This window comes from Cucumis melo, chromosome 4 (assembly GCF_025177605.1).
Source record: "Cucumis melo cultivar AY chromosome 4, USDA_Cmelo_AY_1.0, whole genome shotgun sequence".
Lineage (NCBI taxonomy): Eukaryota > Viridiplantae > Streptophyta > Magnoliopsida > Cucurbitales > Cucurbitaceae > Cucumis > Cucumis melo.
This window is the reverse complement of record NC_066860.1, coordinates 13,445,098-13,517,186: the sequence shown is the minus strand read 5'-3', so window position 1 is coordinate 13,517,186 and position 72,089 is coordinate 13,445,098. Positions and strand designations below refer to the sequence as shown.

General features: G+C 32.9%; 3 protein-coding genes across 3 annotated transcripts; 1 reads left to right on the top strand and 2 right to left on the bottom strand.

The window, feature by feature from the left end:
- The first annotated feature begins 20,543 nt into the window (after positions 1-20,543).
- Positions 20,544-22,461, top strand: LOC103489853 (piriformospora indica-insensitive protein 2). The gene has a single exon (XM_008449171.3). It carries the CDS (start codon positions 20,786-20,788, stop codon positions 22,199-22,201), a length of 1,416 nt encoding a protein of 471 aa, XP_008447393.2. The 5' UTR covers positions 20,544-20,785; the 3' UTR covers positions 22,202-22,461.
- Positions 22,462-36,651: 14,190 nt separating this feature from the next.
- Positions 36,652-39,637, bottom strand: LOC103490063 (CRIB domain-containing protein RIC7-like). Its single transcript, XM_051084309.1, has 5 exons — positions 39,432-39,637; positions 39,158-39,347; positions 38,945-39,045; positions 38,722-38,791; positions 36,652-37,313 (listed from the first exon to the last, which is right to left on the bottom strand). Exons 2-5 carry the CDS (start codon positions 39,216-39,218, stop codon positions 36,889-36,891), a joined length of 657 nt encoding a protein of 218 aa, XP_050940266.1. The 5' UTR covers positions 39,219-39,347; positions 39,432-39,637; the 3' UTR covers positions 36,652-36,888.
- A 16,444-nt stretch (positions 39,638-56,081) lies between these two features.
- Positions 56,082-62,681, bottom strand: LOC103490062 (casein kinase 1-like protein 6). The gene is made up of 14 exons (XM_051084308.1): positions 61,887-62,681; positions 61,748-61,788; positions 60,693-60,762; positions 60,037-60,185; positions 59,846-59,941; positions 59,507-59,577; positions 59,287-59,348; positions 59,137-59,200; positions 58,979-59,063; positions 58,433-58,559; positions 58,123-58,196; positions 57,973-58,036; positions 57,718-57,833; positions 56,082-56,742 (listed from the first exon to the last, which is right to left on the bottom strand). Exons 1-14 carry the CDS (start codon positions 61,960-61,962, stop codon positions 56,476-56,478), a joined length of 1,362 nt encoding a protein of 453 aa, XP_050940265.1. The 5' UTR covers positions 61,963-62,681; the 3' UTR covers positions 56,082-56,475.
- Between the last annotated feature and the right edge of the window lie 9,408 nt (positions 62,682-72,089).

The window sequence follows — 72,089 nt, the reverse complement described above, 5'->3', positions numbered from 1 at the left end:
AACCAATTGAATATGTTTGGGGATCTCTGAAAGAATATAATAATTTTTTGATTTAGTTAATAATTATCATAAGTGGGTGTGTTTACAAATACACTGCAATCTTAATATGTGATATTTTATTTAATTTTTCGATCTCACAAAATACATTGTATTTGTATATGGACAATTGTGTCACCCCATAAATTTAGGGAACTTATTATGGGTATTACATTAGGTGGAATGGGAAGTTAAGGAATGTATTCAGTTGTTTTGTGTTGGATTAATTAAATATATATACATAAGTGTGTATATTTAATTAAAGATTATGGAGTTTGGTAGAATTTGTTTTTAATTAAGAGATGAGAGCCAAGTATCCCAAGTTGTTCAAAGATTAGAACTTTCGAGGACGAAAGTTTCATAAAGGAGGGAAGATTGTAATGCCCCAAAATTAAGATAATTTTGGAGTTAATTATCTTAATTTTGTTTCATTAGACTTAATTTATTAGGCGTTATTTTGAATTTATTTAATGAGAATTATTCGATTTATGTGGGAATTGAAATTAATTAAATATTTGTTGGATGAATATTTAATTAATTAAAGGTTTTGGCATGTGTTGTTTGTTGAGTTTTTGATTAAATGGTAAGTTAAGAGAATTAAGTAGAGTTGTGGATTTTTAGTGTTGTTGAAGTTGAATTTAATTAAATAATTATGGACGTTATTTAATTAAATTGTGGGGTGGAAAGTTTGTTGGCGATTCAATAATTATATGTATATGTGGAAATATATATATAATTATTATGTTAAAGGAAAAGATAATTATATTTGTTGAAATATAATTATTTAAGAAAAAGATAATTGTATTTTGGAAAAAGAATATTTAGTAAGGGAGAAAAAGTAAAATAATTATATTTTGAGAAAATATAATTATTTGTAAAAGGATAATTACTTTGGAGAGATAAATAATAATTAATTATGGTGGAAGATAATTAATTATTTTGGAGAAAGATAAATAATAATTAATTATTGTGGAAGATAATTAATTATTCTGTAGAAAGTTAAATCTTGATTCTGGAGTGAAGTTGTTATGGTTGAATTTAGATAATTCATGTTGGAAGTTATAAATGATTTATTGGAAAAGATTTGATTGATTAAATTAATTGAGGATTTAAGTTAATTTGTATTTTGGAGGGAAAAGTTGGTTTTGGTGGAATTGGATTTAATTGAGTATATATATGTGGATATATATATTCAATTAATAATTTGAAAAAGTGAAGTTAATTATATTATGGAATATAATTATGTTTGTTTGGAAAAGAAGTTAATCCATGAGGAGAGAGATGGTTGATTTGATTGAACGAAAAAGATATATATTTATAATGGTTTAAATAAATATATATGTTTATTGTAGATTTTGGTGAGAGAAAAATAATAATAATAAAGAAGTATTATTATTATTATTATTATTATTATTATTATTATTAATGGTTATAAATGCCTAAGATTTTGTGTATTTAAGCATTTATTTAGGAAAGATAATGGGAATAAAGATATATGTATATATTTGGTATTATATATATATATATATATATCCTAAAAGGAAAAGGAAAAAAAATAATAATAATTGTTATTATTATTATTATTTGGGTCTATAAATAGCATAGAAATGCTTAAGCTAGAAAGTAAAGGAAAGAGAAAAAGGTTCTTCGTCTTTTTCTCTAAGATAACCCTCTTGGTCTCTTTGGAAAGCTTGAGGATTTAAAGTGATGAATTTTTCCCATCAAGGATAAGAGGATTTTTCAACCTCCTCCATCTGAGTAACCTTGGTAAGCTAATGAAATTAAATTAATATTTTATTAATTTAATTTTGGATCTATTTTGGGTTTCTTTAAAGGTTCAATTGGCTAACTTTTTGAGATTTAAATCTTGGATTTTTCCCAATCAAGGTTGAATTGGTTTCAACCCCTTTTGATTGAGAAGTTAATTAATTTGGGAGAATTTTTGGATGTTAGTCAATTGCTAATTTCATTAATTAAGATACTAAGTTTTCCTTTTATGATTAGGATCAAGTTAATTGAAGAATTTTTGCTGTCAGCAAAGAAATACTTTTTAACTAATCTCAAGGTAAGAGATTCTCCTACTAGACCTTCGAACTGAATTCAAGAGATCGCATGTAATTATGATTATGCATTGATGGAAGCTAAAATGCATAATCTGATGCTATTGATAATGACTGTCATTTTATGGATGATTGATGATGATGATTGATGTTATGTTAATGACTGGTAGATTGATGTTGATGATTGTTGATGCATGATATATTAATCACATGATTAAAGACGTTAAGATTAATATTCATGCCATGTTATGATGTTATGTTATGTTACATGCTATGGATAAGGTGTTCTGTTAACTTTATCTATTAGAGTCGTACCTGCATGGATGTCATTCGGGATCACCACCTTTTTAGGACTGCGTAGTTCGACGGAACTGCCAGTCTGGCATTGACATAGACATGATTCGAGTGATTCGACGGGATCACTCGCAGTCCGATTGTCTTAGTGTTTCCTTCGGGTACACTAAAGACCAGATTGTCGTAGGTGTTCCTTTGAGTTCATTGAAGACCAGATATGTTCCTACGGGATCACATGTTGCACGTGTTCGAGAACGTGCCAGTTCTTGGGTACCACTTTTCAGGACTCTAATGGGAAGTTAACAAACACCTAGCGGGACTAGTTGTAGATCCCTTACTGAGTATATGTTTATACTCACTCTTTTTATGTTTAATATTTCAGGCGAAGGTAAAGGTAGAGGAAAGCTGGTGAGTGACAGAGAAGGATCCGTGACATGCCATATGAGGACTCAGTTTTGCTTCCGCGTTTATGTATCAGTATTTTAGCATTCTGTTTTTAATGAAAATTTAGTCTTCCCTCGTTTCATAAAAGTGTCTCTTGTCATTGTTTCCTTTTAGTAATGATCTCAGCTTAGTATAAAAAGTTGGGTCGTTACAAATTGTCATCCCTGGATGGGTAATTTTGAGCCAAAAAAGTGGAAAAATACTTAAGGCAGTTAGTTTTGCCATAAATAATAATAATAAAAATATAACAATTTTCTATTTTTCTATTTTCTTTTCTTATATTTGTCATTTCCACGGATTTCCCTTTTTACAAAACCCTAACTTTTTCCCCCTTCTTCCCCAATTTTCTCCCATCGTATTTCTTCCCCTTCTCTCGTCATTGAGATTTTAGTTCGTTCGACCCGCTCAGTTCGTTTGTGAGCCTAAGGCGATGTTTGAGTTCGTCATTTGAAAGACGAAGGTTTTCCGCCCCTTTCTTTTTAATTTAGTAAATTAACGCCGGCACACAGCACAATTTAATAGTCATGCTCAAAATCCTATCTCCTAATAGTAATTAAAGATTTCTATTTGTTGTGCGTTGCAGTTTGAAGTCGACAATGGATGGAGAGGAGTTGATGGAGCAGGAAACTAAATTGTATGACTGCCAAATTAGGGTTTGGGGTGCGGATGCACAGAGGAGGTATTTTCTTAGTGTTTTGTGGATTCTCTTATCTTGACTTTTCAGTGTGATTGGTTTTCAATTGCAAGCTTTGGATATGCTTTTATTCTGAGTTGAAGCTTCGTTTTGGGGTTCTACTAGTAGGTTGAGCAAGGCTCACATTCTAGTGTGTGGAATGAAGGGGGCTGTTGCTGAGATAACATTGAGTTGTTAATTGAGTTAAGTATTGGCTTGTCCTTCCATTTTGTTTATATTTAAATAAGGCCATATTAAATTTGATAAGAGGTTCTTGTTCGTGTATCTCTTTCTTTGGGTTGTTAGTTTTAATTTTGTGTATTAGTTGTCTTAATTTCCTGCTCACGCTGCATGAAGTTGTTTTTTAGACCTTCAACTATGATTGTTATCTGATATGGAAATATTTAATTTATGAAGATGAAGAAGAAGAAAACGAATGCATTGACACAAAGTTTACTTCTTTATTTAATTTTAGAAGCTAGTATATGTTGGAACTAAAACATCAGAGATGGCATGGACAACGGAAGAAAAGATCAAATTCTACTCTATATGCATCTAAACGATTTAGAAATTAACATGCAACTTCTAAATGAAAGACCTAAACGATGAGTGACAAAAGTAAACGATGAGCTTACCTTTGAAGTTCTCAACTTCTACTTCATTCTAAAACTTCTTCTCTACCTTTAGATCACGAGCAAGGACAACCACTAAGTTGACCTACTAATCTCAGGACTAAGAACTGAGTTGTGGGACTCGTTTTTATGAAGGAAATTGTTTAGAGACCATCATCCCTTCTCCTTATGAAATGAGAAGTTTAAATAGAAAAACTATATGCAATTTGCATGCAATTTATTTCATATAAACTCAACACCTAATTAATCCATTAACTATTTAATGGAATTAGTGGCTTCTAATTCATAATAATCTGCCACATTTCCCACTAACATTTAGTTAAAGAAATTAGTCAAAGGGCAATTTGGTCTTTTAACCAATTTAAGTCAAAGTCAAACTTTGACTTTTCTTAGTCAAAAGTCAACTTTTTTATTTTTTGTTATTTTACACGTCTTGACTAATTCTTACTTGATGTGTAAAAACTGTTAAGTAAAATATCTTACTTTATACGTAAAAAGCGTCAAGTATGATATCTTAGTTGACACAGAAATAACATCAAGAGATGTAATACTTGACGGTTTTTTAGTGTCAAGTAATATGACTATACTTGACAGTCGATTACTTGACGCTTTTTAAAATGTCAAGCGTAGGTTTACTTGACACTGTATTAACTTCAAGTAATCCAAATTTTGTAGTAGCAAAATATTAGCAATGAAACGGGTTTTTCAATACGTAATAAAAAGGGGTTTTTAAAAAATATTAGCAAAATATTTACGCTCTATATAACAATTTCAAAAACGAAAAACTCTCCCGATGGAAAATAAAAAAATGCCCCGATCAATAACCAATTAATTTGGTCACTCGCGCGCTAATATATTTGGTACACTATCTTGTTCAAGATCGTTTAAATTTGGCTATACGATCGTTTAAATTTTCTACCCAAATCTAAACCCGATTTTTTTAAGATTTTTGATACACGATCGTTTAGATTTGGCTACGCAAATCTAAATAATTTTTTTCAACATTCTTTGTATATGATCACTTAGATTTAGTACATTATCGTTTAGATTTAGTACACGATCAATTACTTTTTTCAAAATTTGTGGTACACGATCGATTAAATTTGGCTACCCAAATCTAAATGATTTTTTTTTTCAATATTCTTTGGTACATTATATTTAGCTACACAAATCTAAACAGTTTTTTTTTCAAAAAAAATTTATACATGATCGTTTAGATTTGACTAGACGATCGTTTAAATTTGACTACCAAAAAAGTCATTGTGTACCAATATCCCAATGACTTTTTTTTAATATCTTTTATATTTAGTACTCAAACCAAATAACATTTTGAAAAAAAAAATAATACAAGATTTATGATAGGTGGAAAACAAAGATTATGATTTCAAAAAATATATATAAAAGAAAAATTACAGAAGAAGAAGAGAATCAAGATGATAGAAATGAAAAAAAAAATTGAAGAAGAAGAGAAGAAAGAAGATGGATAGAAAATACAAACTTGAAATATTAAAAAAAAAATGATCGATTTTATGCATTTTTTTGATTTAGTTGGTTGTGATCCATCATAGGACCCAAAAATAAAAAAGTAATAATTTATATGCATTTTTTGTATAAGGAACACAAAACAACATGAAAATTCTCTTCATCTAATTCAACAACATGAAAATTTACTCTTCATCAAATTCTCTTTTGTTCGTTTCTTTCCTTTTCAACCAAGAAAAATTGGAAGCCAAAAAAAAAAAGATTCTCTTTGTATCATCCAAAAATACTAGAAGCGATTGAGAATGATATTTTTGTTGGAATTTATGTTCTATTCAATAAAGTCGTTATTGAGAAATTGAATACTATAATCTTAAATTCAATAAACTAAGGTCCGAGACTATTTTGAGTAAACTTGAACTTTATGTAGAGACATAAATGTGGATCAAGTTCGAGTATATGGCCTAAAACGATTTATAGTATATGAATAAAAAGTTGGGTGCTTTTTTCTAGGACACTATGAATGGGACCCGCGTTGTAGTTAGTACAGCCAATGTGATCCTAAATCGATCATGTAGAGACATGAAAATGGGGTCATCCTAAGTAAAGAGTTTACATAAGACTGAACCATAAAATAGTTACCTTTAGGTTATAAAGTCTTTTACTATTTAAAGCTAACTATTTCGATTATTAATGACCTAGGTAACTTAATCTTAATCCTAAGCAATTATGAACTCCTATTCACACGAGATTATCTTTAAATCTGCATAGGTGAAGGTAGCTCTTTAACGCGAACCAATAAGCCTCTAATTTCATATGTAAGACCGGGTGAATAGCTAGGGACATATGGTGCAAGACGGAGTTCACTCTTCTGCACTTTAGGGTTAGTGGAGAGGTTGTTCCCTTAAGGAGTGAATCCAAGTCTTGAACAAAGAGACCCACCTTCTCATTGGTCCAAGAGGGATTTGGTTGATAGGTTGGACCTTAAACCAATTGTTCAATAATAGATTAATTGAACTTAAGGAGTAAGATGTATTCTCGAGGATAAATGGTATTTTGACCTAGTCAAACTTACGAACAATTTGTGAATGATTAACTTACTGATCATGATTATACCAGATGGACAAAGTGTAATAGCGGGACTTTAGTAGAATGACCCTTTAGTTAACGAATGTTTATTAGTTTGGTCTAAAAAGGTTTAGCCAGTTAATCTCAATTCATTGGAGCCCATGATCTATAAATCCATTAGGTTCTCCTGCTAGCTTATGTGGAATAAACTTAGACTAGTATGATGGAATGATTCGAATTGTTTGAATTAGGCAAAGAGAGAGAAATTGACAAGTGTATGTGATATAGTTGTAGGTTATCAGTTTGAGATAGAGATTTATGTTTAAATATGATTTTAATGTTAAAAATATGAATGTGGATTCATATTCAGAAGTTTGAAAATAATGAAATTAGTCAAAGTTGTAAAAAGTCCAAATGTTGACTTTTGACTTTGAAAAGTCAAACTTTGACCAACTATAAATTCAAATGTGATTTGAATTTTGAGAAAAGGAACGTGGATTCATGCTTGGGAGGTCAAAATTAGTCAATGAGGTAAAATTGGTAAAAAGTCAAAATATTGACTTTTGACTTGAAAAAGTCAAAGTTTGATTTTGACTTGAATGGTTAAATGACCATTTTGCCCTTTTGACTAAAACTAGTGAAAAAATCCAAAATTTTGTTGAATAATCCCACTAATTTCATTGTGGGATATGTGGTTGCGTAAAGTGTTGACATCAAACCCACTAAAGCCCACTAATGGTTAGTGGATTGTGAGGTGTTGAGTTTTGGTGAATCAATTACATTCGTTCTTGTATGTAATTTGTTTATAAAAGAAAAGTTTTTTCAAAATTTAAAAAACTTTTTACCCTTTGGTTAATTTAATCTCTTTTAATTAAATTACATACTTTTTTCCCAACACAATGTACACATATTCCATCATATTATTCCATATTTTTCTCTCTCACCTTTTTCCTTCATCCATTAGGTTCCACAACCAAGTTATGAGTTCGAAGTGTAATAGGTGACTACTAGTGGTGGTTCAATGAAAATAATGTAAGGATATTCGGAAACTACAAAAGATATTTTATTGATAAATCCTAAATCATGCACTTTAGATCTATACATGTTTACCTTAATATTTAGGGTAAATTTAGATCTATTTTCCTCTAGGGATGTCTTAAATCTATCCATTTGGAGTATAAACCGTTGATGGATGATTTTGGTTATAAAAGGTGGGAAGAAAAGTGTTTTTAAAATGAAATGTTTTTGTTACGTTTTGTTATATTGTTGCTATTATTATTATTGTTTGTTAGAAAAGCGGAAACTAATGTGATTTTTTTATTATTATTATTATTTTAAAATTTTACAAATATTTGTTGTTGTTGGGTTGGGATGGGGGCCCAAAAATGGAAGGTGAAGGATATATGTGTTGATGTGGCATTGAGAAGGGCCACGTGGCAAGCGTGGAAGTGGAGGAAAATGGAAAACGGTTAGAGGTCGCTCTCCAAAAGTGCTTTTTTCTTTTTTTTTTTTTTCTTTTCCGCTCAGAAGTTTAGCCGGCGGCTGCGTTGCGACGATGTCGGGTTGGGTTCAGGTCTGTTGTCGGTTCCCATCCAACGGTCCCCGCTCTCCAATAAAGTTCCTTTTCTTTTTAACCCCTTTTTCCCCTTCACCCTTCTTCACAAAACCCTTACTTTTCCTTTTTGTTTCCCCATCAACTATACTTTTACATTAAATTACCAATAATACTCCCTCCACTCTTAACATAAACTCTTCTACCCCTATTCAAAAAACACACAATTACCCTTCCCTTTTTGTCCTTCAATTCATTCACCACATACAAATACTTCTTCAGACTTACTTATGGTCATGTATATATTTCTGAAAATTATACTTTTTCTCTTCTTCTCTTTTCATTCTTAAATACTTACTTCTGCTGTTTTTACATTTGTTCACTTAACCAAACCAATCCACACATGAATTGATACTACAACCTTTTTTTCCATGAATTTAATGACAAAAGCCTTTAAACTTTTTTTTGAAATTAAAAATAAATATTCAAAACTACAAGGGTTAAAATGAAAATTTTTTTAAGTTTCAAAATATTATGGGTTGTTTACCTAAAAATCAAACTAGGGTTGATCTAGTGGTCAAAAGGGATTTTTGATCTATTAAAGGATTTGGATTTTGAAGAAATGAATTCAATGCATGGTGATCACCTATCTATAATAGTAAATTTTTTAACTTTTCTTTGTACCCAAAAGTTTTAAGATTAGACTAGTCATCGGTGATATTAGTTGAGATGCATATAAATTGACTTGAAAATATGTATATAAAAATAAAACCCAAATCCCATACTATTTAGGGGGTATTATCTATAACTTAACCTAAATATTAAAAGTTAAGTGTGTGTTTGGATTATATTTTCAAGTGATTAAATTAAAAAAATAAGTTGTTTGAAAAAAAAATTGTGTTTGACGACTCCCTAATATGAATTTTGAAAAAATGAGTTCATAAAATAGTATGGTTTAGGATAAACATTTAAAATCAACTTTTAGAAAAATGAAATTTGAGTTTTTAATGCTTAATCTCCCTAATTTGTATGAAACACTTCGACTACCATCTTGGACTATATTCGCCAACCAATTTTCAACAACCATATCTATCGACTATCATTTCAATTCAACCATTGTCTCCAAAAATCGTCGTCGATGGACCTTCGACTACATGTTAACACGTTATTGTCAACAGCCAATTTTCGCCAATCGTTTTCCTCATAACTACTTTCCACTAAACTTTGACTACTGCTTTTTGACAATCATCACTAACCAAACTTCAAATGAATGATTTCTGGCACCCATTGCAGAATAGTTAACGACTACCATTTAACTGTTTTTTCCAACAATTGATAGTCAACTTTCATCTAATATTTTTTTAACAATCGCATTGTCGCCCAACCCCGACATTTCTTTTTGACAATCATCGTCGACCAGATTACAAAGAAAGTTTTCGATGTCTACCTCCTACCAACTCTTAACGACTATTTTTCAATGATCGTCGCTCACATCCTTTTGTCACTGTGTGTTTCTAGTTATCACTTTTTGACAAAACCATTATTCCTAACTAACTTTCGACGACATTTTTTATTACTATTTTCTGGTTATTTTGATGTTGGCTCACCATCGACTACTGTTGATCATCGTCGAAACGACCTCTAGCAACTATTTTTTGTTTACCACTAAGTTTAACTTTCGTGTACCATTTTTCTTTGCAACAGTTTTTGGCTAACCTCCAAGAACTACTTTTCGATGACCTCTGTTGGCCAACTTTCGACTACTGTTTTTCTATAATCGTTGTCGACCAACTTTCGACACTATTTTTCAATGACAACTATCTGTCAAACTTTATCAACTACTATTGTCAATCTCAAGTTATTGTTTTCCTGCATTGTCACTAGCCAATCTCCATCAACTTCTTTTCAATAATCGTGGCCAACGCTTTCGTCGAATGTTTTTCTATGACTATTGTTGTCCAACTTTTGTTGATCGTTTTTTAGTGACTATTGCTTGTAAACTTTCATCACTGTTTTTTTCATTGTCGACCAACTTTCATTGAACGTTTTTCAATGACCATTGCTAGCTAATTTTTTTTATCATTTTCGGTGATCATTTCTAGCCAAATTTCATCTATCTTTTTCAATGAGCATTCCCGGCTAACTTTCGTGGAACATTTTTTTGTTATTGCTACTTGAAAACGTTCGTTGACCATTTTTGGGTGATCATTGTCGATCAAGCTTTGTCGATTTTTGTTCGGCCACTATTGTTAGTGAACATTCATCAACCTTTTATTGGTGACTGTTGTCAGCCATTTTTCGATGACCGTTGTTAATCAACTTTCATTGATTGTTGTTTGGTGACCATTGTCAGCCAACTTTCATCAATGTTTTTCAATGAATTTTGCTGGCCAAATTTCATCAACCGTTTTTCGATAACCGTTGCATGTCAAATTTCATTGACCCTTTTTTATCATCATTGTTGGTTAACTTTCATCTACTATTTTTTTTGTAACAATTTTTGGCCAACTACCAACCCCAAATTTCAATGATCGTTTTCGACCAACTTTTGTCGATTGTTGCTTAGTGACTTACAAATGTCAACCAACTTTCGTTGACTTTATTTCAATGACCGATACCTATCGACTTTCATGACCATTTTTTGGTGACCTTTGTCGACTTACTATCGTCGATCATTTTTTGGTATCCGTTGTCAGTGACCTTTAGTCAACCATTATTAGCCAACTATGAATAACCATTTCTCGGGGATTTTTGTCGATTGAATTCCAATGATTGTTGTTGCCTATCTTTGGTTACCATTTTATAGTAACCTTCGTGGACCACCCTTATCACCATCACTACAAGAAAATAGGGATCTATCAACATACAAAAGTATCGGTAGATATATGAAAAAGTGTCAGAAAAGGATTTTCAAATGCATAAATTTGCATCGAGATTGAAGTCAGGAAAAATTAGTAGGGAGAGAATTTTCTGACGTCTTATTTAAGCATCAGGAAACGGCGGGCCTAGGAGTGGATTTAAGCATCGAAAAAAATTGACAATCACAAAAGCATACCTATTATATTGAGTATTTTTTTTCTCAGACTCAAATTAAAACAAATAAAAAAAAAAACAAACACTTACAGGCGTGGGGCAGATGATGGCTCACAAGCGTCGACGATGATGACAAGCTAAGTAACGAACGGTGGACGACGAGCGGAGGTGGACCTCTTTCTTCCTCTTTCGGCCTTCAAACCTGTAAAATCCACTCTTAAATTAAGAGAAAAGAAGTAAAATTTGGCCAAGTGTTTTGAACTAGGTGTTTTAAAGTAAGAGGAGGCGAGAAGAAGGGGAAGACCAAGGTAGTTCGCAAGGAAGATTTTCAAGGTTTAAATGTCTATGTGACTAAGGCATTACGCGAGAAGAAGAACTAGATGAGAAGAATTAGGAAAATTTCTGAAATTTCCTAAGTGATGGGCCACATGTAGTTATTAGGTTAAGCATATTTAGGATAACTCTTAAGCTTACGCATATACCATTGTGTTTAGTAGTTGGTAAAAGGACAATAGTTTAAGGGTGACTAAGCTCGGTTGAGTAGTATAAATAGAGGTTTGAGGTCAGAATATTGCTTATTGTTATTCTGGAAATTTAAAGAGAAAGGTTAAAATGTTGAAGTGCTGCCCAAATAGATAGACGAAAAGAAGAAAGAGTGAAGCATTTGAAGTTTATTTGCAAAGCTGTGTTGTAAGTGTTTTTCTTTTAAAATATTTAAATGATTTTCAGTTTTTATTTATGTTTGATCTGAACTAATGATTTTCATTGCAAATGTTTTAAAAAGAAATGATTATGAATGGTTTTTGAACCATTGGTCATTTCCTTTTTAGTGAGCTAACTTTTATGCGCACGTAAAGTGTAAGGGCCACCATGTGGTGTATAGGGCTATATGGTGATGAAATGTTGGTCAATACGTTGAAAAGGCATATTAAACTTAACGACCTGGACAACAAGGATGAATCTGTATATCCTCGGATGTTGTTGTTACAGTAGTCTAAAGGAGAAGTTACGTGATGCTTGGCGAAAGGGATGTTGGTAACTAATGGGCGTTATGCAAAATGAATGTTTATGAAATTGTTATGTTTTATGTAAAGATGAATTTATATGTTTTGATATGTTTGGTGAAATAATATTTATAAATGGTATTTCGCGAAAAGATTTTCATATAACCTCATTGAGTCTTGTAGGCTTATGTTTTAAAATTCATCTTTGAGGAAGTAGGGGTTAAGGTCAAATAAGGAAGGTGGAGGGGCTTGTTGGAGGAGAAGGCTGCTAAGGCGTTTTAGCTTAAGTTTAATTTGTTATAATTATGTTTACGTATGTAAAGCTATTGTAAGTACTTGGACAAGGTTTAATAAAGTTTAGTTTGGTTTACCTTTTCTGTGTTCTATTTCATATCGCCTAAAGATGTATATTAAGTTATAAGTTAAGATAAGAAAGGTCATGAGGAAAGAAAAGCTTAAGGAACTCAAGGCTGAGTGTCTTTAGTGTTTAAACACGTCAAGGATGCTCAAGTCGCACCACGTCTCGCATACCAAGTAAGGGTGGGTGTGGGACAAGGTGTGACAACACCCTTCATTCATGTCCCTTGTTTTCGATCTCTTTTTCCCTCATTTTCACCTAACATAGATCTGTTCTACAAATCTGAAAAATGGTATTTGGAGGGGAACGCTCAACGCATGACTAAACATGTCAAGAATGTTTTGGTCATTTCTGACGTCATTACACACGACATCGAGAAAAGTTAAATATATTAAAAAATTATAAAATTCTCCCAATGCTATACATAACGACATCGAGAGAAGTTAAATATATTAAAAATTATAAATTCTCCCGATGCCATACATAAACAGCGTTGGAAGAAGTTTGTAATTTTTTTTATCAAGTTACCTTAATACTAACGTTGCCTTATGTGCATTGGGATTGTCAACCTTTCTCGACGGAGCTTCTATAGCGTCGGAAGAAGCTTTTTCTTCCGACGTCACTTATCCCGACATCTTGTTGTGTGTCAAAAAATACGTATTTTCTTGTAGTGCATCCTCCATGATCATTAGTCAATCACTCTTTTCAAAACATCCACAGACAAGTTTCTTTTATTATTATTATTATAATACACTTTTAGTATGTAACAAATGAAACAAAATTTACCTTCAAACACTTTTAAAAACAAAGTTATCAAACACATGTATTTTTAGAAAAAAAAAAGGTTTAAATAAAAAAGTACTATTGAAAAATATTTTTTTTCTTATGTCATTCTAAACATGTTCTAAATTATAAATATTTTTAAGTACCGTCAAGGTTCAATTTAATATTTGTACTTTTAAAATATTTATATAAAATACATGGAGTGGTCACACTTTTGGTTCCCCTTTCCATAAATTTTAATATAAAAAAGAACGAAAAAATATTCGAAACCACAATCGCCACTTTTCAAAATTACATCGGGCAAAATGAATCAAAATATGAATTTGAATGGACCAAATCAAACATTATGAATACATGATCAAACGCAGCATTCACTTGAACTTTTGTCTTTTGTTTAAAAAATATCAATCTCTTTCCGAAATTCTTATATTATTATTTACCTATGTTTCAAAATTATTGTAGAAGTAGAAGCTTAACAGAAGGTTGGACGAAGATTCAAAATGATAATATGTCATTCTTTTTTACATAATCCAAAATGTGGAAAACTAATTATAACGTAAAAGTTAAACATAGTTGAGAACATAACTGCAACTCAATTTATATGAAACATAATTTTTTTTACTAAAATAGTAGGTGCTTTTTGTAGAAGAACAAACAAACAAGGGTATCAATATCAAACTTGTGTGTCGGTCAAAAGACAAAATCAATGAGGACAACATCCCACCAACAATGAGTTTCAACCTCACCCATTGTCCAATGAGCAATGCCATCTTTTAGAATCTCTTGTTGTATCCTCCTGGACAAAATAACTTTTGTCACCAATATCATTGGAGTAAACACATTCTCCACTCCTATCAATAGTTGTACTATTTGACTTCACCACTAGATGTAAATGTACCCTTAAAATCACACAATGAAATCCGAGTTCAGTTGCATGGACATCTATAAACAATACATCAAAATCTATGAATATTTTTCATCTATGTTGATCGTAATGGCACGTTATAACTAAAGTCTCAACAACAAGTTGATCATCGTATCAACATACTGCCAAGTGTCAAGGGCATAATTGTCCATGGTATTATTTACCGATGGTCGTATGCCCGAATACCCCCAAATCACTTTATCTTTATGTCTTGAAAGTAGTTTAGGTTAATTCTTTCGTTTAGGTGTCGCCGAGTCATAGTGTGACATTTCGGCTTTTTCATATGCAAGCCTGCCAAGGCCAAAATTCTCAATATGTACTATAGGGGGTACATGACTAAGTCCGACCCCCGCCCAAGCCTTGTCGCACTCTTTGCATGTTGAGTTATTTTCCTTGCAATTGACAGTCTTCAATGCTTTCTTTATGACGTTTTCAACTAATTACTTTCTCTCTCCCGTTTTATAAAAACATTTTTCCAAGAACGGGAAGGGAGGCTACGTCATACCGCGAGTTTGACCGCGGATTCCGATTTTTGAACGGCTGACTTGCTGATTGAGCTAAGCAAGTGCCGCACAATCGTGTCGAGAAGTTACGATTGTGACAAGTGGTATCAGAGCCAAGTTGGCTAATTGACGATAAGCTTGAAACATGTCGTCGTCGAATCCATCGGGCAAGGCCCAGAAAGACCGACTAGTAGAGCTAGAAGAACAAATGCTCTACCTAGTCGAAGTTCCCGACTCCATCCGCTACTTGGAGTCTCGTCTCGAAGAAATTTCCGAGAAAACTAACACGATCGATGCGGTAGCTGGCCGTGTCGAAGGGTTTCCGATACAAGAGTTGATGACAAGGGTCGACGCCCTGGAAACAACTGTAAACATCGGAAGAACTGTCAACTACGAGCGTGGAGACAGTTCGACGGGCTCTGTTGCCCATATTGAAGAGCGTGTTCAAGAGCTGGATAGCTCTCAAAAGACGCTGTTAGAGATGATAAACGGCATGTCAGAGGACTTCCGAGCTACCCTCGATGTCGTCAGAAATGAAATCGCAGATGTGAATGCGAGACTGAGCCTCACAATGCGAGCAATGGCAAATCAAGCTCCCGCTGGGGGAGCCATTCCGGTTAGTAGAGTGAAGATACCGGAACCAAAGCCCTTCTGTGGGGCAAGAGACGCGAAGGCCCTAGAAAACTATATCTTTGACCTGGAGCAGTACTTCAGGGCCACAAACACGGTTACAGAGGAAGCCAAAGTCACGTTGGCGACGATGCATCTGTCTGAGGATGCCAAGTTATGGTGGAGGTCCCGATTTGTTGACATCCAGGAGGGACGTTGCACAATAGATACGTGGGACGCTTTGAAGAGAGAACTTCGCTCACAATTCTTCCCTGAAAATGTCGAGATCTTGGCTCGACGGAAGTTACGCGAGCTGAAACACACCGGTAGTATTCGTGAGTATGTGAAGCAGTTCGCGGGACTGATGTTGGATATACGCGATATGTCCGAGAAAGACAAAGTTTTCTGTTTTGTCGAAGGATTGAAGCCGTGGGCGAAGACAAAGCTATATGAACAAAGAGTTCAAGACCTCACGTCCGCGTACGCGGCAGCCGAACGGCTGTTCGACCTGTCTAACGACTCTCAAGATACGAGACGTCATCCAAGTTCCTCATCTGGAGGAAGTAGGAACAACCGCCCAAGTTCTCCTAAAACTACAGGAGGGGACAGACGCTTTAATGGAGATCGTAGATCCCATCAATCGAATACTGGAAACTCCTGGCGAGGATCAAGTAACCAGAATCTGTCCAATCGTCCTCTTAGTTGCTTCATATGTAAGGGACCACACATGGCCAGGGAATGCCCGAATAAAACTGCTTTCAATGCATTCCAGGCATCTTTAACCCCAGATTCAGACAATCAACAAAGTCAGACCGAGGGAGAAGTAGATCAGACAGAAGAAGTTGATAACCCTCGAATGGGGGCCTTGAAATTTCTGTCATCTCTCCAGAAAAAGGTGGGGGAGACGAACACGCCAGTGGAAAGGGGCTTAATGTACGTTGACACCTGGATCAACCAAAAGCCAACCAAAAGCACTATGGTTGACTCCGGTGCCACCCACAATTTCATAACAGAAGTAGAAGCTAAACGTCTAAACCTCCGCTGGGAGAAGGATGCTGGAAGAATGAAAGCCGTGAATTCTGCTGCCCTACCTATCATCGGACTAGTGAAACGAACGATGATAAGATTGGGAGGATGGAGTGGCCTCGTAGACTTTGTAGTGGTAAAAATGGACGACTTTGATGTGGTACTGGGAATGGAGTTCCTACTTGAACATCAGGTAATCCCAATGCCTTTGGCCAAATGCTTGGTGATCACTGGACCCACACCTTCGGTTGTACAGACTGACCTACGTCAACCAGATGGATTGAAAATGATCTCGGCCATGCAGTTAAAGAAGGGTCTCTCTCGAGACGAACCAACATTTATGGCCATCCCACTCAAACCGTCAGAGAACTCAGGGGAGACAGTCCCTAAGGAGATCATGCGCGTGCTAGAGAAATACCGTGATGTGATGCCCGATAGTTTGCCCAAGTCATTGCCACCTCGGAGAATGATTGATCATGAGATCGAGTTAGTGCCTGGGGCAAAACCGCCTGCGAAGAATGCTTATCGTATGGCGCCTCCGGAGTTAGCTGAACTTCGGAAACAATTAGATGAACTACTGAATGCAGGGTTTATCAGGCCTGCAAAAGCTCCGTATGGGGCCCCAGTTCTTTTCCAAAGGAAGAAAGATGGGAGTTTACGACTGTGCATTGATTATCGCGCCCTAAATAAGCTCACAGTCCGTAACAAGTATCCACTCCCCATAATTACTGACTTGTTCGACCGCTTACATGGGGCAAAGTATTTTTCAAAGTTAGACTTGCGGTCGGGATACTACCAAGTGAGAATTGCAGAGGGAGATGAACCGAAGACAACCTGTGTCACCCGATATGGTGCGTTCGAATTCCTCGTAATGCCATTTGGTCTCACCAATGCCCCTGCCACCTTCTGCACGTTGATGAACCAAGTCTTCCACGAATATCTCGATAAATTCGTAGTAGTCTACCTTGATGATATAGTGGTCTATAGTACGACCATGGAGGAACATAGGGACCACCTACAAAAGGTTTTTCAGAAATTGAAGGAGAATCAACTGTACGTCAAAAGAGAAAAATGCTCTTTTGCACAAGAGCGGATAAACTTCTTGGGCCATGTGATAGAGTGTGGCCGAATTGGAATGGAAGAAGGGAAGATTGCTGCGATACGCGACTGGGCAGTGCCGAAATCAGTCTCAGAGTTACGCTCCTTCCTCGGGTTGGCAAATTACTATCGTCGATTTGTCAAGGGATTCTCGAAACGAGCAAGCCCGCTGACTGAGCTACTGAAAAAAGACGTTCACTGGAATTGGGACCCCGAATGTCAAACCGCCTTCGACGGCCTAAAGCAAGCCTTGATGGAGGGGCCACTTCTAGGGATTGCGGATGTGACCAAACCTTTCCAAGTCGAGACAGATGCGTCTGATTATGCGTTAGGGGGTGTGCTCCTACAGAATGGGCACCCGATCGCATACGAAAGTCGAAAATTGAATGCAGCCGAAAGGAGGTATACTGTGTCCGAAAAAGAAATGCTCGCAGTAGTACATTGTTTGAGGGCATGGAGACAATACCTACTTGGATCGTCGTTTGTAGTGAAGACGGACAACAGTGCAACTTGCCACTTCTTTACCCAGCCAAAGTTGACTTCGAAACAAGCAAGATGGCAGGAATTTCTGGCCGAGTTCGACTTCGAATTTGAGCACAAGAAGGGGTCGAGCAACCAGGCTGCGGATGCCCTAAGTCGAAAACAAGAACATGCAGCCATATGCCTGTTAGCTCACCTCCAGGGGAGCGAGATTGGTGGGTCGGTCAGAGACACCCTGAGAAAGTTCCTACAGAAAGATCATGCCGCCCAGAATGTCATGAATTTAGCGAAGGCGGGCAAGACACGACAGTTTTGGGTCGAGGAAGACTTGTTAGTCACAAAGGGCAACCGACTATATGTTCCAAGAGCAGGAGACCTAAGGAAGAAATTGTTGTACGAGTGTCACGACACTCTATGGGCTGGCCATCCCGGATGGCAGCGGACGTACGCCCTGTTGAAGAAGGGTTACTTTTGGCCGAATATGAGAGATGATGTCATGCAGTACACTAAGACGTGTCTCATCTGCCAACAAGATAAGGTAGAGAAAGTGAAGGTTGCTGGACTTCTTGACCCTTTACCGGTTCCAACAAGACCTTGGGAGAGTGTCTCCATGGACTTCATCACCCATCTCCCTAAGGTAGGCGACTTTGAAGCCATTTTAGTCATCATTGATCGTTTTTCAAAGTACGCCACCTTCATTCCCGCCACCAAGCAGTGTTCAGCAGAAACAACAGCTCAAATGTTCTTTAAGCACGTTGTTAAATTGTGGGGAGTCCCGACAAGTATAGTGAGCGACAGAGACGGTAGATTCATTGGCTCCTTCTGGACGGAGTTATTTTCCTTCTTGGGGACGAGTCTGAACATATCATCAAGCTACCATCCCCAAACAGACGGCCAGACTGAGCGATTCAACAGCATGCTCGAGGAATACTTGCGCCATTTCGTAAACGCAAGGCAAAAGAATTGGGTCCAGCTGTTAGACGTAGCCCAATTCTGTTTCAACGCTCAGACATGTTCATCTACAGGGAGAAGTCCATTTGAGATTGTTTCTGGGAGGCAACCAGTACTGCCACACCTTGTTGATCATCCTTTTGCAGGGAAGAACCCTCAAGCCCTCAATTTCACGAAGGAGTGGAGACAGACAAACGACATCGCCCGAGCGTACTTAGAAAAAGCATCGAAGCGGATGAAGAAGTGGGCAGATAAGAAGCGACGGCCCCTTGAGTTTCGAGCGGGAGACCAGGTACTCATCAAACTACGACCAGAGCAAGTCAGGTTTCGAGGACGCAAAGACCAACGTCTCGTCAGGAAGTACGAAGGACCAGTTGAAGTGCTGAAAAAGGTAGGGAATACTTCTTACAGAGTAGCGTTGCCCACATGGATGAAAATCTACCCAGTAATTCATGTTAGCAACCTGAAGCCGTACCACCAAGACACAGAAGACCTGCAGCGGAATGTCGTAACTCGCCCAATTATCGACCTTAGTCAGAAGGAAGACAAAGATGTTGAAGAAATTCTGGCCGAGCGAGTAAGGAGGGGCAGAAGACCCGCACGAAGGATCCACGAGTATCTGGTAAAGTGGAAGAACCTTCCTGTGGAGGAGACCAGCTGGGAACGTGTCGAAGATCTTGAAGCGTGGAAGCAGAAGATAGAAGATTTCAAGCTTCGCCAGTTGACGGGGACGTCAACCATTTAGGTGGGGGAGAATGTCAAGGGCATAATTGTCCATGGTATTATTTACCGATGGTCGTATGCCCGAATACCCCCAAATCACTTTATCTTTATGTCTTGAAAGTAGTTTAGGTTAATTCTTTCGTTTAGGTGTCGCCGAGTCATAGTGTGACATTTCGGCTTTTTCATATGCAAGCCTGCCAAGGCCAAAATTCTCAATATGTACTATAGGGGGTACATGACTAAGTCCGACCCCCGCCCAAGCCTTGTCGCACTCTTTGCATGTTGAGTTATTTTCCTTGCAATTGACAGTCTTCAATGCTTTCTTTATGACGTTTTCAACTAATTACTTTCTCTCTCCCGTTTTATAAAAACATTTTTCCAAGAACGGGAAGGGAGGCTACGTCATACCGCGAGTTTGACCGCGGATTCCGATTTTTGAACGGCTGACTTGCTGATTGAGCTAAGCAAGTGCCGCACAATCGTGTCGAGAAGTTACGATTGTGACACCAAGCACCAAAATATATAACAATCAAATAAATTCAAAATATTATTCTTTAACTCGTTATTTTAAATTCTATGGACGTTGAAAAACCTAATTAAGACCCAAATAGACTTGAGACTCACATGAAATCCTTTCTGGTTTAACCTACATTTAAACTCATTACCCAAAACACAGTCTTTCCATTACCAAAAACCAACAATTTTCTTACACAAGAGAACACCCTTTTTCACTTGGCACACTTTATTGTCTACTTTTCATCTCTTTCTTGTCACATCCCAATAAGGATGTTCAAGATTTAACCTAGACCAAATTAAAAACTTTGTTGTTTTTTGAAAAAAAGAAAAGCAAATTGTAGAGTTTTCCCTGCAAAGTCGTTCGGAATTTGTCTGAAACCACTCTGCCAATCCCTGACAAGGCTCTTTCTAAGGACTACACTCTTCAGTACGGCGAATAAAAAGATGCCAACACCTTTTCATTTCTCCTCTCCACCATATCAAAGAAAAAAAACCTTGAGAACTAAACAAACAAATCCCCCATAATTCCCTTTCTTCCATGGCTCTTCTTCTCTTTTTCATCACCCTTCTTCATTTTTCCTCCATTTCTGACCAGCAACAACTCCCTCTGCTTTCTTCTCTCGAACGAGACTCTGTTTTCTCCCTTCTCTCTGCTCTCAACTCCTCCGTCCCTTGGCGCACCCTCTTCCCCGACGATGACCTCTGCTCCGCTCCTCCACATGGCGTCGTTTGTGACTACTTTTATCAATCAATCAACAGTACGGTGCCTGACTCTGTTCATATCACTGAGATGAGCTTTGGTTTTATTTCCGATTACTCTTCGAATCCGCCTTGTTCTTTTAATTCTACCATCGACCCAGTTCTTTTCACGTCCTTTAGGTATCTGCGGAAGATTTTCTTTTATAAGTGTTTTACCGGTGATGTTGTTCTTTCTTTCTCCGGCGGTGTTTTGCCGGCGTTTGCTTCGACTTTGGAGGAGCTTGTTTTGGTGGATAATACGGCGTTGGTTGTTTCTATTGAAAATTTGTTTGGAAATTTCACTAACTTAAGAAGAGCGATCGTTACTGGTAATGGCGTTTATGGCCAAATTCCGGAGTGGGTTTCGGATTCCGGCGAACTGGAAGAGATTACGTTCTCACGGAATCGTCTTGGCGGTCAGATACCGGCGAGTCTGTCGAAACTTAAGAAGCTGAAGATTCTTGATCTTAGTGGTAATTTCCTCGATGGATTTGTCCCTGAATCGATAGGAAACCTCACGGAGCTTCTGAAATTGGATTTAAGCTATAATAGAATCTCGGGCATAATACCGGAAAGTTACCGAAATCTGCAGAAACTGGAGTTTCTAGACTTGAGCTTCAATCGTTTTGGAAATTTCGGGATACCCAAATTTGTAACAGAGATTCCAAGGTTGAAGGAGGTTTATCTGAGCGGAAATTTAGTAGGAGGGGAGATTCCAGAGAGATGGGAGAAGGTTGAAGGGTTGTCAGCGATTGGATTTTCCGGCATGGGTTTGACCGGGAAAATTCCTCCATCAATGGCGGTTCATCTAAGAAGTTTAAGCTATTTGGGACTGGACGGAAACAAACTTGAAGGGAGATTGCCGCCGGAGTTTGGGTTTTCGAAGACGTTGAACGAAATCAATTTAGAAAACAATAATCTGAGTGGCAGAGTTCCGTTTTGTTCAAATTTCTGTGCAAAAATTGGGAAGAAATTGAGGTTGACAGGGAACTCAGATCTTTGTGTCGACGAAGAACTGAAGAATGTGAAAAATGGAAGCATTTTGGGGCACATGAAACTCTGCCAACAATCAAATATCTCAGATCAGTTTTTCTTTAATGGGTCTTCTTCTTCTTCTTCTTTTTCTTCTTCTTCTTATCCATTGATGTTTGATTTTGCTAAGCTTCAACATGTGGTGTTGATCGGAGTTTTGTGGATTTTGTTGGTGAAATTTTAGGAGGTTTTGGGATTTGAGGAAAGAGGAATTAAGTAAGGGTTGGATTAAAGATAATAGAGAGATTAAGTAAGGAGATTACACTGACTGAGATGAACCTTTATATATAAATAGATATATTTAGGGTTTGAATGAGTGAGAATGAGGAAAGTGGGGGTGAAAAATTGTAATTAAGTTGTGTTAATTTACAGCTTATAGTGATATATTATAAACCGTAATGGGATTTTGGTTTTAATTAAGTTTAAAGCTTACTTGGTTCATTATTTTTCATGCTGAGTTCAATTTTGGTTAAAATATTATTTTGGGAATTGTAAACTTAGCACTTTCTACTTTATTCTGGATTATTTTGTTGCTTTTTTCTTTCTTTTATTAACATTTTCAAGACGTATTATTATTACTATTATTTAAACAATTTTGGATAAACAATAAACTCTTTCCTCTTTAAAATGTAATGTTGAAGCAAGAGTTACTTAAGCTTTGTTTGTTTACTTGATTTATAGTTTCTTTCTATTCTCCTAAACCCTACTTTTTAGGAATGTTTTCCCTTCAAAATTTAAATCTTTTTTTTTTAAAAAAAAAAAAAAATTAGACACCATATCAAAACTATTTTGTATTTTAATTTTTCTTTCTAAAATTCTTCTTTATTTTCTTTTGGTTTTCTTACAAAAATAAGATTTAAATTTTTAGTCAAATTTTAATCCAAAAACAAGAATAATATTTTGAAAACAATTTTCTTTAGTTTTCCAATTTTAGTTTAGTGTTTGGAAATATTCATTGTAAACGAATGTTTCAACAAATAAAAAGTTGATTTTTTAAAAACTAAATAGTTATGAATGAAACCTTAGTTTTTTTTCTCTCTTAAAACTATTCTATTTATTTGAAAAAAACAATTAATTGGGAATTCAAATATCTTTTAAAAAAATAGAAATTAAGAATAGATAGGGGAGAGAAGAAGCATAATTTTTCAAATAAGAAACCAACAACCAAATGTTCATCCAAACTCAAAGAGTATTGAGTATATAGAAACAAAAATACATAGCAAATAGATATATCTATAGGGAATATTAAAGTGTATCTGTAGTTATTTTTGTGCATCTATATAATCATCAAGGTAAAACTAGGAAAAATAACTTTTTAGTTCCCTAGTTTTTAAGAACATGTGTATCTAGTTCCTGAATTTTAAAATATATATTCTCAGTTTCAATTTTTATAAGAATAAATTTATTTAGTTTTTAAAATTTTAAAATGTATTTATTTTAGTTTTCGAGCTTTTAAAAGATACGTTTAAAATGTCCTAAAAGTAATTTACGTTTGATTTTTTAGATGAAATTTTTAGAAATTATTATTCTAATTGAAACTGTCATATAATTATTAAAAAACAAAATGAAAAGTTATTTGAGAGATTTCTTATAACTATTTTTAAAAATTCATAAACTAAAAAGGTAAAATTTAAAAATTTACGGACTAAATATGTCTCATTTTTAAACATGGGATAAAAAATATACATTTTTACTTTTAAGGAACCTAAGGTACATATTTTTCAAAACTTGGAGATTTGGTAAAAATAAAATAAAGGTAAAAAGTAGTTTTAGTTTTTTTTTTTTTTTTTAAAAAAAAAGCAGTTATGATATAAGAATTTGTGATTTGAGTTAGACTGTGGTATACCTGAAATGAAATGAAATGCAGGTAATTGTTGAAAAATATAATGCATTTTTTTTAATCAAATAATATTTAAGTGTAAATTCATGCTTCAAATTTTTCAACTCTCTCCTTCACCATCGCTATTCATCGGTCGTTGATAAACTTTGAGAACACACAATATTTTCAACTTTTCTTCTAATTATCTCCAAGATTACCCTACATTTAATTCACCTATATATTTATTTAACTACAATCAAAATAGGTTATATCAATCGCATATCCACTTATTACACATTTGCATGTCATCTAAGAACAATTGACTTGGGAAATATATGCCTTTAGGAAAAAAGAAAAAACCCTTTTATGTAAACTTCTTAAATTAAAGTGTTTAAAAATACACTTATAAAAAATGTATAGATGACTATTTCCAAAGCTTATTTTATTCTTTTAAGCCTACATGACTATTTTCATTCACTGACTAAGATGGCAAGTTCTTTTTTTCTTTTTATTTGAACCTTCGTCAATAAGAATGTGTTTGCAACCAAGAGGAGGATAGATTCATCTCCAATAAAGATTGATATTTAATATAGGTTAATACCGACTAAAAGATTTATTGTTCAAAACGCTACCCATCATTTATACTTAAAAAAAAAATAGAGACAAAATTAAAAAATAAATAAAGCATTATTTAATGTTACATATATTAATTTAGCCAAAATAAGTAAGTAGGCACCAACCTCCATTAAATAGAATAGAAGTCAATAGTGTAAAATAATAGATCTCATTCATTACACAATAATAGATTTACATAATAAAGATTATTAGTTTGCTGAATTTAATGAACAATGTACGAACATGTTGCAAAAAAATAAAATAAAATAAAATAATGTTCGAGCATGAATAATTAAACCTATTTTCAACCTAAAGTGCAAGTAATGCCATTCATTTCATCACCCAATAATTTCATATGGTGCATCAATAAGTATTGGAACATTTAATGATGTCTAGTCTTTATTTATATTTTCAAAAATTTGATGGAAAGGGAGTGATTCCAAAGATTTGTTTTTTAAATTAAAATAAATATGGGGACGTTGCCAAAAATAGGAAAAATAATTGGAGGGATAAAAGATTTTGGAATTGATTTTGAAAATTTTGATTTTTAGGACAAACTGAACGTGAATTGTCTAAATTACTCTTCATTAATTTTACCTTCCCTTCCCTTGAACGTAAAATGAAACCTAAAGAAAAAAAAAACTCATTCGCCTTCTTCTCCTCCTTGTGATTTTTTTTTGAACTTTCCCGCTTCTACTTAGGTGCATATCATTGCTATTTCGATGTCGTCCGTTGCTCTTTCGGTGACCGTCTCACGGTGAACATCGCCTCTCCATTGCAGTTTTTGATAAGACCCAAACATCCCACAGTGAACGTTCAGTTTTTGTTGACTCATTGAACATCGTCTTTCCATGATACGTTCACCATTGTAGTTTTCAATTTTTGTTGGGACATCAGAGCTTTCTTGTGGCAGTCGGAACCTCTCCTCATGACTTTTCTTCACAAAATCTCAATAGGTGATTTCCTCTTGTATGTACTATTTTTTTTTATAAATTTATATAAATCTGTGATAGTTGTTAGGTGTTTCTTAGTCTATTTGAAATTTAAAACTAGGTAGCATTCAATAGGATCTTTTGTAAATTGAAACTAGATAGCATTGAATAGGATCGATTTCTTTGGTAAAGGTGGAAGATATAAAGTTGTATTTTGGACTATATGTGTTGAATCCTTTGGATGACATGTTTTCCTCTTACTAGTAATCCTATAGTTTTTTCTTGTTGGATAGGCTTGGAATTGATTCAACTGAAACTGACAGAACATTTCTTTAATCCCTCTTAGACTCTAATTTTATGGAATAGTCTTTCCTTTTGCCTGAATTACCTCATCATCATATGTTAGTTGTTTTGCACTGCTTAAAAATTTCAATACCACTTTATCCTATAAGTTGCTGCATCATTTTAGAGCTTCTCAAGGAGACGTTAGGCAGCCCTGTTAGTAGAAAAACTTTGTTACAAGTTCTTAGTATTTGCTTAAGTGAGAAAGATTCTTTTCAATTCACTATTATTACTGGATTTGAAGAGGATATATGATCATTTATATAGATTTCCATAAGAAAATAACTCTGAAATCAGCACTCTCTGATATGCTTTATAATGACAGCCTCAGAGCATCTATTTTCTTCAAAGTATTACATACTTTAAAGAAAAATGCAAAGTTTATATATGCCTAAGAATCATTCAAGGTCTTACAATATATGTTTAAGAGTGCAACCAATTCAGTTTAGTAAGTCTCTTATGCACTTATGTTTATCTCGCATGCTTCTCCCACATTCTCATCTTTAACTATGCGTTTTGAAATCAAATTGATACCCATCCTAAGCCATTTGGAGTGTTTCTATACATATTTAGTAAGTCTTAGGCCCTTATATTTTATCTCGCACACATCTCGCACATTTCAAACTTTTACAATGTGTTTCGAAATCAAATTGCAACCTCTCCTAAGCCATTTGGAGTGATTCTATGCATGTTCAAAAAGTCTCTTAAGCCCTTATGTTTTATCTCGTACACATCTCGCACGCATCTCGCATATTTCAAACTTTCACTATACATTTCGAAATTAAATTGCTACCCCTCCTAAGCCATTTGGAGCGTTCCTATGCATATTTAGTAAGTCTCTTAGGCCCTTATATTTTATCTAGCACACATCTCGCATGCATCTCATACATTTCAAACTTTCGCTATAGGTTTCGAAACCAAATTGCTACCCCTCTTAAGCCATTTGAAGTGTTTTTATGCATGTTTAGTAAGTCTGTTAGGCCCTTATATTTTATCTCGTACACATCTTGCATGTTCCAAACTTTCACTATGTATTTCGAAATCAAATTGCTACCCCTCCTAAGTCATTTGGAGTGTTTTTATGCATGTTTAGTAAGTCTCTTAGGCCCTTACGTTTTATCTCGCACACATCTTGTACATATCTCACACATTCCATACTTTTATTATGCGTTTCAAAATCTAATTGTTACCCCTCCTAAAGTCATTTAGAGTGTTTTTATACATGTTTAGTAAGTCTCTTATGCAATTATATTTCATTTGTTCCTTTATTGTTCAGACTTAAATTATGACATCGACATCGACTAACGGACCCATGTACAAGATTAATCATTTCCACCATTTCCAGGCTCTAGTAAGTTGTTTGTCTCATTTAGAAAATACAACATGTAATATTAAGGTCAAACTCAATTCGGATCAGTTAGCCTTATTTAGGAAAACAAAGTTCGACCACTTTTTGGATATAAATATTGTTTTTAATGGGCCACTCATCCGCTACTTATTGTTAAGGGAGGTGGAAGATGAAGTGAAGGATCATATAAGTTTCTTGCTAGGAGTGTTATGTGTACTTTTGGTATGAGGGAGTTTAACATCGTAATGGGTCTATGGGATCCTAAAAATCAGTCTATTCAGTTGGTTAGGAATAGTAAATTGTTGGAGAAGTTCTTCAAAGACAACGAGTCTATTTATGTAAGCGACTTAGAGGACATATTTTTGGAATACGAGGGTGATGACGATGATATGGAAAAATTAGTTTTGGTGTACTTTATATAGCTATCCTTGTTAGGAAAATATAAGCAAACCAAAGTAGACCGAATTTTTTTAAAGATTGTTGATGATTGGAACATATTTGACCATTATGAGTGTGACAGGATTGTTTTCAGATGTAGACTTAGTGCCTTAAAAAGAGCCTTAGATTTTTGCATGAGATTTCTGCATGCATTATAGGTATGCTACTTCCTACTTCAAACTTAGGCATTACATTTATATATGTGTGTGTGTGTGTGTGTGTGTGTGTGTGTGTATGTATGTATATCCCGGGGCACTTACTAAACTTGTTTGTCAAATGTGGAATAGGTTGGACATATGAGTCTATACCAACCATCACTAGATGTGGTGTAGATAAAGTAAATGATGATGTTATACCACGAATGCTGAGGTGGGTGTGCAACAATCACCAAAGTCCCATACTATACAGAGCCAGGCGTTTGAATCGCCAATGGTAAGTAACAAGCAATAGTAACTAACTTAAGGATCACATGATTTTGTGCTTTTTTATTTTGGCCTAAATACATTTTCTTTTTTCTCTTTCTAGTTGATAATTAAGGTGGTCATTGAGATGAAACCTGAAGAGAAGCAGTTGAGAATTACTTCATGCGAACTTTTTGACAAACCCTGCCCATCTAACATTATGTCAAGAAAACATATCCTACTTTAGAAAACAATTGACATTTCAATTATGGACCAACACTTCTATGTATTGAATTTTGTTGCGAGATTTGTAAGAGCTCTGTATATATCATGTATGTTGCAAAATATGTACATAAATCAATTGATGTAATGAACATCATGGAATTAATATCATTGTAATTTTTGGGTATATGAATCTAGAGAACGTAATTTTCTTTACTTATTGTACTATGTTTTTACAATTTATTTTCCATGCAGCTTCGGTAAAAAAGTTTGCAACTAGTTTGGTAACTTATTTGGTCTTAAATGGTGTTACCCTTTGGTAAAATATTCATAACAATTTCTTTTCCAACATTACTAAATCAGATAGTTGAAAAGGAAAAGGGAGGCTACTGCTGCATTAAAAGAAGAGGAAAATAGGATGATATTGACTAATGTTAAAGATTCGTTGAACAAAATAAATGAGATGAAACCTACGATTTTGGGATTGGCTCCCAGCAGAGAAAATTTTCAATACAGATGTATAGGAGATACTTGAGAAAATGGACCATTCCTCCTACATCAACCATGAAAGTCAAGGTCATTTCATGATTTATATAGCATAAACTCATTAATTGCTTAACTAAGCTTAAAGAGATGTTTCATGAATCTCAATTCATTCAACCAAACAATATTTTCCTTAGCAGAGTTTTAAAAATTGTCTCGTGTACAAAAATATTAAAAAAATAAATAATCGTGTAAACAAATCTAAATGATTGTGTACCAAAAGAATCTAAAAAAAATGTTTAACCAAATTTAAAACGATCGTGTATAAAATTTTGAAAAAAAATCATTTAGATTTGGCTACCCAAATCTAAACGATCGTGTGACCAAATTAAACGATAGAATTGAAAAAAGTAAATTGTTGCGATTTGGATATCCAAATCTAAATGATCAAATCTAAACGATTGTGTACGAAACAATAACCAAATTTAAACGATCGTGTACCAAATAAATATTTTTTGTATTTTTTTATTGTGGGCCTGTTGGTTTTCTTCGTTTTCGGAACTGTTCTATACAGTGTAAATATTTTGCCGTTTCGTTATATTTTTTAAAAGATCCCTAAGAGGAACTTAAATGTTTTTTCAAATTTTCTTTTCCTCTACTTCCTCCCTCTTTTTAATTATGAAAAGACATAATCATATCCTCGACCATCTTTTTTCTATTGCATTAAGCAGTCATTATTTCCCACATGTGAAACCTTTTCAAGCTTATCAACAATCTATTTGATTGATAACTATAGAAGAAACGAGCCAAAATCCCAAAACTAATCATTAGGAAATTATATACAAATATTTCCAGTTTGTTTGTAGAGTCCCTAGGCTCCACATTTCCACATTTACAATTCAAAGAGAAAAAGAAAAAGAATAAGATCTTGGAATGACCCACCAAACAAAAACCAAAGGAAACACCTTTGTATCTTCAATCTTATCAAAATTGTCTCTCAACAATCTCATAAACTGGATTCATCATCAATGGAAGGGTGAAGTACAAGTTTATATAGAGACCTAGCTTAACAACGATGCTAATAAATCCAGGGCCCAAAAGTTACTAGTGATCATGTCTTTAGTATCTTTGCCAAAAGCAAAATAGTCAAGAGTTCCAAATGCTCCACATAAAATAGTAATGAAAGCCATAGACAAACCCAAGACTCTCCCAAATTTCTCTTTGTCCTTAGTCTCAAATTCTAGAGGCTACACCATCCCAATACCTTCAAAGGCATAGAAAGTCATACCCATTCCATAAAAGAACACAGGAAATCCCCCAAAAGCCTCTGCATATGGACTTTGCTTGAAGATGATCAAAATATCTTTAACCATCATCACCACCATAGCTCCAAGATCAACAATATTGGCAAAGATACTCAAATGAGCTAAATGGGTAAGAGTCTGAATGAAATTCAAACCGAATTGAGAAGGAAAACAACCCCAAACATAAGCAACCTTAGGAGCCAATCCCAAAATTTTAGGATTCAAATCCATAACATTGAGAATTAAAAACATCAGCCATAGTATTACAAAAAAAAAAATGAAATAGCCAACATAAAACCCAGAACATGGAATATTTGAATTTGCTGCAGCAAATAGGACGATATTAACTAAGAATTTTTATTGTATACATTTGAATTTGTTGCAGCAAATAGACCACTAAAAATCAACATATCAATTATCAAATCATTAGATTACGTATAAAGCAGCACATTATAGCAGATTATTTCACAGTAAAAAATAGAAAGTCTTAAAAATATTTTTTTTAATCTCTTCTTCCTCTCTAATGCTTCAATCCATCATGAAGAAAGAGTAGCAAAAGTTAACAAAACATAAATAAGCCAGAACTTAAACACCACTAACAATGATGTATGGAAATAAGATAAGAGTATGGGCAAGTGAAAGCCATTTGTAATAAACTTGGTGCAGTTCAATCTAACTCCTTGCTTTACTACACTAAAACGCCTTACTCGTGGCATACAATGCAAGCTTCTTTCTCACCAGTTATTCTTATCACGTCGCTTACCTTCATGGGATAGAACTTAACTTAAGCATTTCTCTTCGCGTCGCCTTTTCTCTTTTCGCATCCTTTCTCGTAGGATGTTCCATACTTATGCTTATCCAAAATAACTTTCCTACAATGATCCTTACAATATATTAACCTCAATGCCCTTTACGAGGAAAGGGGACCTAATGACCTACAGATCAGAAGCTACAACGATATGAGGTTAATTGGCTAAACTATATTAATCTATATTTGTTAGTTGAACTCTCTTCACTGTAGATATATTTCTGTATCCACTGATATATACCGATAACAGTAAGTTAGTTCAAATGATTGGTTCTGGTTATCCTACAGTTATGGTAGCCTTTAGTTAAACCTAGTTTTTGCATTCCAATGATTGATTATGGCTATCCTGCAGTTATGGTAGCCTTTAATTAAACCTAGTTTTTGCATTCCAATGATTGATTATGGCTATCCTGCAGTTATGGTAGCTTTTAGTTGAACTTACTTTTTGCATCCTTAGAGGTTGGGTTGTTGTGGGTAGTTTGATCATGGAGTGAGTTTAAGGGGAGAAGGGGGGCTTAAATGTCACTTTGAAGGTCATAATGTCATTGTTAACTTGGGTGGCATGTTGAAGTGAGTTTTTGTGTAAGAAGTTAACGTTTAATGATTCTATTGTTGTTATATTTGTAGAAAGAGTCAAAGTTGAGAGTTTGGTTATTATGTGGTAGTTTGATCATGTAGTGAGTTTGAGGGGGGACTTAAACGTCACTTTGAAGGTTTCAATGTAATTGTTATGTACTTACGTTAGGTGGCACACTGAAGCAAGTTTTTTTGTATGAAGTCAAGATTTAGTGATTCGATTGTTGTTACATTTGTATAAAGAGTCAAATTTGAGAGGTTTGGTTGTTATGAGGTAGTTTGATCATAGAGTGAGTTTGAGGGGAGGGAAGTGGGGCTTAAACGTCACTTTGAAGGTCTCACTGTCATTGTTATCTTGGGTGGAGCACGCCGAAGTTAGTTTTTGTGTAAAAAGTTTGTGTTCTATTGATGTTACATTTGTACAAAGAGTCAAAGTTGTTACATTGGGTTCTTATGGGATAAGTTGATGTTGAAGTAAGTTTGTTATGTTGTTATAGAATGGTAGGTTGATTATGGAGTTAAGTTTGATTATTGTTAGTGAAAAGGTTTTGGTTTTTGGAATCCATTTTGGTTTGTTTGAAGTTTAAGTAATGTATTTTACTTTCATGTGATTGTAGGTGTGGACTTGTTCGAAAATAACATCTGACGATGAGAGATGATGTTTTTTTTTTTATGTATTTTTTTCAAACGAACATTGTAAGACTCTATTTTTTATGAGATATGTTCTAATTTTGTAAATTCAACTTTTGTATTTCAATGTAGTTATTAATTTTATAAATGTTTTGTTTGAAAATTTTATTGAATTCAAATTGAATCGAAACTCAAAAAGTTACCACAAGTTACAAAGAGAATTACGTCACTCCCAATGCCTACCTATGGCATCGAGCAATGTCCATGATCTCCCGATGATGCATGTTATGCGTTAGGAGATCCTCTCCCGACTCATTTCACCCGACCCGAGTCTCAACGGAAATTTATTCGTTGATAGATCCTTTTTCGATGCTTTTTTGTACATCCTGACGATTTTGTGTGTCAAGAGATCCCTATTCTCTTGTAGTATAAGTCATGAGTTGTTAACGAGAGTAAGTCTCAATATTCTCTGAATTTATTTTAAAATGCATATTTAGCCATAGTTTTACAATATTTTATTCTATATGTTTTTCAATGTACTGGTATTTCAAATTCCCAATTTGGAATTTGAGTTTTGGTCTCTTCATTTTCTTCCGCTGTATAAGGGTTCTTATTCCTTCAGATATGACATCTTGGTGCTACAAAGGGATGGAGATTTGAGAAGATTATTGGAATTGTTGTCCTAATTGGAGGACAATAACTAATTTGTGTTCTTAAGATTTACGATTTTGTCATGGGTTTGTTAATTACTTCTTGAATTTGATCAATGCATAACTCATTTTAGCATATTCATTCATAATGTCTTTAAACACGTGACTAATGTGTTTGGATGATCCTTACATGATGACAACTTTAGCAAGACTACATTAAGTCAGATCTAGTATGCTAAACTATTAATTAATATGTACGAACATGACATAGAGATTAGTGGAGATTAATGACGGAGCATCTTAATGTTGTACTAGTTAATGGGTCTGTGAACATAATTCTCTATTAATTATGTATTAGAAATGGTTAGTCTTGAAGATCACAAGGATTAGGTTGAGTTAGCATAAAATTTTGGTTAGGTTGGTTTTTTTTTTTTCAAGTTGGGTTAGTTGTTGACCCAACCCAACCTAAATTACTAATATTAATTACTTAATTAATTATATATCAACTTTCTCTTATTTAATTAGGGTTTAGAACTTTACATTTCGGATTGGGAATTCAGCAGCACCCTTCGACCTTCTCTGCTCTCTACGAATTGTGAGTTCTCTATTCATCTTCTCGCAACTTCTGCCAACTTGTTGAGTTCTCTTGTTCCTTCTCTCTATCGAGGTTCATCAATATTCATTCGTCTGTTATATTTTGTCTCAGGTTGGTGGTTGTATGCCAATTTTGTCTCACCATTGCAGATACACCCAAATTGTACTAAGAAAAACAACCTGACAACCCAACCGAAATTTTAAGAGTTAGGCTGGATTTGGTTGGCATCATGTACATGTTTACTAAGGTAGCTAACCCTACCAACCTAAAAACTCAGGTTAATTGTGTTGGGTTTTATGTCCTAAAACTCATAGATAGTAAATGTAATTCATTAACCGTTATTAATAAAATGTTATTATTATAATTTCAATAAAACGTTATTAGGTTTATCTTAATGACCTAAATCCAATAAACTAACATCCTAAGTTTTTTGATGAGTCTTGAATAGTATGTAGAGACATACAAGAATCAATGTTTAAGAATCACCTTAAAGGGTCTATAGTATAGGGATAAGGCTCGGTACCTTATCCTGATAACATTATAGATACAACTCACTTTGTATTTGATACAAACGCAATAATCCAACATGTACATGTAGGTGACATGCGAGTAAGGGTATCTTATGCAATGAGTTTGCATAAGACCGAACCATGAAATAGTAACCACTAAATGTAACTTCATTAACTAGTTAGGTTTCTATTTCATTAGGATAACATAGGTAACTTAATCTTAATCCTGAATGTATTTTGGACTCTTCGGGAGGTTGCAAGAGATTGTCCTTTAATTTGTACAAATGAGATTGGTTAGTTTTCTGACTCAATATGTTTATCATTTTGAGGACAAGACCGAGTGTGGAGTTGGGAACATAATCACATAAGATGGAATTCAATTCTTCCCGACTTTAGCGTAAGTAGATGAGTGTTCTATTAAATGGTGTCTCTAGAACTTGAACAAAGGGTCCTACCCTCTCTATGGCACGAAAGAGGTTTTTGTTTATTGGTTGGATCATAAAAAGATTGTTCATTAGAGGAGCACTGGTATTTAATGACTGGAAATAACCAAGGGCAAAATTGTAATTTGATCTAGCTAGAATTACGAACACTTGTGAAGAACTAACTTACTGTTATTGGTTTATATCCGTGGACACAAAAATATATCTACAATAAGAAGAGTTCAGTTGTGAGTCTTTAGTGAAGTGTATACACAATTAACGAATATTGATTAATGTGGTTAATGAGTTTAGCCAATTAATCTCATACCTTCTACTTTCTGATTAATTTGTAGGTCTATTAGGTTCCATTCTTAGCTCATAAAGGGTAATGAGTTCAATATATATTGGTTATAGTTTAAAATGCTCAAATTTACTTTGGAAATTAATATAATGTATGGTGATACATTATAAAAAGTTTATATTTTAATCAAACTTTTATTGTATAAATTTAATTTTTGACATGATTCAAAATTAATTTATAAGAGACTAAAATATTTGAATGAGTTCTAATATCAATTTAATGTGAATTAGATTCATGTTAAAACTATACGTTATGAGAGAAATTTATATTTGAATATGATTCAAATTTGGATTAAATTAAATATAAGACGACATATAATTTAGCAATTAATTAATTGATGAATTAATTAATAATTTGGTTTAATTTTATTTAATTAAATTCAATTTGATTAAATTAATTAAATTTAGGTTAGGTGAGAGATGACATTTAAGTATGATTTAAATTAATTAATTTAAATAATATTAAATTAAATTAAAAAATAATTACCTTATGTGAGAGTTATTCGGGAATGTGGCTTTTCTACATATCTCATTTCTCTCAATAACTTTCTCTTCCTAAGGATGAAGAAAGGGGAAGTAGAGGTAACGATAGAGAGCGTGAGGAACTTTTTGGAAAAAAATTCACCCTACGTATTCTCTCAATTCTTTCTGAAAAATTCTCATTCCAATTTTGGTTTCGAACCAAAATCTCATTATCTGTAAATAGGGAGGTTTCCAAGTGGTGATGCCCTAATCTTAGTGTTATAGCAATTAGAGATACTTGAACGACACTAAATTCCTTTTTCACTTACACTTTATTTCTATTTTTTTAAAAAAAAGAATTAGTTTCTCTGTAAAAATTTTTTTTCCAATGAACTGACATTTTTAAATTTTCAATTAAATTTGAGTTTTAGGTTTCTGTTAAATTTTTTTGCGATGTAGTGCTTTTATCCATTCATATTGAGAATTGCCTCCAACGCAACTCAACCCATGAACACACTTACTAAGAACATGCCTTTACTTGATTCTCACTCCTGTGTCAATTTTATTGCATCCTAGAATTAGATTTGATCTTTCTTATCAAAGTTGAATAAAAGTGAAAAAAATGAATCAAAATCAATTTCATGCGGATCAACTCGGACTTGCCACTCTTATTTATCTTTGTAGTAATAGTAGTAAGTTTAATTTTGGTAATTATAAATTCTTTTCAACAATAATTTTCAAATTTAACGACATTGAAAATGATTATCATCATTCACGAATTTCGTTATTTATTTGAAATCATTTGATTTGATCAATAATGTTCTCAATTGTAGGTTGTTGAGGTGAGAATCAAAAAAATCAATAAGAAAAAAATGAATAAATATATCCAGTGATGGCATCGAGAGTTGAACGATCTCCCGATGGAAAAACATTAGTCAGGACATTGGTTGAAAAAAAGTGTGTTTGGCAAGTAACTTTCAATGCACAATATAATCGTTGAGAGATACTGAGAGTTCCCAACACTCATGCATATGATAGTAAGAGTTAAGAGTTAGTATTGTCCCAACGTTGTAGATGGCTCATCGGGAGTTAGAAGTATCTCCCAATGACATCCCTTTGTTCGTTAGGAAATCGTCTCTCAACGGGTTTCCCTCGATGAATCTCTCGACGATCACTGTGCGAACGGGAGTTGAAATCTGACGCTTTTTGAGGTACTTTCCATTGAGATAGTGCATGATGGTGATGTCAAGAGGGGAAGCAAGAAAAAGGAAATGTGTCAGTCAAACGGGGGAAGAAGCTGACGACAACCAATAGTTTTTCAGCCAACATACATAAAGTTTTATATAATAGAGTACTGTATGTATCAGAGACAAAGCTGATTCCTCCCAAACAATATAATAATAATAAGAGAAGCAGAAGATGGTGATAGATGTAATGTAGAGACATAAAACACAGATTGAAAATTCATGTAAAAAGTAACTTTTCAAAAAGGAAAGAGAAAAAAAAAAAGCAACTATTGAATATACCAACTTTATAATTTATATAGATACAATAGGTCAACATTAATTTACATATTCACTTCTCGGATTCTCACATCTCCATAAAACATACTTATTATCATTTAAAAAAGATGAACAACATGAATATATTTGATAAAATAGGTGAAGAAACTGATAGATGATATGAACAAAAGGTATAGTGTACTTTTCAAATATGTCCCCCATTAAAAGAAAATAGAAATGAAAAAAAGACTTTAATATGTTTGATGATAAACTTTCCTTTTAACCCAAAAAAGAAAAAAAAAAAAAAAAGAAAAAAGAAAAAAGAGTAAAAAGTAAAACTATAGAATTACCCTAAAGTACGCCTACTACCTTAGTAAACTAAATAATTGCGCCTCTCCCCATTTTTCTTTCTTCCCCCTCCCCCCCAAAAGCAAATATTTTATTAATTAATTTTCATGTAAAAACCCCGTCTCCGGTCAACAAGTCATCGTCGTTGGATCTGGAGATGGATCCCACGTCCGATCCGTTATTGGAGAACTGAGACGAGCAACTCTCCGCCGCCGTGGCTTTGGATCTCGATCTCGTTGATCCTTCCTCCTTTGATTTCTTCCGCCGCGCTTTCTTCGGAACTCCGGGGAGGCTTTCCGTCGTCGATTCACAGCCTTGGTTCAGATCGGAATTCCGGCGCGAGGGTCCCATGATATCCGATGAAGAAGATTCCTTGGCCTTTGAAGACTTCTTTGACTTTGCCTTCTCCGATTTATCTCTCATCGTCGGAGACTCCGCCACGGTTCCCCCGAGGGTCGACGACTGCCGTCTCGATGATTTTGGTAGCTCCGGCAAGTCCCGACTTGTAACTGCCATGTCTCTTGTTGAATCTATTCCAATTTCATACTCATAATTAATTTCTCCTCCATACCTCCGTGTTTTTAAGAGTTTGTTTTGTTTTGAAATTTGTCTAAACAATTATACTCAATAAACATACAAATGAAAGTACAAAATACGAAGAGAATAGCTTTACAATTTTACATCAGCAGGATCGTAAAAAATGACAAGGTGGATAAAATATTTTAATTACTTCATCTCACAAAAGTGTAGTAAATTTTTTTTTTTATTATTATTATTCTTAAAAAGAATTTCTTTCAATTGTATAAAATAGGTGTTAGCATTTTTCTAATACTGAATAAACTTAAAAAATGTAGTTAATCCATGGGGTAAAGTGTACTTTTGATCCATAACGTCTATACATGATGTCTATTTAATTTTAGTCCTATAGTTTCAAACCAAATAATTATGTCCTTGAAGTTCAAAAAATAGTTCATCCAAGCTAATAAGACCGTTGGTTGACTAATTTGCACAAACCCATTTCCATTTTTTTCCCATTACTAGATCTATCTATTCCACGAACAAGATTACTATACCTTTGATTGGGATTGGATTAGATTCATGACTGATTCTTGTTTATCTCTGTTCCTTTCCCATCCGAATCCATGGAGGTTTTGTTTTAATTAAACTCAACACTAGCCGAGCCGACAGTGAAGAAATTAAAGAGGGTGAGAGAGATAGGCAAAAGTAGAAAGAAAGAAAGAAAGAAAGAAAGAAAGAAAGAAAGAAAGAAGAAGAAGAAGAAGAAGAAGAAGAAGAAGGGTCAGAATGTAAGGTCATATTGTATAGGTCTGAGTTTTTGAGAGATTTGAGGGTACAACATATATCGCTTTCGACTTGAAGTTGGTGTCCTTTTACCTTCTTCTTTTTTATATGCTATAGAGAACGGCTTAACAAATAGAAACCCCTGCAAACTTCACACCTTCCTCTTTAATTATGTCCTTCAACAGAATTAGATCAGGAGAGAAAAGATTGAAGCAAAGAGCGAAATTGTTGGACCCAGGAGCTTGTTTACAAATATGTTTGAGGCAACGATGGTGGTGTTTGACAGATGAGGGTTGAAGAAGATAATGGTGTGAAGAGGGAAAGAATGAACCCACGTGATTTAAAAAGATAGTATTAAATTAATAGAATTTCCAAATCACCGAGGAAAAACATCACTCAACCATTAGTCAATTTGATTAGCTTTAAAGACCACTTTATAACCATTTCTCAAACAAAGTGCATTTTGCCTTCATTTATAAAGTTTAAATCTCTAATAAATTTTGAGGGAGTGCTCCATCCTATTATTGTATCTAATACAAAATTAGGAATTAAAAAAAAAAAAAAAAAAAAAAAAAGCTGAGTAAAATCAAAATTATAAAATATATTAAGATGATATAGAAAAGAAGTAAATGATACCTTGAGAAGCCCATTGAGCAGAGGAATCTTGTTGGATATCTCCATTGTTTGGATGTTTGAATTCATTCATCTGCATTCAATTCCTCATAAGAAATTAAAAACCTTTTATTTTATTTTAAATTTAGGCCCTTTTTGGGGGGGGGGGGGGGATTTAAATGCATGGAAATTAAAAAGAAAAGAAAGAAGATATATTAATATAATTTTTCCATATTATTATATATACCCAGCTTGGAGAATTGACTGAAGGACCATCCCATCCAATATGAGCAACATGTTTCACATCTGTTGGAAACCCAATCTGCATTTCAGGTTCTTTCTCATTATCTGCATCCAAGTATTCAAAAAAAAAAAAAAAAAATTCTTTAAAGTTTAATTTTGATTTTAGTTTGGTTATAGAAAAAGAAGGGTTGTTGTTGGATAATATGATTTAGCATACCAAATATTTGAGAAATGTATCTGAGGCCTTTCAGAAGGCCTTTCATTTTATTATTAGACATTTCTTCTTTTTCTTTTTTCTCTTTTGGATTGAAAAATGAAGAAATTGTGAGATTTTGTTGAACTTTGCTTTTGGGGAAGATGATTGTGTTGGAATTCAAATCCAAGCTTTGAGGAGAGGTTCTTCAAAACTGAGCCACAAAAAAAAACTTAATTAATTAGGTATAAGTATATATACATATATATATATATATTTAAAAAAAAAAAAGTATTACCTTTTGAAACGAAACCCTAAATGGAGGGGGAAAAGCGGGAAAAGAAGGTGGAAAGAAGCCATGGGGAAAAATCAAAAGAACATTAGGAGAGAAATGGTTTGAGAAGAAGAAGAAGAAGAAGAAGAAAAGGAAATGGAAAAAAGGAAGAGGTTCAAAGAAAGAAAAATTAATGAATGAATGAATGCTAGTTAATTATAATTAACAAAACAAAAAAAATATTTATTAAACTCTTCAAAAAAAAAAAAAGAAAAAAAGAAAGAGAAAAAGAAGAAGAAGAAGAAGAAGAAGAAGAAGAAGAAGAATCGTTGATTTCGTTGATTTTGGTGGCTTTCAATTTGTTTGTTGCGTTTTCTTTTCTCAGCCCATCCACTTTCGGCCACAAATGGTATCGAAATTTTAGCTCTCAATGGATTCTAAATTATGGGAATTTCTTGTTTCTCTTTTCTTTTTGTTCAAAAATAAATTTTTATTCACATAAACTAAAATTAGGATTTTTTTTTTTTTTGTGACAGGTCTTCCACTCCTGTCAAAAGTTGTTCGTAGATCTTTTTTTAAAATAAAATATAAAAAATTGTGTTAAATCTTTCACAAAAATGCTTCTAGACTATCTTTAAAGTAGAAATTTGTTGTATAAAATTTAGGACTTTGGAATAGTATGGTACATGTTCATGTTCTTGGTCACTGTTATATCCTTCAACGTCGCCGTGATTTCCATTTTCAAATTTGTATGGATTTTTACCTCAACTCTATTTTTATCGCTTTTTAATTTTTAGTAGATTTTCCACCTCAAATGTATTTTTTTTAATAAATTTAGGGCTGAGTGAGTATATAGCATTGGGCCCAAAATATATTAAGGATATAGCAAAAGTTAAAAAAATTTGCAAATATGGCATTTTTAACAAAAAAGACAAAATTACCCCTATATATATACACTAAGCCTCTGGAAGACGATTTCAAGCAGATTCTTCACGTTTTCCTCCTCTTTCTATTTTCTTCTACTTTCTTCATACTCCCATTTAGTTTTCCGGCGTCGGTACTACTTTCTTCTATTTTGTTTTCCTTCCGTCGCGCTACGTTTTATATTATTGAAGAAGATTAACCTGTTTGAAGAAGATTTTCTTCTTTTTCTATTTGTTTGAAATCGATTCCTTCATTCCTTCCGCTGCGCTACGTTCTACGCTCTGTTTTTCAGTTTGTGTCTATCAACGATGTGTTTCTATCACTGATTTAGGGTTTAACTTGTTTATGTTGAAATGTTTAACATGCTGATATGTTTTAGGTTTGTGTGTTAGTGTATAGGGCTAGAGTCTATCGGTGATATATTTGTATCACTGATAGTCTTGAGGGATATTTAGTTTGTTTGCATTGGGATGTTAGTAGATAATTTAGTTTAATGTATATTTTTATGTGATGTTGTTTATGTTCTATCAGTGATCTGTTTCTATCAACTTGAATGATGTTTTACTTGTTTGTGTTGAATTGTTACTAGATATTTTAGTTTAATGTGCACTTCTTATATGTTGTTGCCTAGGGTCTATCGTTGATATGTTTTAATCCTTGATAGTCTTAGAAGATGTTTAGCCTGTTTGACTTGGGAAGTTAGTAGAGGCTCTAGTCTAATTTAGATTTTGTGTGTTATGTTGCTTAGGATAGTTTAAGTTAGTAGAAGCTCTAGTCTAAGTTAGTAGAAGCTCTAGTGATATGTTTCTATCACTGATTAACAAATTTGGAGGATGTTTAACTGGTTTATGTTGGAATGTATAGCATGTTGATCTGTTTTAGGTTTGTGTGTTAGTGTATAGGGTTAGGGTCTATTAGTGATATATTTGTATCACTGATAGTCTTGAGGGATGTTTAGTTTATTTGCATTGGGATGTTAGTAGATAATTTAGTATAATGTATATTTTTATGTGATGTTGTTTATGTTCTATCAGTGATATGTTTCTATAAGCTTGAAGGATGTTTTACTTTGTTTATGTTGGATTGTTATTATATGTTTGTATCACTGATATGTTTGTATCACTAATCTATGACAAATGTTTAAGTGTCATTGAATATAAATAATAAAATAATTTATTAATTATATATTTTCTTATCTCCTTTCTTATTAATAAAAAAGCCCTAACTTTTAATTTAACTTTTTTCCCCCAAATTTCTCCAAACATTTAATTTAATTTAACTTTTTCCCCCAAATATTTCCTAACCTAGATGGATAAAAATTTCCCAAAATTTCTCCAAATTTCCAAACTTCTCACACTCCACTCCCCCAATTTTTTCTTCACTTTGTTCGCATGTGTCACTGTGAACTCGTCGGTTGTCGCTCCGTCTTTTGAACGTTGCCCATCTTCCGTGGTGATTATGTTGGTTACCGCGGTGGTTGTCGAAGCTGGCGACAACAATCGAGTTTTCTCACCTTGCACTAACACAACTGTTGAAAATTCCAACGACTTCACCTTAGGGTTTTCTTTTGCAATGCAGCATAAGTTTTTCTTCAACAAAACATGAACGAAGATGAACGAAATGGCACTGCCCTAAGATGTTCTCTTGTAATCATTTCAACAAAAAGAGTTTCTATGTAATGGCGGACTCGAAAAGCCATTTGAAGCACTACGGTAAGTCCAAGTGGCAGTGTTCTTATGGAACCACCTTCTCCATAATATTTCAACGTGTTTTGAAGCTTTCGTTGTTAGCTGTGTTTTGTTTTTGTGATTTTCAGTCTCTCTCTTTTCCTGCTTTTATTTTCTTAATGAATTGTGGATCCTTGTTCCAAAAACAAAGTGATTGAGCATGTGCTCTCTTTTATGCTCTCTTTTGTGCTGAAAATGGTGGAATTCTCTTATTATGACATGTCATTTTAAAATGTTAATTAGGTTAATTACTATGGTGTGGATTTCATCTTGTCTGTGGTATTTGGTTAAATAACCGTAATGAATTTTTCAAAGTTAGAGTGTTTATACTATTTTGAAGCGCTTATGAATTATGATTATCTGGAAGTTGAGCATTTAGAACTAGTTTTTTTTTAACCCCCGATTTATCTTTCAATAATGAGGAACAAAGAGTTTACGTATCTAGAATGGGATTGGTCGGCGTGGGAAGTGGAGAGGTTACTGAAGATTAGCTTGCGGGTCTTAAACGGTACCTTTAATTTGCCTTTTCGACTTTGATGGTAACTACGACATCGCTTTATATGGTTAATTGGAATTTGTTATATTAACATCGGGGGATTTGGGGTGTGGAGGCAATTTTACTTTGAAATTCATATCTGATTTAATTCCTGGAATAAAAAATACCTCATATTACATTAAGGTACCATCAAATTCTCACTGAAATGAACTCTTGTGCTTCTGCTTGAGATTTCCAAAATCAAGTTCATTGGGATGGAACAACAAATGTTAAGGAAGCTCTTGGCCTTTTTAAGATGGAAATTAATGTCTGATGTTTTTACATGGTAAGACTTATATAGCTGTTGATATTTCAGCCATTCATTATCTTATGGTGGCGTTAATGGAGGTAAGGAGTTTCAACATTATGATTTTATAACTTGTTATTTGGAAATGTGTTCTTATCTTCGTGTGAATTTTATGGTAAAATGCTAGCTTCTTCTACCATATTCAAACTAAATTACACTAACATAAGTGTTTCCTCCATCTCTCTATACTTTAGGTCCGAGTTGCACCTCTTCTTGCTAGATCTAATTTGCTCATTACCAGGGATATAAAGTGGGCAAATATGGTTTTTGGGAGCAGGTAACTCTTTTTCATCACTTGTTTTCTCCTAGTTAGTTATTCATGTGCAGATTTTTATGTCACGTTGTTTAGTGTGTCAACTTATTTAGTATACCTTGAAAATTTTTGTGGAAGTGTTAAGAACTTGACTGCTTCTTGTGATGTTTGAAGAAAGAAACCTTCAATAAGTAGTCATTAACACTTCAATAGCCTTAAAATCTTTTGCTCGTTTATCATCAAATTTATTTATGTCACTCTATTTAGTGTGTCAACTTATTTAGTATACCTTGAAAATTTTTGTGAAAGTGTTAAGAACTTGACTACTTCTTGTGATGTTTGAAGAAAGAAACCTTCAATAAGTAGTCACTAACACTTCAATAGCCTTAAAATCTTTTGCTCGTTTATCATCAAATTTAACGTTCTCTTTGATTGGTGTTCTCTTTCGAAGCTATGATGATCGTCCAAAACATTTCTAACTTGTAATTACATTATTGTATATTTGAATGTATCCAATAATAGATGCTTGAAATTCAATCAATACTTAAAAGCATAGTTTTTATCTCAGGTTGAGACAGTGGCACAATTTGGTGTTGTATTCCTTATTTTTGCTCTAGGACTGGAGTTTTCTTTGGCAAAGGTACACTTTTTAATTGGCGGTTTTATTTCTTTACTCAACGAATGTGTTAAATTTTTCCTTATGTATTAAATGCCTAGACTTATAGATAATTTTCTCCCAAGTTAAAAGTTGAGGGAGTTGTAACTATTTTTGTACATTAGTTATTGGTTTTCATATTGAGATAAACTTAGGGAAAAATATTGTGTGGCACTCAAATTTTCATCTCTACCTGCTATACAAGCTCGTAGTTATGCAAAGCCCAATTATTTTTCTATGGAGGTATGTTCTTGTACTCATAGAGTTAATATTGGTTTCTATTGTAGTTCAAAACTCTTTATTGTAGATTACAGTCGATTGATAGTGTTCATTATCTCATTCAAAACATTTGGAATTTCTTTTTATAGTTTTGGACTTCTTCAATCACTTTTCAGCTATGACTCAAGTCATTTTCGGTAAGTTTTGTATTTATGCGTTGCCTGTAATATGTTTTGTTCTGTTTAATATATATGTACCTTAATTTTTTTTTACAGATGGAGATTTAGCCAAGGCCCTTGCAGTAAGTTCTCATTTTTCATACTTATGAATTGATGTTGGTTTCTATCTCTCTTCCTAGATGGCTTATAACTTTTTTTTTTTTTTTTGCTTTATATTTTCAAACTCTGTTTGTAATTGTTTTATATTGACATCTTATTCTTGAAATAAGTGACACTACTAAAAAGGCCTATTTAAAAATGTTTTAGTTTGCCAACTAAAATATTTAAGGGGTTCTTGCAAATATGACAATTATAGTATCATAAATTAGGCCCATAGCACATCATTTTTACATTTGCAAAAATAGCAAAATTGAAGCCCATCCCGCATTTTAAAAATACGAAATTACGAAGCTACCCTTCAGTCATTACCGATACCAATATATACGGTTGATACACCAATATATACGGTTAATACATCAATATATACAGTTGATACACCATTATATACCGTTGATACACCAATATATACCGTTGATACACCTAATTTGATGTACTGCTCGTACACTTTTTTTTACTCTCTAATACTTCATTGATACATATTATTAGTTTAAAACACTTGATATGTTGTTGATACACTCCATCAATTAAATACACTTGAAACACTAAAAATGATACACTTTATATATCGTTGATACACTTGTTATTGTTTCTTGATACACTCGATAGATTTAATACACTTAATCACTTGCTAAACTTCATTGATACATATTATTAGTTTGATACATTTAATATGTTGTCGATACAGTTGCTCAACTGTTGATATACTCAATCAATTAAATACACTTTGATGCACTAAGAATGATACACTTTATATATCATTGATACACGTTATATATCGTTGATACACTTGTTATTGTTTGCTGATACACTTGATAGACTTAATATACTTAATCACTTGCTAAACTTCGTTGATACATATTATTAGTTTGAAACACTTGATATATTGTTTATACACTTGCTCAACTATTGATACACTTAATCAATTAAATACACTTGATGCACTAAGAATGATACAATTTATATATCGTTGATACACTTGTTTGTTTGTTAATACATTTGATAGATGTAATACACTTAATCACTTGCTAAACTTCATTGATACATATTATTAGTTTGAAACACTTGATATGTTGTTGATACACTTGCGAAACTGTTGATACACTCAATTAATTAAATACACCTGATGCACTAAACATGAAACACTTTATGTATTGTCGATACAGTTGTTATGGTATGTTTACAATCTTAATAACATGTCGAATATCATTATCGCCTATAGTCAACAAATTAAAACTAAAAGTTCAATACATGACTCAACCTGAATTTCAGTATGAATCAAGTTCACAAAAGAATCAAATGATGATATCACTCCATCAACCAAAGCACAATTTGTTTTGTAATCCACGTAGTAATGTTGCTCATCTCATTAACCACTCTAAAAAACAATTACTGCCAATTTAACCATAACCATAATAAACTGCAACAATTTTGGGAAAATAAAAAACGCGTAGTAAGTATATCAGTCAACTAATACATATAATATAAGTATATCATATCGTTGATATAAAAAACTGATACAAATTAAAAAAAATATAACCGAACGTAACTAAATAAAACCAAACTGATCTATGAAGTTCCTTTCGATAAAAGATATTAGGAACAAATAAAAGAGATGAGAAAGAACTAATCGTAGCCTTAATTTTAATAAATAATATATGAACAATTCACAGAAATAATATTAGGGCTTCAAAAAAGGGAAAGAAATACATACATAATTCTTGTTTTCCCTGAAGAAAAAATGAGGAAGAATAGGAGAAGAAGACGAGGAGAAGATGATAAAAAAAAAAGCCGACGAAAAGGGAGAAATCTAAAAGAATGATACTGAAGAGAGAAGAGAAGGATGATGGAGAAGAATGGAGGAGAAGAGGCAGAAGAAGACGAGGAGAAGAGAAGTAGGTGAATAGGAGAAATGGTGAAGAAGAACGACAGAGAAGAGAAGAAGAAAACGAAAAATGAAGGAGAACAATAAAGAAAAATGAAAGAGGAAGAGAAAACACCAAAAAGGGCAATTTTGGAATAATAAAAAAAATAAAATAAGAAATATCAACCAAAATTAAAAAGTTGCTATATTTTCAAAATTGAAAATGTTAATGCTAATATTGCTAAATTGGATTTTTATTGTGTCATCCAATACAATTTTCCAATATTTAAATTACATATTTATTAATGTACGTGTTTTCTTGCGATTTATCTTGAAGTTCTTCTTGCCGGCTCAAAGTTTCTTTCCTTTTTTTTTCGTATCTTTTTTCCATTTTCAATTCTCCAGATTTTTAGACGTCTGTTAACAGTAATATACATAAACAGGTGGAATATTATTCTGTAATTCTGGTTAAATAATGCTATATAATCTTTGAATCTCAAACACCAAGATCAGATGCCTAAAGACACTAGTTTTACTTTTTCAATCCATTGTAATCGTTAACTATCTCTTATTTATTTTCTATCTATTGCTGTTTTGGTTTAATGCTAATCATACAATTGTTGGTTCAGTACAGTGGGCCATCAAAATATGTTCTTGCTTATGCTAACTGGATTTATATATTCCCTAACAACTTTGGTAATTATAATTCTACAACTATTTAACATATTGGAGCGTAATTGTCTTGCCAAAAAATGGAGAAGCCTTTTGTTTCTTTTTCTATCTTCTAGCTCTACACATACTTTAGTACTCCAAGTAGTAATTTTTAATTTATGCTCCAGGTTGAACTCAACCAAGTGATGAGTATATTTATAATTTATTTTGTAGGTTAAACTCAACCAAACGTGCCATTTGTAGTTTCCAAGGTTGCGAGTCGTTTTTTTTTTTAAGTAAGATTAATTGTTATGTAAGTGACGTCTGTGAGTTTGCCAATTTTATTTTGAATTCTTGAATTGTTTACTTACTTTCTAGGAGAATTCTTAAGAAATTTGAGGTAATGAGTAAATGTTTTCGCATTAATTATTTATATTTAACTTGTCTTTCAATCTTATGAATGATAATATACCTTTCTATGTTAATTTGTTTATGGTGTATGGGGTTATAGAGATTGTGATGATGAAGGAAAATTTTTCAAAATGGTTGCTTGTTGAAGATATGTCAAGCCATGGAAATATTATTAACTTTTTAACTTTAAGATAGTCATAATTATTCTTGCAATAAGGAGTGATGTTAAATAAAATATGAGTTGCTAAAATTCAACACCTATTATAGAAAAGAATAATTTACTGTCAAGCTTAGAAGTTAATAGAAAAGAATAATTTACTGCTAAGCTTAGAAGTTACTATTGTTGAAGTGTGTATGTGTTGTGTTGTTGAAGTGAATGTGTATTGTGTTGTTGAAGCAATTTTGTTTCCTTTTATTTTCTTACTAGGTTTTGCCAGAAACCATTGGAGCAGCGAAGCCATATTTGCGGCAATTCGTTGATGTATAGGCATTTTTGTAGGTTTGGTAGGAATATTTCTGGTTTAAATATACTTATTTAAATAGCTTGTTCGTAACAAACCATATATGTACCAACACTTAAAGCGTTATTATAAAGTGTATGTTTCTTTATACTAAAGCGTTCATCATTTCTTTCCATATGTGATTGTATTGGTTCGTGTAATGGTATGTGTAATGACAAAGCAACATGAAAAACAAGATTCAATAAAAAATAGTGCAAGAAAAACAGTGACTAAAAACAAAATTATGACATTTAAATGTAAAAAAAAAATTGTCAACGAAAAAGTTTTATTGACAGTTAATTAATGTCATGGAAACTGAAATGATGACAGCTAATAAGTGTCATAAAAGATAAATAATGACATTTAATATCTGTCATACAATATTATCAATGATAGTTATTCGCTGTCATAAAATGTAAACAATGACAGTTATTCGATGTCATAAAATATAAACAATGATAGTTATTAATTGTCATAAAAAATAAATAATAACAGTTATAATCTGTCATAAGATATTGAATTTGTGACATTTATTATATGTCATGAAAACCACATTTCGTGACAGTTTTGGAGAACTGTTATAAAATACTTTCCTTGACTGCCGCATCAATGACTGCAAAGAACTGTCACTAAAGCTTTTAATGACAACATTTAACTGTCATCGTAGGTCCTTTTTCTACTAGTGATTGCATATTTGTAACAATTATTTTGCTCTAAATAGGGAAAACAATTAATTATTCCCAAAGAAATGTGGAAGTCAACCTTGAGAATCACAGTGTACTGTAATCTACAAACTTCTGACCATATTATCAAAAGTTTATCACCTAGTTGTCTAGACTTGTTTAAAGAAGGACTATTTGGACACTTGTTAAATTTAAAAATGACAAAAATACCTTTACAACTATTAGCAAACTTGATTAGAAAACAATGTGTCTCAACAAACAACAATGTTCTTCTTTTCAACATCGAAGGTAACATTATGGAGTTTGGACTGGGAGATTTTTGTTTGATTACATAATTAAATTGTGGTGAATATCTTATAGAAGATGTTTTAGATGCAACAGAAGAAAATGAGTCTATGGTTAAACAATTATTTTTTAGAAATAACACTTCCATTAGTAGACAAGAATTGAAGACTGCTTTTAACTATCACTGTAAATCCTGCACCAATGAAGAAGAGCTAATAAAATTAGCCAACCTTTACTTCTTGTACAATGTTTTAATTCCTAGACAAAATCACAATATAATGAATTTAAAATATGTAAAAATGTTGGATGATAAAGAGAAGTTAAAGCAATTCATTCAAAATGCGGTGAAATCCAAAAGAAAGTCTAAGAACTCAGAAACAGAATCTAAAGCGTATGCCTTTCTACAAGGCTTCCCTATGGTTCTAGCTTACTGGGCATACGAAATACTTCCTCGACTTGCTAGCGGGTATGTGACAAGAATAGGGAAAGGGTGTCCAAGAATATTAAATTGGGAATCCAATGAACAACTCGATTGGCAAGATCTTGAAGATAACATCTTTTTGGAAAAAAAATGTAAGTTTCATTGGTTTTCCTTTTTAGTATTTTCTAAATTTGTTGTTACTAAGTGATAGATTCATATCAGTGATAGATCCATATCAGTGATAGATCCTTATCAGTGATAGATCCTTATCAGTTATAGATTCATATAAGTGATAGGTTCTTTTTTGTTTAACACTGATTGTATATTTTGTTTTTTAGCTATCTGTGGTCCCCATTGTTGCATTAGAAGAAGAAATGAAATTTGAGTACTTCAGATATTTTTTGGAATTAGAAAATGATAGATTGGATGAAGAAGCATGTTCTATGAAGGACAAAAATATGGCAGAAAGAATATCTTCTTTAATGAAGATATTAAAGATTTAAAAAAACAGCACAAAGAAGATTTAGATTGCTTGAAGAAGGGACAAGAGGAGATTGTTCGTTTGTTACTTTCACTGACAGAAGTGGTAAATCAAAGACTTTCGCACAAATGTGAAAGTGAAAAACAATCTCAAGAGCCTTTGGAAAAGAATCCTCCTCCATCAATAAGTTTAGAAATGATTGATGCTGATGTTGATAAAGAGAAAGAGGTAAAATTATTAAAGCTTCTAGTTCTTTTACTTTTATTTTTTTCCAAAAGACTATTATGTTTGTGTGTGAAAAGTCTATCAATGGTAGAATTGTATCAATGATAGACTGTTCTTTCTATGATTTAAGTCATTTAGTGATAGGGTTCTATCAATGATAGTCTATTCTGAAATCTCAATTGTGATTCAAAAGTCTATCAATGATAGGATATTGACCATTTCTATAATTCTTTTCATTGCAATACTAATATTAATACCTGCAAAAGATTGAAGATAACGAGGAAACCGAGGAAGATGATAATCATCGTGAAAATAAGTTAAAAATGGTGCATGACACATCAAACAAAGTGAAGGTATTATAATAATCACATTTTGTTGTTTTATGATAGACTTAATATATATATGTAGATAAACTCTAATTCAATATTATATTTTCAGGTTGTTCAAGAAAAGGCAAAAGTGAAAATTATGGAAATAGCGACGAATATTGAAAAAAACTAGGTCGAAGAGACAACCTGAACCATCAAAGAAAGTGTTGGAGAATGTGAAAGAGCAAAAGAATGCAAGAGACAAGAAGAATGATTCTCCAAAATCAACAAGACATTCTTCTAGAATAAAGGATTTTGCACCTAGTTTTGATTTGCAAATCTCTCAATTATAAGTAGATGGATATTGTAGTGCAGTAGTTTTGTTGATATTTGTGATAGAGTTCACATTGTTTTAATGTACAAATGTCTTAATATTGAGTAGATAGATATTGTAGTGCATTAGTTGTTTTGTGGATGTTTGTGACAGAGTTCACATTGGACCTTCATATGCTGTTAGTTGATTTTACCATATTAATGAAGATAAATGTTGGATTACAAGTCGAAACATTACAAGTTTTTTGTCTTTGTTTGCATTGAGATTAGTATATATTGAACCATTCCTTTCATCAATTATCCCTTCTAGTTCCTTCAGTTGTATATTGGTTTCTATCACTGATAGAAACTATTGGTGATGACTACACAATAAAGTCTATCATTGATAGAAACTATCTATGATAGACTTTATAGTGGATAACTTCATATTACAACTTTACAATATAGTCTTGAGAAAAAGGTAGATTATTATTGAAAGGTTTGAACTATTCCTTTCATCAATTATCCCTTCTAGTTCCTTCAATTGTATATTGGTTTCTATCACTGGTAGAAACTATTGGTGATAACTACACAATAGAATCTATCATTGATAGAAACTATCTGCGATAGACTTTACAATAAAGTCACTTTTACTTTTATAGCCTTGAGAAAAAGGTAGATTATTATTGAACGGTTTGAGTCAAACAAATAGAAAGTATTTACTACATACACAAAATAAATGCTCTATATGCTAAAACTAAAAGATTATTATAAAAAACATAATATCACGTCACTATAAAAATGGTGGAAATTTGCAATTTCTACGATTGTGACCAGCACGATGACAATGGTTGCATCTTGAGTGACTTTCTTCTCGCCAATTGATAGTATTCTTTGTTTTTGTGATCGTCCCAATAGACTTCTAATTACCATGGTTCCCAACCGGACGAACTGATCCAGTATAAGTTGAAATCAAAGTACTTGACAAAAAATACTTGGAAACAAAAGAGTAAGTATTCATATTACGCCCACGAAGAACAGCAAGAGCGTGGGCGCATGGAATTTCATCAAGATCCCAAACGCGACAGGTACATGATTTGCAATCTAACCGTACAATAAATTGTTTTCTTCCATCACTCACTTGAAATTCAACATCATTAATAGCATTAACCTGAAAAAGAAAAAAAAACTTAGTCAACATATATGGTTTATCACTGATAGAATCTATCGTTGATATAGACAATCACTAATAAGAATCTATCAGCGATAGAGTCTATCATTGATAGGTCTTGTTACAATACCCTCTAATTAAATAAATAAACATTGAAACACAAAAACTTACTGTGAAGCTTCTTGAGTTTTGATGTTGTATTCGTAATTCTCCCTCAGCCCAACTAGTTAAAACAGTTCTCATACAACATGCAACTTTTCTCCGATCATAAAACTAATTTTGAAGTATTTGTCTGATAGAATCGAGTAATGTTGCAACAGACAAATCTCTAGATTCTTTTAGAACTGCATTTAAGCTTTCTAAAATGTTTGTAGTCATCATTTGATATCTTTTTCTTGTACAGTATGCTCGAGCCCACTTTTCAAAACTAACCTTACTAAGATAGTGTCGTATACTAGGATACATAGACTCCATCCATCTCATATTTGTCTCAAAATCAACAACTGTATATGCTTTTCCACATCTAAAAAAGAGCTTATCAATTATAGAGTCCTTATATATCAACTTCAAACTTTTTAGAAGGTGTTGCAAACAAACGCAATATTCAGCATTTGGAAAAACATTATGAACACTTTTTGGGATACTTAAATGTCGATCAGATATTACAACTAAATCTTCCCGATCCTCTAAACTATTCTTTATATTCTAAAAAAAAATCTTCAGGACGCATCATTTTCAACATCTACAGTACTAAAGGCCAATGGGAAAATTTGATTATTACCATCAATTGTTCAGGCTGTCAAAAGAGTTCCACCATATTTAGTTTTCAAAATGTACCGTCAACTGATATGTTGGGCCTACAATATTTCCATCCTTCAATGCATGCTCCAATAGCCATAAAAAAGTACTTAAAATGTCCCTCTGTATCAGTTTCATAAGCAGTGAATGAACCTGAAATAAAAAATGCTAATATATATATATCTACATATACATCAAAAACAAATAACATATTCTTTTACTATAGGTCTGTCACTGATATGGTTTATCACTGATAGACCCTATAGTAAACCACCATAACACTAGTCGTCTGATGATATGCTCATTTACTATAAGGCCTATCACTGATAAGTTCTATCAGTGATAAACCATATCATTAAAAGCTTGATTGATGATATATAAATTGTAAGAATAAAAACATACTTGGGTTAATTTCTTTTAGTTTCATAAAAAAGTTTGGAATCAAGGCATAAGATTCTTCTGCTTCACCATTCAAAGAATTCATAACAAGTTCCTTTGCCCTCCACGCTTTATAGTAGCTAACATTTACACTAGTTTAGTACGCATGTGAATCATAATATCATTTGGAGTCGAACGGTCAAAAGAACTAAAGTCTTTTACAATACAATCACTAATCAATGATGAAGATGCTTGTTTATGAGTAGTTTGAATAACATTTATGGAGCAATTGTGATTAGCAATATACTTCCTTAGTCGCCATAATTCCCCACCCTTGTAACGAGATGCAAGGACATACCATGGACAATTATCTTGGGAGCACTTAAACTCAATAGATTTAGAATTTGATCTCATAGTCTTGAACTCAAAGTTGTTCTTTATAGCAATGTAGTAAAATGACTTTGATAGTAGTTCCTTGCTAGCAAACATATCTTTTTCTTTCAAATCGAATGTAGAAGACAAGCTACTAACATGAATATCCGTAAGAATTTGAAAACCATCATCAATGGAAGAAGAAGGCAGCAAAGAAAACAAATTATCCATCCCACTGTCAACAACACTAGATCATTCTAAATCCATATTAGAGACATGAGCAATAGCATGGGCAACTAATGGATGTCTTGTAATTTGCCCTTTAACTAAACTTAGAAACCAAGTAACATCTTTATCTTCCTGAATTTGAACCACAGTCTGAATATCAGTGATACCATAATCCAATAAGATTGACAATTGTATTGAAGAAGGAGATGCATCAAATCGAACTTCTCTTAATATCAAACTCCTAAATTTTCAAAACACACATCATCTCATCAACCAATACACCTGTAGTCTTGTAATTTAAGTAACTATTTGTATCATCCCACTGTCCACTATAAAACACTACTATTGGAAGCTTAATCATAATTCCAAATTACTGCAGAATTAAAAAAAATAGTGTATTAGTGCTAGAAGACAAAGTGTCTATTAGCGATAGACTTGTATCATAGTGTATTAATGATAGACTTCTATCAGTGATACACTAGGATACAAGTCTATCACTATCATTAATAGAAAATGATAGACATGTAATTCTACAAGAAGATGAAGTCATATCATCGATGTTTAAGAATAATAATAAAAGGAACATGCAATTCTTTTAATCTAAAAACATGAAATCGACAAAAAAAATATTCTACAAAGATTCGAACCGAAAAATTATTAAAATTAGAGGAAACAACTAAAATCAAAGATTACAAAGATTCAAATAGAAAAACTAAAATAAGAGGAAACAACTAAAAAGAAAGATCAAATCTAAAATCTTTAAAAATATCTGATTACATACCAGATGATTTAACGAAAGTAGGAGAAAATCATAGACAATAAGATGACGACTGGTTGGAGGCGGAATAAGGTGTGATTGGAGGCGCAAGAAGAGTGGTTGGAGGCAGAAGAAGGTATGGTTGGAGGTGGAAGAAGGTGTTCTTAACGTGGAGAAAATCACATAAACGGTGGTAAAGATGAAGAAGGGAGAAAATCGTGGAGAATATATCGGAGAAGGGAGAAAATCGCACAGTAGGGGAATGATGGTGAAAATGGAGGAGGAGAAAGTCGCGCCAATATCCTTTTTAAAACAAGGGCAATATTGGAATATATTTAAAAAAATAAAAAATTTGCTATATTTGCAAATTATTTAATAAATTGACATATACTTAATATTTTATACCAAAATGGTTATACATTATAAAATCTCATAAATTTATGTTTTTGTACCGTAACTTTTCAAATAATAGGAACTACTTTAAACAAATGACAAAGTTCAAGAGCATTTTGTTATCCCTTGACTTTTGTTATGGATTTGTTTGTGATATTTAATTTTTGTCTTTACAAAAGTTATTAGAGTTCTTACGGAACTAAAGTCTCATTTAATAATCATTTGGATTTTAAAAATTATTTGTTTTAAATTGTACCCGTAACAGTCTCTTCCTTATGAAAATATTTAAAATTTTAATTAAATTCCAATAAAAAGAAATATTTTTTAAAGTTAATTTTAAAGATATAATTAAAGAGTAGAAACAAAATAAAGAAACCAAGGTTGTACTTAGAAACTTAATTTTTGAGAAAGGTAAAAAAAAAAACATTAAAAAGTGAGCTAGTTTGAGTTCATTCATTCACCTTCCCCCTGTTTTCTTTGCTACATTACTTGTGAGTGTTTTTTTTTTTCATAAGGTAAATGAATATAATAAAATAGCTTTATTTCCTTTCTTGAATATATAATCCACTCAACATCATCAAACAGCCTCTATATTTCGATGTGCATTCTGTGTCATCTTTTTCATACAACCATTAATTTGATGCTGATTTTATGAAGAGGTTGATTATTATATGGATGATTTATTAAAGACAATAATAATAATAATAATAATAATAATAATAATAATAATAATAATAATAATAATAATAAATCAAATCAAATCAAATCAAATCAGATAAACCAAATGTTGATGCCTTTCATATGAATATCCTAAAACACAAGTTTTCAGCATTCTTATCATCCCTAATACAAAATCTTGATTACATATGTGTAATAAATATGCTACATTCCTTAGCTTCTAGCAACACATGAAATTTCATCAAGCAAACTGTAAAATTTATAATATACATTCATTTCTTTTAGTCTAAATAAATCCATCCCCTTTGGTGGTAAGGTAAATTATATAAATGTGCAATCCTTAAACTTAGATAACATGAACAACTTCAACATTCAAATCTAAAATATCAACTACTTTGCTTCTGAAGTTTGAGTTCTATCCACGAATACAAGCCATAACAATCACCCGCAAAACAGTACTAGAAAGGTACAACATATTAATGAATACAAATATATTGAATATTTCTCAAAATGTCGCACTCTTTTTAAATGAATCTAAAAGAAACAATATGAAATCTAAGTTAAAGATAAGGTATAGGAATCCCAATCATGGAAAACCAATGGCGGATTTTTCAATTGAAAATCTCAAGAATCGTCTGTTTCCCAATATTACATAGGTTTTTCCAACCCTATAAAATTAAATAAATAAAAATAAAAATAAACAAAAAAGAAAAAGAGAGAATTTTTTTTTGAGGTATTTGTTTTCCAGCCAAGTGGGTGCAAAACACAGATTTTTTTAATATTTATAAAGCACACTAATAAACTATAAAAACGACCGATGGATGGGTCTTTAAAATAGGAAGAACATGAAAGGAAATACAGTTATTATTACAGCTACTTGAGTCACACAAGTAGAATTGTTTAGTGTGAATCTCTGCATCATGAGCGGCATCGATAAACATAGATGACGGCCGCAAACGCTTATGAGGGGAAAAGATGCAAAGGTAATCCTGGATTTTATTTTTCTTTCTTTTTTTTTTTTTTTGGGTCATACAAGATTGTGTCAACTGACCTGTAATGTTTGTTTGCGGTCGGCTTGGGGGATGTCCCATGTACAAGAGAGAATCAAGATGCAAATAATCGCAGATGCTGAGGGCTTTATCCCTCTGATGCGTATGCCAAGTACCCTAATGAGAAAAACCTTCTTGTTATTAGTTTTCACTTCCTGATTGATAGAAGTTCAAAGCTCCGGAGAGGATCATCACGGCCGCCTCTTGTTGATGTTCTAACAAATGAGGTTGGCTTTGTCTCATAAGAGGAATGAAGTCTATGAGTGGTGGTAGAAGGGCGCCCAGTTCTTGCAACTAGTCGACGACCCTCAAAGTGATCACCAGAAGAACTTGCCTTGCTATTTGTAATTACAGCTCTTCTTGAGGAGCTTCCATATCGAGAAGAAGAACCACGTCCTCGATCAGTATCAGGATGCTGAAAACAAAAGTCACAATTACTTCAGTGAGAAAGTTAATATAACACCACATTCATCAAGATAGAAAGGGTCCTGTATGAAGTATCCTCCAAAATTCACAACTGCAACTATAAAGCTAATCTTCCTAATAGTGCAATAATATTTAAGTGGAATTTGGTTCTTGGGAACAAAATGAGAAACAACAATGATAGGCTACAGAATATTTATTTAAACGAACTAGTCGTGAAACAGCTGAAAAACTGGTTGTCAAACAAATCCAACAATAATCATCCTATCAAAGCAAAACTAAATTAAGCAAACACTTCATCAATTTTCTAACTGAATGCTATAAACCATCAAATGAAAGGGCAGCATTTCCAACCAGGGAACTCCCGTGCGTCATTTAATTAATCTTGTTCTAATTTTATGTTTTTTCTCAAGAACCTCAGAATGCAAGACCCTACTTGAAAAACCAGCCAAACAGAACTACAGTTTAAGAAAATGGGTAGTTACTTAGCTCTCATTAGCAAGCTTCACATGCAAGAGTCTTTCTGTAAACCAAGCTGAAGAAAACTACCCATTCTCACCCAATTTTCTTCTCCCTTTCACTACATACAATATATGTATATGAAAAAACATGATGCACGTGGTTGCTCTTCAATTTTCAGTTTCCCTTCTGAAATTGAAAGAATATGTGCCAAAAGGAACCTCTCCTCTCGTCCCGTCCCATAGGACAGTCTCATCTTCATCATAATTGCTTTGTGAACAATAAAGTCAGGTACCATTCAAACTTGTAACAATAAATGACTTTAAGAATATGACTACTGGGAAAATAACTTATAAGTAGCACGGAATTTCCAAGGATAAAATAAAAATGTAAATTGATCCAAGCTAGAAGATTCAATGGTTAGATTTGGATAAAAGCAATATGTTATCTAAATGATAAGGAATATGCATTCCACAATTTTAGTTCAAATTCAATGAAAATGATTTACCACGTCCTCACAAGTCTTTTGTTTAGAATGATCAACATGTGGACTGGAACTGGAAATATTCCTCCTGGAAAATGCTTCAACTGCACCTGATAATCTTTCTCGGATCTCTTTCCCAACTTCAACAAATAATACCAACAAGTAGTAAGTAATATGTTCAAAAATTAAACTGCAACTATATTTCTGAAAATTTTTCTTAGTCCTTTTAAAAAAAAAATAACAAAAACTCTAAATAGGAAATACTTCAAGGAAGCAGACCTGAAGTTCTCTCTGGCCTTTCTGCAGATGGTCCTGGAGTAGCTGCAGCTTTCCCACTTGAGTGCTACAAATGGAACCGGAAACCAAAATAACAAATCTGTGTAGACAAAACAAAATAATATACCAAAGAAAAAAGTCGCAAGTATTTACTCGTCCTCTTGAACTGCCTCCAATCTGTGGGTACTTCAGTATAGTCCAGTCAAAGACATAATCAAATTGATAGCCTAAAAGGAAATATTCAGATCCTACTGAGAAATCCATATTCAACTCTGAATAGTATAATAGATAACTAAAAAGGAGATAAAAAGCCACAAAGCACCTTCAAGTAACAAATTCTTTCCAATAAGAAACCAGTTAATTAAGATGAATGAATGAACACCAAACTAGGTCATAAAAAAACAGAGAAACAAATATCGTGAATAAAAGGTCAGAAGTTTGAGATAAAAAAATGATGGATTACCTTCTCGTATGAATAGGTCTCGAAAAAGTCGCTTTAAATATGAATAATCTGGTTTGTCTTCAAACCTCAGTGATCGACAGTAATGGAAATAAGATACGAACTCAGGTGGATGTGATTTGCAAAGAACCTATAAAACATAATTACAATGAATTACATCAACAGTAGCATGGATAGAGAGAAATAGCCCATAAAGAGAAATAGTTCCGCGATCATGGTGAGTTTGTGTCTGGTTGCAAGTTGCAATGAACAGAATAAAAATTGAAATTAAATAATAAAAATAATAATAACAAAGAATAAAATAAATCTTCTAGTAGTATACTAGTAAATTGTGTTTTCTCATCATCATGTTGATACTCTGCTCCATCTAATGGAAGTTTCATGAGGTTCCTTAGTAATTATTCTAAAATAATCATAATTTAGTACTTATCAATCAAACCGTCACTGTTGACAATTAATCAAACCGTCATAATTGAATATTACTTATGTGAGAACGTATGCAGTATGCAGTATGCAGTATGCATTTTTGTTTAGGTTCTTTAGAGGTACCTCAATAGGAGTGGACATCTTTTTTTCACTAATTTTATCATACTTTTGTTTCTTTGTGCCTGCTTTCAGACCCTGCCAGGGAAGGCTGAAACAAAAATTTTATTGTTATTATACTTAATCGAATGAAGGAATATTCTTTAGGAGTTCAGTAGACCAACCTTCCTCTTAGGAAATACATGAGCACATAACCAAGAGACTCTAGATCATCCCTTCTGCTTTGCTCTGCCCATAAAAGAAACACAACATTTAAAAAAAAATGCTGAGACATTTACCAAGGTTTTGAAGTTTATCCACTTCCAACTACTCACCAATTCCTAGGTGAGTGTTGACACTAGCATAGCGAGCTGTGCCAGTAAGGTTCTTGTTCTCCCTGAAAAAGTGAAGTGAAAAAACTGTAAAGATTCTTGTGTATTGATATTACCCAAAAGTTCACAGAATTAGCAATTTAAAACAAAAATATATACATATATTGTCATGACCCAAACAGAACCATAATTTCTCAGCTCTACAGTTAACATCAGTATCAACCTGTACGGTATATGCTTATGAGTTTGAAGATCCCTGTACTTCTTTGCGAGGCCGTAGTCAATGATGTATACCTATAACAGCATTATAACATGAAACACTTGTTAAAAAAAACTATGAACTGTTATTGCTATTACATAAGCTATAAACCTATAACAAAAAAATACTTCATCAAAACTATATTAAATACAATGGAACAACATAAATTCCGCTCCTTAAATCATTGCAATGTATATTATCCCGAATTTTCATCAATAAACTGAATCAATAAATATTAGAACCTAATAAAATCTCCCTTTGATAGGGCATAGAGAACCATACAGAACTACATAAAAACACTACCTGATTGGCTTTCCGCCCAAGTCCCATTAAGAAGTTGTCAGGCTTTATATCACGATGGAGAAAACCTCTTGAGTGCATGTACTCAACCCTGTTAATCTGAATGTTATAATAAATAGGGAGAGGGTTAATTATAGTTTAACTACCCAACCAATGCTCATGTATACAATACAAAAGTAGTCCTGCACACTTACTAATTGATCTGCAAGCATCAGGACAGTTTTCAATGTAAACTTTCTATTACAGTAGTTAAATAAATCCTCCAAACTTGGCCCCAGAAGATCAATCACCATGATGTTGTAATCACTGTCAACTCCAAACCACTTCAGGTGGGGGATTCCCGCTACATCAACATAGAATTTAATAACATTGTTCAAAAAAAAAAAAATGTTGACCTTGTTCAAAATTTTGTAACATGCAAGGCTTAGCTTAGAAGATAAATGAAATGCCAAGGTAAAGAGCAGTTGTATTTCTATCATCATCGGGCTACAAAGAAACATCACAATGAAATGTCTACCAACAAGAAGTTCTAACTTTGTCAACCTATCGGAGAAACTTTCCTAAATATCAATGGATTTAATATTTGGCTAAGAGGTTTTATTTGATTAGAGCCCCAAACTAATGTAATATGTCATTGTCACCTGGATAAAGACCAAAGATGAACGTGAGAACTACAGTACTAGTACCATACCAAGAACATCCAACTGTTCCCTGGCATTCTACGTCCACCATTAAATGACACAAACTAAAAATTGCATATCTTTAACTCCCTATTACTTAGCCAATACATTTACACATCTGTCAATATAGAATCTAATCATTAGAGAGAGAAAAAGGGAGAGACACTTACTTCCTCCTTGAAGAAGCATATACAATTTGGACTCATAATGAAGCTGGGGGTGCTTGGTTTTCACAGGTTCCTGAAAAATAACAACTAGACTCAAAACAATTCACAAAAGAACTGATTTCTTTATTTTATTGTATTTGTTCCTCAAAATTTATACATGATCGAACCAGGACTTGAAAGCTTCAGTAAAAAGAGAATGCTTTTGCTTAAAAGCATAAGATATGAACAACAAAAGAATTAAATGTCACATCCAGGGACCAGCAATTATTCATTCAATAATCAGACAATCAGAAACATGTGAGAAAACATAAAAAGCCAGTTCCTAAAATCAATGGAATTAAGAGGGAAAGAAACAATAGGAAAAGGGAATAAATTAAGTAAAAATGATGATTTGACCTATTAACTAAAATTTACTGCTGCCTTAAGCAGGAGAGAAAATACCAAGAAACGCTAAGACCGCATTCTTTGCTCTCATATCAAGGTAAATGGAATATTGTTTACCACCAGCTTCCCAACTCCTTCCTGTTCTAGTCCTCTCATCTAAATAACCCATACACTTTATCAGAAAAACGTCTTATTCAGCTTTAAAATATCTTTGATATCAGATCAATAGCACTTGATGCAAGCTTTCTCCTCCAAATTGGTTCAAGAGTAATGATCTCTTCTCGTTCTTCCTTTCTAAAATTTTCTTTTCTTTCTTCTTCTTCTTCTTTTTTTTTTTTTTTTTTTTTTTTTTTTTTTTTTTTTGAAAATCAGTCGTTGTTTGACAAAGTATGCAATGAGAAAATCTTCAGAAGAGAAGATCGTCTAAGTTTCTATCACAAGTCCAGTATTCTGTAGTGTACTAAAAATTGATTGAAGTAGACTAGGAAAAAAAAAGGTAGATGGTCAAAAGGACCTTAACAACAAGAAAAAAGCATTTGAATCTACCTTGATACGAGTAAACATAAATTCAAAGCGAAACTACTGACAATGAAAAGTAAACAGTTGGTTGAAATCAAAATTATTAAAAAAAAAATAGAACACAAATATGCTTCCATTGAAGAACGGTCACATACTAGTTTGACAGCAACCTCCTCTCCAGTTTGCACATTAACAGCTGCAACACAATAAAGAAAACAATCGAATCAAAACCACGGTTGCAAAACAAAGAAAATAAAAAACAAGAGAAAATGTTGTGAAAAGAAAAAAAAAGACCTAAATAGAGCTCTCCAAAAGACCCACTCCCAATCTTCCTTCCCAGCTTGAACTTCCCCGCAATTACATGGTCCATGATCCAATTCTTTAATCAAATCAAAATGAACCTAAAAGCTAAAATGCAACAACACCAACACAGATTTGCCTCAAATCGTGGTAAAGACAAGTGTGATTCTTTGGGTTCCGGCAGGGTAATTCCACTGCCGACGACTCCGGGAGATTAAAGAGAAATTTGAGTTATTCCCAGAGAGCCAGTTAAGAAATGAAAATGAAGAACAAGAAAGTCAGCCTTCGGATTAGAATAGACGATGATACTGACAGAAGAATACAGGAGGAGGAAAAAAAAGAAGAAAAAAGGTTGATTTTTGGAAGGAAATAGTAGTGAAAAGAAGAAGATCGTGTTGTAACTACATAGTCGGAAGGGAGATGGTGAATTGAAACCCTAGTTTGAAGGAAAGGAAGCTACATTGACCAATGAAATGAATATTAAAGGGGGGAAAATTGTATTGAAAGATGAAAAAGAATGAAGAATAGAGAGAAGGGTAATGGAAGAAGATGGGATTTTAGGGAAAATTGAAGGGAAGAAAGAATCAATGTTGAAGAAGAAAATGGTGGCGATGAGAGACACGGCAGAGGAAGAATACGAAGAAGAAGAAGAAGAAGAAGAAGAAGAAGAAGAAGAAGAAGAAGAAGAAGAAGGTCAGGCGGCCGATGGATTTCTCTCTCTCTCTTCTCTTTTTTCTTTTTCTCTTCTTCTTCCTTCTTCTTCTCTCTTTCTCTCTCTAAGCCTTCTTATTGTTTATTATTTTTATATTTGTTTTTTTATTTCTTTTTAAGTTCTAATAAACAACATAAGTATGTTTTGTTGATTGACTTTTCTTATTTCTTTTTGAAAACATACAATTTTCTCTAATTTTGGCTTTCGTTTTTATTTATTCATTTAAAATAATTGTGATGCGCAATTTTAAATTTGATCGACATCAGAAATATTGAAATTTGTCCTAAAAATAAGGAAACACGTATATCAAATATATATATATATATAATACTAAATTAAATATAATATAATAATGGTTAATTTTCATAAATACAATAAAATACCAAAAATGGTAACAAAATAAAAAAGTGTACAAAATTGGTAGAAAATTTTCATAAATTCCAAATTTACCCTTGATATTTCGGTGATCCATCACTTCTCTTCCAAACTTTTTTAGCATCTTTTTTGTATTTTCTTTTTTCTACTTTTAAATGTTTTACTTTTTTATTTAAATCTCACGAATATTCAAGATCGTTTAAAAAGAATATTGAACTTTATTTAAATATTAACTTCATCTTCCTCATATTCATATTCAAGAATATCAATATTGTTCAAATATCACTTTGACATGATTTAAACGTATGTTTACCATCGTCAACACGATCGTTTCAAAGTTGAAGTCATTTTTCAACGTTTAAAATAAATTACAGGATCGTATCGAAATGATCTAAACAATCGTTTAGCATGGTCATCACGATCGTTTAGATTTAAAGTTTTTTTTCCATTGTTAAAAGAATTACATGATCATGTGAATATGATCTAAACAATCGTTTACCATAACAAAACGGTCGTTTAGATTTGAAGCTCTTTTCCCATCATTTAGAAGAACTAGATGATTGTGTTGATCCTACCTACACGACCGTGTATCATTAACTACACGATCGTGTATCATGATCGTTTAGAAGACAATTACATGCACGTGTGTATCCAATTAATTGCGCGTTGACTATGGTATTTTTTGTATTTTTCAGTGTAGGTCTATGGGTTTTTTCCATTTTTAAAATTATCTTATACAATGTATATATTTTGTTGGTTTTTTTATATATATGAAAAACTTTCATAAATATAACAAACTACTAAAATATTTACGGTTCGTGTAACAGAGCTCGTAAAGTTAGCAATTTTTTAAATATTTCAGGTTTGTCTTGAGATCTTTCTTCTCCTCTAAGAATCATCTTTCTTCCTTTACTGTTATTTTTTTTTTCTCTATGAATCGTCTTTCTTCTTTTCCTCTTCTTTTTTTACTTCCTAAATCTGATTTCTTTATATCATCTTTCTTCTTTTTCTCTTTTTTTTTTTCACTATATGCATCGTTTTTCTTCTTTGTGCATCTCGGAGGTGGACTTAGTTATTGAGGGGCACTTGGAGCAAGGAAAATCTATTTTGTGACAATTTAAGAAGAAATTTGAGAAAAAAATTATTGATATTTAGAATAAAATAACTTTGATATTTAGGGAAAGAAAATGGGGTCTTTTCAAAAGTATAAAAAAAACCACAAAAAATTTACGATCTATAAAACAATTTCGAAAATGAAAAAAGTCAGAGGTTTACTGTGTAAAATACAAAAAATGTCTCATCAACCACACCGTCAATAACGCGCTCTAATATAGTTGCGATCGTTTAGATTTGGTTATTGTTTGGTACGTGATCGTTTAGATATGACTACAATTTATCTTTTCAATTCCATCGTTTAATTTTGTTATACGATCGTTTTATTTGTTTACGTTTAAATTTGGTTACACAATTTTGGGACCCAAATCTAAATGATTTTTTTAAAAAAAAAATTTGGTACACGATTTTTTAATTTTTTTGGTACACGATCGTTTAGATTTCTCTAAAAGATGATTTACTTTTTTTACACGATCGTTTACATTTGACTACTCCAATTAAAATGATTTTCCTCAAGATTCTTTACATACAATCTTTTTTTTTTTACACAATCGTTTAATTTGGTTACGCGATCGTTTAGATTTGAGGACCCAAATCTAAATGATTTTTTTTTCCAAAATTTGGTACACGATTTTTTAAATTTTTTTGGTACACGATCGTTTAAATTTCTCTAAACGATGATTTATTTTTTTTACACGATCGCTTACATTTGACTACTCCAATCCAAATGATTTTTTTTCAAAATTCTTTATACACGAACTTTTATTTTTTTTATACGATCGTTTACTTTTTAAAAAAAACGATCGTTTACTTTTTTTTAAACGATCGTTTACATTTGGCTACTCCAATCTAAATGATTTTTTTTCAAGATTTTTTATATACAATTTTTTTTTACACGATCATTTACTTTTTTACACGATTGTTTACATTTGGCTACTCCAATCTAAATGATTTTTTTTCAGGATTCTTATATACGATCTTTTAGATTTTGCTATGTTTTTTTACACAGTCATTTAGTAAACAACGTAAAAAAAAAAAGAAGAAAGACGATGGAAAGAAATCGCATTGAAAAAAGAGAAGAGGAAAAGTAGAAAGATGATGGAAAGAAATTGAAGAAAAGAGAGAAAAATAAGAAAGACAAATTAAACGACGTAAATAAAGAATTGAAAAATAAGAGAGATGATGAAAATAAATCACAGAAAAAAAAAGGAAAGAAGAAAGACGATGAAAGAAACCGCAAGAGCAAGATGAAAGAAATCGCAAGAGGAAGAAAATTTCATCGTGAAGTAGAGAAGAATAATGGAAGGGCAAACCTGAAATATATAAAAAATGGCTAACTTTATGGGCTTTGTTACACGAGTCGTAAAGAGTTTGGTATTTTGTTTCATTTACGAAAGTTTTCTAAAGAAAATTATTTATATTTATAATAAAATCTATTTTGTGAAACTAATTGCAAAACGCAAGATTTAAACCCATGACTTGATAGTTATAAAATGGAGACTATGCTACGACCATACTTTATTTTAAAATAAACATTATTTGTTATATATTATAATCAGACACTTTAAAATTAATATTAAAATAAAAGAATTGGTAATGTGAGGAGAACACGTGTAACGACCCAACTCCTTATACTAAGTTGAGGTCATTACTAATTAAAAAGTTAATAAAATTTCTTAATAAAAAAAATATGAAAAGGAAACAAAACCTCAAATACTTATTAAGGTCATAAAAAATGTTTTAAAAGATAAAATTAAAACAACTCCTAACTCGGGCCCTATCTAGTTTTAAAGATAAGTAAATAAAATAAAATAAAATAAAATAAAATAATGCGTCAAATCCAATAACATGAAGCAGAAGCAAAAAGAGATCCCTATGGCTCGCCACTGTCACTTCTTGTCATTCGCCAGCTTTCCTCGGCTCTTACCTCTACCCCTGCCTGTAAAATTAAACAAGATAGAGTGAGTATAAAAAATATACTCACTAAAGGACCCACTACTAGTCCCGCTAGGTGTATGTTAACTTCCTATTAGAGTCTTGTAAAAGTAGTACTCCTGAACTGGCATGTTCCCGAACACGTGCAATTTGTGGTCCCGTAGGAACATATCTGGCCTTAGTGAACCTAAAGGAATACCTAGGACAAACTGGTCTTTAGTGTACCCGAAGGAAACACTAAGACGATCGGGCTGTGAGTGACCCCATCGAATCACTCATAATCATGTCTATGTCAATGTCAATGTCATAATGAACTGGTGATCCCGTCGGATTACACAGTCATAAAAGGTGGTGATCCCGAGGGACACCCATGTGGGTACGACTCTAATAGATAAAACTAACAGTGCACCCTATCCATAGCATGTAACGTGTCATAACATTATCATAAACATGGCATAACATAACAATCATAGCATACTTATTCAAATATCTTAATCATAAACAAAACGCAATCGTCCTCATTAACATACTATGAGTCATAGCATAACATCAGTCATCAGCATCAATCATCATTACAATGTCAGTCATCATAAATAACATCGAGTAATGAAATTTAGCTATCGTCCATGCATAACCATACACACATGCAATCTCTTAATTTCAGTCGAAAGTCTAGTAGTAGAATCTCTTACCTGGAGATTAGTTAAACCGAGATTTTCCTAACAGTCGTGGTCACGCTTTCCAAGAAAAAATCCTAAACGATAGGGGTAAATAACTAAGTTTAAATAATTCAACTCGCAGACGATTAAGGATCCAAAAATCCAGTTGATTTAACTTACCCAAAAATCGAGGCTGAACTCAATTTAGACTTAATTAGACAAATTCCGCGCTCAATTTCTAGTTAAATCTAACCAATTTAACAATTAACTTAGTTAGGGTAAAAAATAAACCTTAGTTGGGTATGCTAAAAAACCAAATCAAACACACCAAGGCTTACCAAAAATGGGTCAAAATAGGGTTAAGAGAAGCTTGGCAGCTCAAACGGCTCGACTGGAGGGAAGAAACCGGTGGGTGGCTCGCTAAGGTAAGTGCATGACTCAAGAGAAGGTGCGCCTAGCTGGCACGACTTGGACGAAGGCGGGACTCGGACGACTGGAGGCATAACTCGCACACACACACGCGGCTGGGGCGGCTACTGTCAGGTCGACCCGAGTTTGCGCCTGCTGACGATCCAACGGAGAAGACAAACGAAGAAGATGATTATGATGCTTGCGGACGACGGAGTGCGTTGCTGACTTTGGCGGGCGATGAACCTTAATGATAACAGAAGAGCGGCGACTTGCGACGGAGACGCTGGCGGCTACAGACGGCAGAGACGAAACGCGGTAGCGACTTGGTCAAAAAAATGGAGGCGGCGCGACAAGGGGTTGATGGGAAAAATTTTAGGGTTTCCTTTTCGTTTCTCAATGAAGGAGATGATTGACGTTCCAGAGACCTATTAAAAATAATAAACTATTGTTATTATTATTATTTTTCCTTATTTTCCCCAATTAAACCAAACAAATCTTCTCTCACTTCATTTAAAACCGATCAAATCTCCTCTTTAAACTCAAATTTCCCCCTTTCTCCAAACCAATCATCTTTATCTTTCAAAAATAAATATCTCTACCTAATTATATTATCCACATAATATAATTATTTTACCTTCAAAATTTAATTAATTATACAATCAAATATATAATTAATCAAATTTTCTCAAATACAACCAATTAAAACACAAACTCCAAACACTACAACAATTAGATATTTTACTAATAACTAATAAAATCCAATCTTCATAAATCAAATAAATCAATCAAATAACACCCATAATTTCAAAAATTTAAACTTGAGATAATAAAAAATAAATTACCTTAAATTTTGGGGCGTTACAACACGTGTCTCCGCTGACCACTTAATAAATCTGCGCTTGTGTGGGGATTATAATAGTCTATGTTTGAGTTATTTGGAGTCCTTAATAAATTTGTGCCTGTGTGGGGAATATAATAGTCTATGTTTGGGTTGTTTGGGGTGCAATCTATTATAGTCTGTATTTGGGGTGCTCTGTGTTATTATGAGTTGTATTTAGGGAGACTATATAATATGGGGTTTTCACTATCTTTTATTTACGTAGATATTGTACATAAAATACACATTTTTCTTAAATTCATTTTATTAAATCTTGTTAATTATGATATTCATTTAATAAAATTAGCTTCAAACTTAGTTTTTTCACTATTCTCTTTTTCCATGCATATAATATATGGTACATAAAATACATATTTTTCTTTAAGTGATTTTATTAAATTTTGTTAATTAGAATGTTCACTTCATAAATTTAGCTTGGATCTTGGTTTTTCACTATTCTTTTTTGCCACATATACAAGGTATCTGGAATACACATTTTTCTTAATCTATTTTCTCTAAATCTAGTTAACTTTGATCTTTATTTAATAAACTTAGCTTTAATCTACGATTTTTACTACTCTTTTTTCCCATACAGTACATGAAATACATATAAGTCTTAAATTGATTTTATTAAATCTTGTTAATTAGGATGTTCATTCCATAAATTTATGGTTAATCTCCACAAAGTAATTTCATCATATCTTTAGGTTATTGTGTTTCAAATTGGTTTACGCATACATCCCTACAATTTGGTTACCGAGTTACTCAAGTAAGCAAATAACATAAAAAACAACATTGAAAACATTTTCAATACATACTTAGCCAAATATGAATTCATATATTAAGGTAGATAAGATTGGTTAAAGAAAATGGATACATACATGGGCAAATAAAAAAAAAGGTTCATCAAGTTTGCTAAGTAATCCATAATGCAATCGTGAGCTTTGCTAAGAAATCCAAAAAAGAGAAAATTTGGGATTTTGTTTCATCTTGGAATAAGTACATCCCACCTACAAAATGTGAGACTGAGCACTAATAGTTTTGATGATTTCTACCAGATCTAAGAATTTTAGAACGATCCTATAGAATTGTTTACAATAAAGTATATGGTAAGAGATAAGCAAGAAGATATCAGAATCTAAGATCTAGATGACAATATAATATCACAGCAAAATGATGAAAATGTACATAGATCAAAGCCAAAGCGTACGTTATATTTTCTATTGATCATGAAAGAGGAAGTTAAAATCTCATTTGAACATCTGACCACCTAGTTTTAGGACTTTCGATTTTTATGTTCCCTTTCAATATGATGTAAATTATATAATGCCCCTTCAGCTCTTTATCATATAACAAGAAACTGTATTAGGTATGATTCTTCCATTGTCAAAATCATTACTACAGTAGAGAATAACCACACGACATGCAGTTCGAATAACGAGGCAAAAGAAATATGATTCTATACATTCATAACCCTTCAAGTATTGATGTAATAGTAATCTACCTTTGCCACCCAAACGAAGAAAATAACTAAGCAGTCACGCAACAATTTTCTTACATAATCAGAAAACCTAAGGAAAGTAAACAGGCCAGTTAAAATAATAGGAATCCCGGTGGTCCTTGTCCATGTATCGATTCCACTACAGCAATGAAAATTTTATAAGAACATTAGCTTCATTCCATAAGATATTAAAAGTTAAACGTGGTTGTTTCAATGTAAAATGAAGTAGAACATCGTATCTTGAACTGGTATGGCTGATTCTTTTCATGAGCCTTTTTTCAGTGGTATTTCTCAATCAAAAACGCTTTGTCATGCCAACAATAAATTACAATACACATGTTATCAAAATTAGATTCGTGTTCTGAGTTCTAAGCAATTGCAGAACAATTGCAGAACAGTTACAGCAAAAACAATATAAAGAATCACAGAGCACACCCATGATCTCTAATGGGAATGATGCAAAAGAATATGTGTACAAAAAGCAACAAGTAATGATGCCAATATCTCCTATATCAACAGCCTACACCCAGAATGCACATTTAAACCAAAATTAGATTCTTGTTTCGTGTTCTAAGTGTAATGTCCCCCACCCTGCACGCGTCTTGAACCTCGCTATATAGCACGCGTGACTTGAGCAGCTCTGATACCTCATAATGAAATGTCAGAATACTCAATTTAAGTCCTTGAACATTAACTTTGATCGCCTAGCTTCTAATCAATTAACTTAATATGAACTTGATAGTTAGACATTAGGCAATAAGAAATGTACAATGCAAGGTATTAATAACAAGCACTTCTTTTATTAACTTAACAATATGCGATCCAAAATACATTTTACATGCTTCCTTAAGTATATAAATTACAATATAGTCACCAGGCGAGGAAAACTTAAAACGTAAGTCAAAGCTTAGTGAGTGATAATTTTTTAAAACCTTTTGGGACATACAATACTTAAAATCATTTTCATAAACATGGCTTTATCACCTCATTTCATAAAACAAAAATCACTTATTAGTCCCTCTTATTCCTTTCTTCCAAGAACATGAACCATTCCCACGCATAGACTATTATGATATCTTTTTCATCAACAGCATCCCTGGGAGAATTTCTTCGTTCACTTCTCGTTGCTTAGGTTGCTAAGCTCAAATATACTCCTTTTATGTATTGGTCAATTTTACTCCACCATGCAGTCCATTTTTACATTGCTTCCTTTACTCCTCATGTGCACATAATAGTTAGCTCATTGATAGAAATAAGACTAATGGTTTACTCACAAGCATAACATACTATCGATAAACATAATCTTCACTTGAAACATAACACAAACCTTCTTTAGAAAACATCACACAAACTTATCACACTTTCTCTCATAAACATTAATGTGAAATACAACGTTACAAGATAAGATTAGATTTAGAAAGAAAGTTTTTAAAACAATTCACTTTAGAAAAGTCACTCACTACGTTAATTCCTTTCTCCAGAACGCCTAGTCCCCCAAAATCTTCTCCCACACCTAGTGTTCCTTCTTTTCAGTAGAGCAACTCTTAAGAATTTTAGCATAATATTCCTTTCTACTCACTTTCACCTGTATTTATACTAATCCTAAGTTGGATTAGTTGTTCTTAAGCTCCCATAAGTTTGCCAGCTCCTGCTTAAGTGGTACATGTGTAACCTTAATATTTCTCATGACCATGCTTAACTTACATGTAAACAGCTGTCAAATCAAGATCAGACATTTCCTTGCCTGACTTCATTTTACGTTAAACCTCAAGACGCCTACTTTATCTTGATCGCAACTTCCCCTCCTTGCGTCACCTTGCTACAATGCGATTCACTACTCAGAATGCCTACTTCAACACTATCCTCACAAAATGCTTAAAACCCCAAACACTTTCTTCAAAAATCAAATCAAGATTCTTATTTCAAAATGATCATTCGATTCCAGACATAGATATCACACTAAGCAATAAAACAACATAATGAACCAACCAAGTGATAGCAGGAGACATAAACCTGATATAAAAATCCACTATATCAGATTCATTTAGGAGAGTGTTTCTCAAGAATAAAAGAAGCAAAATCAGTAAACAAGATTGGCATAGTGATAGAACATAAGAGGAAAATCATATATAATTATGATAGTTCATATAATTCATAGCAAAAAACAAATTTATATTTCTGTAGACTAAGAACCACATATACAAATATGACAGAACATGGTGCCATGTCATTTTTGTTAAAAATAAAGAACACGACAGGGAAATGTTTATTAAACTATACATTTTAGAACTATATATCATTTTTATACAGAAAGAAATTTCTAAGTAAATGAGCTCATGCATGCATGTATAGACTTAAAAAATTAGTTTGACATATTTCACAACCATTGATATAGCTATGTCTTTTTAGTATATTTATGTAGTGTTTTATGCAAGTCTAACACATTTATTGCACTAACAAGTCTCTTATTCGTGCCTAACAAGTATTGGAGTGTCAGAGTTTCCAGATAGGGAATCCAAACTACAAAATTTAGTTTGATGTACAGGTAGAAGCGTTGCAACAATTATTTTTTGGAGGGTCGCATAAATTCCAATGACAAGAAACAATTCCAATG

Coding starts and splice junctions, on each gene's coding strand:
- LOC103490062 (XM_051084308.1), bottom strand. CDS start 61,962: ATGGACCATGTAATTGCGGGGAAGTTCAAGCTGGGAAGGAAGATTGGG. Junction 61,789..61,886: donor TTTTGGAGAGCTCTATTTAG/GTCTTTTTTTTT, acceptor ATTGTGTTGCAG/CTGTTAATGTGCAAACTGGA. Junction 59,201..59,286: donor CAACACTCACCTAGGAATTG/GTGAGTAGTTGG, acceptor TTTTATGGGCAG/AGCAAAGCAGAAGGGATGAT.
- LOC103489853 (XM_008449171.3), top strand. CDS start 20,786: ATGGCTCTTCTTCTCTTTTTCATCACCCTTCTTCATTTTTCCTCCATT.
- LOC103490063 (XM_051084309.1), bottom strand. CDS start 39,218: ATGTCTAATAATAAAATGAAAGGCCTTCTGAAAGGCCTCAGATACATT. Junction 39,046..39,157: donor ATACATTTCTCAAATATTTG/GTATGCTAAATC, acceptor ACTTGGATGCAG/ATAATGAGAAAGAACCTGAA. Junction 37,314..38,721: donor TGCTCAATGGGCTTCTCAAG/GTATCATTTACT, acceptor AAATTGGAATAG/ATTCAACAAGAGACATGGCA.